Source organism: Pinus tabuliformis, chromosome 5_1 (genome assembly GCF_031772625.1).
Source record: "Pinus tabuliformis cultivar Carrire ecotype Pingquan chromosome 5_1, CPIR1, whole genome shotgun sequence".
Classification (NCBI taxonomy): domain Eukaryota; kingdom Viridiplantae; phylum Streptophyta; class Pinopsida; order Pinales; family Pinaceae; genus Pinus; species Pinus tabuliformis.
In genome coordinates this window covers 600,083,391-600,155,479 of record NC_142305.1, presented here as the reverse complement: position 1 = coordinate 600,155,479, position 72,089 = coordinate 600,083,391, and the positions used below count along the sequence as shown (strand labels likewise).

Genomic DNA, 72,089 nt, shown 5'->3' with positions numbered 1-72,089 from the left:
GAATATGATAGTAGCGAGAGTGTAAGTGCCTTGGGTAGTAGTAGTAGGAAGAGGCTCTGCAACTGAGTGCGCAGAAGCCTAGTAGAGTCTGCAACTAAGTGCGCGGACCCCTACAACTCAGTGCGCAGGGTAAGGTTGATTCTGTAATAGAAGGAAGAAAATAATAAAGAGAAGTTTTATCTGAATCTTGTGTATCTGTTCTGAGTTATTACATGTCTGATATTACTTGCAATTATACTATTTATTTATTACGCACACTTATATGAATTGTGAACATTGTTAAGTATAATTAAAAGGGTATAAATAAGTTTGGTTAATCACCTAATATCGGGCTGCGAGGAAAGACTTGGGTAATAATTGTAGAAATTTTGAATAATTTAACACATATTCACAGAGATTATCCTGATCATACAATTATAAGTGGAACATGTATAATACATAATCTCCTCTACGTTGATCATCAATTTACAGAAGCAGAAACATTCACAGGCACACATAGAAGCATCAATCAAACTCATTAACACAGTATGTATCCCGGGGAAAGCATACTGCTAGAAACCCCACACTATCTGTATATTATATTGATTGAATCATGTAACATTACAAAGTACAATGATTATCACAAGAAATCCAGTACCATCTCCACCTGTTACACACAATACAGCTCAGATTTGATCTCCAAATCTCCTCCGCTGCTTGCCTGCCTCCACATCTCAATACCTGCTCAAGAATTGATGAGAATGGCTTCCCAAACTCGTATTTCACCTGCAAAATAGCCACTCACACTTTGTTGGACGTGAGCACAAGCTATAATGTGGGCAAATACGTGAGCAAACTCATTGGCATACTCAATCCCTTTATTGTGCAAGATCTGGTGCACAACTATAGTCACAACTGATAGCAATCTGATTCTCTAACACCTGTCGCTGCTGAACTGAACATGCACTGACATGCAACTGAGTTAACTGATGTATTCATTAGTTGTATTATGAGTTAGTAACTTGTGAATTAATTAATAACTAATTCACCCAACTCATCTCTAGTCTATTTGCCAGTTAGACTAAATACAACTAGTTTAACAAAGCTAAACTGAACACAACTCCATCAACTCCACAATCAACTCCACCAAACTCAACTGATTGAGTTCTAACTGAAGTCATGCATGCAAATATTAGTCATCCCATAGGTAACCACGTATTTCCCTCTGGGATTTGCATGTACCACATCTGTAGCTCATCCTGAAGTGCTCCAAGAGAATAAGATTAAGTTTATAGTCCAAATATTATTGTGAGATAATAATATTTGACTTTTCTATTTTTGACTGTGATCACTCACACTTTCATCAAAAATAGAAGTCCATCTATTTTTTTCCCAACTTGATCAATCATCCATAAATAGCAACCTGCAATCCATAGACATGATCCATATGTCTAAAAATAGACATAGTCTAAAAATAGACTTGCGCCAAAAATAGCCTGTGGGCCCACTTAGTGAAGGCGACTCTTTTCACTAAGCTCCATCATCTTGTTGCAACTTCAACAAGCATTTCTTGTTGCACACTTTTCAACACTCCCTCTCAACAAGAAAGGCTTCCTCTCAAACCCGATCCTGTAACTCTGGAATGTTCTCCATGCAACACATCTGGCCAGTCCACTTGCTCTGTCATCAAAGTCTCTGACTGCTATTGCCTCTGTCGACTGAAACTCTGCATCTCTGTGCTCTTCAGTATCTGACTGCTCTAGCCTCTGTCACTTTGATCTCTGACTGCATCCGTGCTGCTGCTGGTTCTATCTCCCAGCATTGCATCCGCACTGCACCTCCCAACTGACCTCCCTGTTGGGATAGAAACACCCTCTGATGCTGAAGCTCTACCTACTGCTGACAAGTGCTCCCTCTCTGACATCTGCGCTACTGCAACATCTCCATGCATCTCGCACCATTGCACACCTCTCTATGCCCCCTAGCACTGTGCAAAACACTTGTGCCTCTCGCATTGCTGCAGCCTGCTAGCTATGCACTGTCCTGGGATTCCCTGCACTGTTGCTCTCTCTACCGCTCCATCCACATCTGTCTCTACCCAATCAATCAGTTCCTACTACTACACATTGGGGCTCTCGTAGCAAGGTCTCATCCAAGAGGTTGGGTACCTCAAGGATCCTGCCCCTCCTCCTTGGGACGATCAATCCACATCACCCCACCTCCTACCTGGAGGTATGGCTGCATGCGATCCCTCAGCCCACCTGGCTTGAAGTTTCCCCCTACTGGAGGTCTCTGGATGAGTAGATGTCTCTACTTGATCTCCTCTTAGCTTCCCCTGTTGTGGCTCCTCCACAATCTCCTGAAGCTGCTGCACCAATCGTGGCTCCTCCACAATCGTCTGAGACTTCTTCTGGCTCTGCATGTTGAGAGGTAATATATGCTCCCTCTCAACCACCAAGTCTCCATCAGTTGCCTCGCTGCTCAAGGCTTTGCATGCATCTTGAACCTCAAGAGCATACAGGTTCATGACCCGTGAACCAAACTGCTTCACCTGTCTAGTGATGATGTGTCTAAGGAAAACCTTTCCCTTACTAAAGACCACATCATAGCCTCTGTCTTCCAACATTGCGATCGACACCAAGTTTCTCTTCAGTCCTGGTACATACTTGACATCGGTCAAGGTAAGGCGAGCTCCATGCTCCCTCTGAAAAATAACCGTGCCTACACCTGAGACACTATACTTCTCATCATTACCCATCCCTACGAGTATTTGGAGATCTTTCTCCTCCAAAGTACTGAACAAACTTTTGTCACCGGTCATGTGGAAAGAAGCTCCACTGTCAAGAAACCAACCGCTTCCCACCATGGATGAAACCATGCATGCGAAGAGTGTGAAGTCCAACTCAAACTGTGAAGCAAGTGAGGCTGCCTCACCTTCAGATCCTTCCCCGGATCCCTTCTTGGACTTCTTCTTTGGGCAATTAGTAGCATAATGACCCAACTCATGACAACAAAAGCATCTCACCTTCGCCTTGTCAACCTTCTTCCCATCATTGGAAGAACAAGATTCGAAAAGAGAAACCTTCTGCTTCCCCTTCTTCACCTTACTCGCTAAGGCACAGTTCTCCTCATCCTGCATAGATGAAAAACTGTCTTTGGTGTGCCGTCTAATCTCCTCTTGCACAAGATCCGACCAAAGTCTCTCCCATCCTGGCAATTTCTCCCTTCCATTCACCGAGTCCTGGTAGCTATGCCAACTCTTAGGAAGGTCAAGGAGTGCTAGACTCACCATCCTCATCCGACAGTCACCCCCACACTTCCCAGCTCATCCCGGCATTGGGTGAACTTCGTGAGATACTGGGGCATACTGTCTCCATTCTCACACTTAATGTTTCTGAGTTTTATCTCTTGCTTTGGAATTAAATTCGAATTCCACCAGCTCAAAACTCAACCGCTTCCGATCTAGAATTCGTGAGAACACAATATTTCTCGTACAGAGATTGACTGTATGGGCATTCACCAGATATCTCACCTTCCAAGGGAAGGATGAATCCAGAGGCTACCTGGCCCGATTACAGACTCTGCCTAAAGAAATAGAATGTAAACACTTCCTGAATAGTAGATCTGATGATCAATCCTCGCTTGATATCTTGTAAAAATCTCTTCTACAAATCAAGCAGCTCTGATACCATGTAGAAATTTTGAATAATTTAACACATATTCACAGAGATTATCCTGATCATACAATTATAAGCGGAACATGTATAATACATAATCTCCTCTACGTTGATCATCAATTTACAGAAGCAGAAACATTCACAGGCGCACATAGAAGCATCAATCAAACTCATTAACACAGTATGTATCCCGGGGAAAGCATCTCGCTAAAAACCCCACACTATCTGTATATTATATTGATTGAATCATGTAACATTACAAAGTACAATGCTTATCACAAGAAATCCAGTACCATCTCCACCTGTTACACACAATACAGCTCAGATTTGATCTCCAAATCTCCTCCACTGCTTGCCTGCCTCCACAGCTCAATACCTGCTCAAGAATTGATGGGAATGGCTTCCCAAACTCGTATTTCACCTGCAAAATAGTCACTCACACTTTGTTGGACGTGAGCACAAGCTATAATGTGGGCAAATACGTGAGCAAACTCATTGGCATACTCAATCCCTTTATTGTGCAAGATCTGGTGCACAACTATAGTCACAACTAATAGCAATCTGATTCTCTAACACCTGTCCCTACTGAACTGAACATGCACTGACATGCAACTGAGTTAACTGGTGTATTCATTAGTTGTATTATGAGTTAATAACTTGTGAATTAATTAATAACTAATTCACCCAACTCATCTCTAGTCTATTTGCCAGTTAGACTAAATACAACCAGTTTAACAAAGCTAAACTGAACACAACTCCATCAACTCCACAATCAACTCCACCAAACTCAACTGATTGAGTTCTAACTGAAGTCATGCATGCAAATATTAGTCATCCCATAGGTAACCACGTATTTCCCTCTGGGATTTGCATGTACCGCATCTGTAGCTCATCCTGAAGTGCTCCAAGAGAATAAGATTAAGTTTATAGTCCAAATATTATTGTGAGATAATAATATTTGACTTTTCTATTTTTGACTTTGATCACTCACACTGTGATCACTCACACTTTCATCAAAAATATAAGTCCATCTATTTTTTTCCCAACTTGATCAATCATCCATAAACAGCAACCTGCAATCCATAGACATGATCCATATGTCTAAAAATAGACATAGTCTAAAAATAGACTTGCGCCAAAAATAGCCTGCGGGCCCACTTAGTGAAGGCGACTCTTTTCACTAAGCTCCATCATCTTGTTGCAACTTCAACAAGCATTTCTTGTTGCACACTTTTCAACAATAATATTGAATAGGGCTGCGTGAAGGTAGCATCTCAGACTGCGGGATATGGGTAAGTGCGCGTAGCAACGTGCACATAGGGTCAAACAGCAGACCACTTGATACCATCAGATATCCCTAGGGTGTGGAAGCCTGGTTCTAGCACCCTCCCATATTACTTCGGGTGAGACCTCAATCCACGCTCCACAAACTATTGCCGAAAGGGCCAGTAGTACTGGGATTTTTTTGGCTAAACCACCTCTGAACTTGGGTTAGGCCCCAACAAGTCAAAAAATGGTTCTGTTGCCGTGAATGGGATCTGCATAAGGGATGTCTGGTGTCGTGTCATTGGAATCTGACAAAGAAGGACATTGAAGGGTGGCTGGACAGAAAAAGTCACGAGTTTGCGGCACAGGAAAATAGGAATTCGTGAGTATCGAATGAATAGTGGTTAGAGAGCTACTTATTTACATAAATCCACAAAATTTTCTTTGCGTCCTTCCCCTTTGAGTTGTATGAGTGGATCACGAAGCTAGAAGATAGTCAGGGAAGGTGTAAGCTCGTCAAACCAATTGTGTGGACTCCAGAATTGGAGCGCAAACTAGAAGCATTAGAAGATAAGATCGCGCGCATTGTGGACTATTGGCTCGATCGAATCATAGGAGGGTTTATCACCAAATTTGCATTAGATACTTCAGTCAGCTACAGCGAGGTGGAACGACATTTCCTCAAAGGACCGCGAGGTAAGTACATTAAATCTTTGAACACTTGGATTAAAATGCTACTGTGTGAAAAGCGGGTTATGCAAATAAATTGATGTTTGGGGCTACACAAAGTGGGAGGATCTACAGAAACGAAGGTAGAGAAGAATTAGATACTAGTCCCTTGATTTCACAACCACGGGAGAGCGAGGAAGAGCTCGCGAAAGTTTCACCAAGAAGCGCAACCAATCTGATAAGACAATGAATTCCATGCATACCACCCCCACCTACACCACCACCAGTTTCACCATCCTCACCCCCATCTTCGCCCACACCACCTCTGCCACCACCACAGTTTAATATGGCAAGTGCAATAAAGTTGCTAGTATTCAGAGGAGTAGGAAACGAAGATCCGAACCAATTTTGGTTCGTAGTAAAGGCTGTATGGGAAGTGCAAGGAGTCATGGATGATAATATCAAGAAGCCAGCATTGGTTAGCACCTTGGAGGATTGCACAATAACATGGTACATCAAGTATTCCAATGACAATCCAAACGTAGGGATTGTGTATATCCAAGATGCGTTGAATAGGGAATTTAGCAAACCAAAATTAGAAACATAGTTGATTATTGGGTTTAAGGAAATCGCGATGCTTCCAGGTGAGACCCCTTGGAAGTTGGATCAGAGACTGAAGGGTAAGATCCGTGAAGCCAATATGACCTTGACAGACGCACAACACCGCACGTGGTTTGTAGCATCACTAACACCACATCTAAGGAATGCCTTATCACAACAAAAGCTAACTACTCACGCCGAAGCCTTGGAGATGGTGATGAGATTGCACGAAACTCCGATAGACGATCCTAACCTGGGAGTTCAACAAATCCATGCGTAGTTGCAGAACTTGTGTCTTGAGATGTAGAGTTTGAAACAAGATAGGACAACTCGGCCAGAGGGGCACGAAGAGGTATGGTGCATAAAATGCAAGGGCCAGGGGCATGACAAGGACCATTGTCTAGTCTTCATGAAATACCTAGCAGGAGGAGGGCCAATGCCATTAAGACCAGAGGCACAAGCAGGACCAAGTGTGGCACCTGCATTATGGTGCATGATTTGTCAGATAGGAGGGAAGCACGCTACAGATAACTGTCACCTATTACAAAAGTATACACAGATGTCCCAACAGTTGTTTTGTAATTTCTACAGGTCAGTAGGCCATGATGAATGCACCTGTAGAAGTTATGAACTGATGATGGATCGGACTCCTGCCTATAGAGTTCAGACCAAAACACGAGCTCTCGATCAAAATATAGGAATGGTGTGCACTAGATTTCAGGGGCGTGGACGAGGTTGATGTAGAATGGGACTAGGAAGGGGTTGCAAACAACTGATTTGTTACAATTGCGGAGGGCTATGGAATTATGCCCGTCATTGTACAAATTTGACAACAACATCCTGTCTATATTGTACCCAATTTGATCATGAAACATAGGACTACCCTACACTAATAGTGAGGTTGCGTGATAAATGAGTACTCCAGAATCCCTCAACTCAGAACCTACAAATGATGAGGTCTGAGCTACGTGAAGAGGACCCGAATGTAAACATAGTGCTTCGAAGTGGTATCACAACTGGAGATGAGAAAGGTAAGTAGCCAGAAGATAGTGTGGGTTCACAAGGCTTCTACAAAGGAACCTGAATTTGATTTAGAGCATGTGAAGGAGACATTCATGGAAGCTAAGAAGAGCTTCACGAAGGCCTCCACTTCAGGTAGTAAGGATCAACTAGAACTAGGGATGGATCCTTCAATGGTCACTACCTTTTTAGAGACATGCATAAAAATGCTATGTGACAACAAAGTAGTGAAAGGACTGCAAGAACTCATCACTAGGTGCACGGGGTTAGGAGAACCACACGTAGTCCGGAAGCTTGGAAAGCATGCATTGCAAATAGGAAGGGAAATGAGATTAACTATGCAAATCGGAAAGTATGAAATGGATCAAGTAAATTTGGATCTAGGATTAGATGTGAATGTATTGCCAAAGTAGACATGGGAATGCATGGGCAGGCCCGCATTGCAGTGGTCTCCTATTCAATTGCGAGTGGCGAACCAACAGAAGATCCTACCGATGGGAAGATTACAGGGGATAATGGTAGACATCAAAGGTGCGAGCGCGCTTGCATATTTCGAAGTGATAGAGATTTTCGATGAAAACAATCCCTATCCTGCGCTACTGGGAATAGATTGGGTCACTAATATGAACGGAGTGATAAATTTAAAGAAGCGGAAAATGATATCTGAGAAAAAGTCTCTGCGAGTAGTGGTTCCTTTAGACCCTATGAAAGGAGCGTGATACACAAAACCGATGCACGATGATGATAGTGATGACGATCTCGACTGTATCTATAAGATAACCACGCGAGAACAGGATTGGGTGAATCCCATAGCAGATGGTAGGATTTCGTGGGAACACGAAAGTTCCTGCACATCGGATTCGAATGAGGAAATAGATCGATGGCAGAACTGGTTACATGAGGTAACCATTCTCAATTGCAACATGATGGTACGATCACTGCACTGCATGACAACAGAGGTCAGGGATCTGCATATGTATGATGGGTTGACTGAGGTAGATGAATTCTTGAACAAGTTCGAAAGCGAAGTGCCAGAACAACAACGGTTTGATGCTCTGAGATGGGAAATGCGTGCTATGCCCACAAGATGGTGGAGTACACATCAAAGAACCTTTGAGAACTGGCGCGACTATAGAAGGATGATGGTTATATAGTTTGGAAAGTCTCAACCATGAATGAAAGCAGGGTATGATGGATGAAACAACCTATGTGCCCACCTCTCAAAATGGGTATAGGTGTATGGTATGCCACCTACACAAACACACACTATCCTCACGATAGGAAATAGGGACAACAAGCAAGAGTGGGAAAGACAAGGGCACGATCGACGAGGTATGATAAGACCAAGTGCGCTGAAGATTATACATGGGGAAGTCTTTGGCAAGGTGTGCGACGTGTTGAAAAGGGTCCACCATGTGAACTACATTGACTAGGACCTGTGCGTACCAGCGGTTTGATGGGCCTATAGGACCATGTGCACAACCCTGATTGCAAGAGTAGTTCTGAAGTTGAAGCATGAAGCAGGGACTGTAATCACTAAGGAGCATGCAAAGCCGAGTTTGTGCATAATAGCACCCATAGACACGACGGTCCACAAAGCTCCGAATGAAGGAATCACACAACCGCGAGAAACAGAACACATAAGAATCGATGAAGAAATCCAACAAGGAAGCCTTAGACTTTGCAAACTTGAAAAAGACCGGGTACGGCTGAGGGAGAAGAGTGCTTCAATGGAAGCAGAGGTCAAGAAGCTGGAAGATGAAATAACGTAAGCATTTCCCGTCAAAAGACCCAGGGTCGTAAGGCAAGGTGTGTACGCTCATACTAACAAGTTGGAGAACTATCGCCGCGAACTAGTTAGTTTGCTGCCTTAGCTTGAACCACATATCACTAACCATAGTGACTAGGGTAGCACCTTGTGAATAGTAGAGTGCGCGATGCCGATCACCACACTAGAATATAGGGATTCTTCACGAACCATGCTAGAAGATGAGATGGAACACCGCAGAAGTGGTACGCCCATCTGACTAGCTGTAGGAAGAGTAGTCTTAGCACTCCAAGCAGTTGAAAGGGAGCACGGGACTATAAAAGACTCTGCTTGGGGGCTGTACGATATTGGAGATGTGCACAGAATTAGAACGTCACAAGGTTCATGACCATGCGCAGAGGACTGTGTTGTCGCACAGGTTGGCTGGGAAGTGACCATTGAGGTCACTGTTCACAATGGGATGTACAATTTGAGGCCAAATGGAGTGGGCGGCGAGAATTTAAGATGCTAGTTATGGGCAAGATTTGGGAAAATATGCTGCCAAGAAAGCATTAATGGCCCAAAATTAGGAGGAACGGTCGAATTTGAATTCAAAAGATGCTATAAAACTAGAAAGGCTGGCCAACAAACAATACTTGGTCATTTGAGATTTGAGTGCTTGAGCAGAGCACAGCCCATTCAGATCCGAGCGATAATCGAGCCCCTACATTCACGAGTGACAGAATATAGCCTAGATATAATGATGGCCACTAAGGATGGGTTGGGAATTGAGGAAGACACTGGTGGCGAGGCCGCGCAGACCCCAATAGTGGAGCATGTTCCAGAAGGTGCTGGGGTGGTACCAGAAATCCCCAAATCACCACGAACACCAAGGCCCAAGAAGGATAAACAGGTAATGGGCCCAGTATGCATGTCCCTGAGGAATCCTTGGCATAGCAAACACTCCATGGAAGAGAAGGGGAAAGCAGTCACAATAGAAACATATGAGGAGGAAGAAGACTTACAGACCCTGATCACCACAGTAGAAGAAGAAGAAGATATGGAGGAGGATACCCAACCTATACGCTCTGCAACGAAACTACCTGCATATGTCCCTCTGCAGAAAGGGAAAACCAAAGTACCAAAGGACCTGGATGAAACGAAGAGTTCACTCCAAACCCTGCTCCTCCTCAATGGCATTGTATTTGAGGGCACGCACCTAGGCTGGGTGCCAACCCTGAAATTTGAAGACTGGGACCTCACTGATAGTGAGAAGTTTCTGCACCTTGAGACTAGGAACTTAATGAAATAGAATACTAAGGGGGTGGTGATCACATTAGAGCCACAAAAATGGCTACGCAGTGTGGAAAAGGCTAGGTTGTTGCATTTGTTATGGATACCACATTTCCACCGCGTGCCCATCACCATTTTCATCATTAGGCAGTTGCTCTGCCTAGTGCATGATGGGTATCCATGGCTGGAGGAGCCTCTTCCCATCACGACAGACCTCATCCACCATACTCCTCGACTCCCCTGTAAGGGAAAGGATCCCACGACTATAGCCGGAAAAGGGAGCGATTTGGCTATCGCGGAAGCCATGAAGGAAAAGTATAAGCTGAAGAAAAATTAGAGGGGCTACACCATCTCCAACAGGAAGGATAAGGGGGTGCAAATAGCAACTCAACTCTTGGCCAGTAAAGTGACGAGAAAATGTCGCGCCGATGAGGTACTAGCGCCGGTGGTCGTGTTGGCCAAACAGTGCATGAAGGGGGTCCAGTTCAACTGGGCAGAGTTCCTCTGTGAGGAGTTTTTGGTAAACTATCATGAAGCCCAGGAGCAGGGTAATACCTTCCACTACGCGTGGTTGCTCTTATCCATATTGCTAGTAGCAGGAGAACTACCAGAGAATAGTTAGTTCCTGAACATTGACCGAGACTTACCAGAGTCCGCGAAGTACGCTTCACTTTGGGCCACCAAGGACGCGAAACGAATTCGCGATACAAAAAATTTCTGGGTGCTCATGGAAGTGAGTATTCAAATGTGGATCAACAAGAGGTCATGCCTGTCACCTACGGTGCACAATAGTTTGCAGAGTTTTGCAGACTTCAAGGAAGATATGCACAACGTATACATCAAGGTGTGAAAGGACCTGACACAGCAATGGACAAAGCTACCATTTGTAGCCACTGATGATGCGATCTTTGTCATATTGGAAACATGGCCTCCTGAGTGGCACGCTCCAGATTTGGCGGAACTAGAGAAAGCAACAGCACAGAAAAATAAGGATGATGCCAAGCTGCATGTCACCCAACTCACAGAGAAAAGGCAGAACAAAAAGGTAGCAGCTGAAGTAAGGGTAGTGCGCGAAGCAGCAAAAAAATCCACAGAATAGAGGAAGGCTACAAAAGCAGCAGCAACAGCATAGACAGCAGAGGAAGCAACAGCATAGGCAGATGAGGGCCAAGCAACGTCGTCAGGACAAGAGGCAGAGGACACCGAAATAGCATAAGGAAGTAGGGAGCTAGGGGCCGTGCCCACACGGTTAAAGTGACCACACATCGTAGAGAGATAGGGTCCAAGGAAGAAGTTCAAGGCATTGAAGTTGGCTATTGACCTGATCACCTTAACCAAAGCTGCTCCATGACATCGTCGAGACAGTTTGCGATGTCATAGGTGAAGTGCTCCAAGAATTTATGATAGAGCACCATAATGTGTTGGGGGTGCTAAGGGTGCAGCTGCAGGATTTACAGGTGTGGCCCCCTCAGGAAGGTACCCTGTCTACCCACGTCACAACAGGCACTTCAGACGTAGAGTAGATGCTGCGTGTGAGGATGGCCAACACCATAGTCTTTCCAGAGGGAGAATTAGTATCATCATATGTGATGGCCCGAATGTCGGTTAGCATGATGAAAGGCCTTGTCCTTAATCTAGCTGCCCTTCCCTGGGAAATTCTCTACCAACTACAAGATGGGATAACAGTAGAGCTGCGCGCTAGGGAGAGCACGTGATCCAAGTTCTTAGCGAGAAAAAAATAAACATAGAAAAACTCAACATGCAATGCGATGAATTGGTGTCGCATCATCAACAGTTGGTATAGACAGTAGATGACGCATGCCAAAGCATCTCGGAGCTGGCCATCCCAGCAGATCTACTAGTGGAAGCGCAGATCCACAGATTGGCAACTGGCATCCACGAGGCCAAAGAAGAAATGACAAAGGCTCAGTTGGAGCTGAATCTTCAAATCGCCGAGCTGCGGCTGAAGGCGCAGCCATCCACTCCCCCAGAATCAAAGAACAACACACTAGCGCTATCACAGTGGGATTGGAGGAGATTGGGGGTGCAGTGTGAGACTGAACCTACTTGTTGGAAGACTCCCTTGAGGTCCTCACAACTCTGCAGGAGGACCCCAACATCCAGTGCCTGGAGATAGAGGTGCGAGAGATCCAACAACAATATGAAAATGTTCGAGGAACTGCGTAGATAGTAGTCCTCACTCAATGGCTTATGAAGATGTAGCAAGCCAAGGCACTAAAGGAGCAAGTGGATGTAGCCTGAGAGAAGGAGGCAGTTCTAAAAGCGCGTGTCCAACCTTGGATCGATGAGGCTTTCACTCTCATGGCAGCCATCAAAGGAAATCTCACGCACATATATGGGATATACACTTTACGGCAAAGAAGCTTCCTGGACTTAGAGGTCTCGGAAGAACGCATGCAATTGGTTCAGGAGATTGCAGCTCAGTGCACTGCTGACCTCCGCGCAGTCCAGGAATAGTTGGCGGGCCTACGTGCAAAGATCACCACGCTGATGGAGTGACTCAAGGATGAGTCATGATGTTTGTGTTGGGGCCATGTTGGGCATGGAATCCCCCCACAACATGTTTTGGGGCTCAAAGCCCAAGTTTTGAGTAATATTGTTGTAAAAAATCTACGAATTGCGGGCGCGGAGCGCGAATTGTATGTGAGAGTCATAGGGTTGTCCGCCCTAAGTTTTGAACGTAATGTCAGCCTACCCATGGTCCATGGACCATGGGATTGTATAAATAGAGCGAGACTCTAATTTTTAAAAGAGGAGAAAAAGGAAGAAGGAATGGGAAGATAGAATACGATAGTAGCGAGAGTCTAAGTGTCTTGGGTAGTAGTAGTAGGAAGAGGCTCTGCAACTGAGTGCGTAGAGGCCTAGTAGAGTCTGCAGCTAAGTGTGCAAACCCCTGCAGCTGAGTGCATAGGGTAAGGTTGAGTCTGTAAGAGAAGGAAGCAAATAATAAAGAGAATTTCTATTTGAATCTTATGTATCTGTTCTGAGTTATTACATGTCTGACATTACTTGAAATTATATTGTTTATTTATTACATGCACTTATATGAATTATGAACATTGTTAAGTATAATTAAAAGGGTATAAATAAGTTCGGTTAATCACCTAATATTGGGCTGCGAGGAAAGACTTGGGTAATAACACTGAATATGGCTATGCAAAGGTAGCGTCTCAGACTACGAGATACAGGTAAGTGCACGCAGGGTCGAACCATGGACGACTTGATACAATCAGACATCCCCAGGGTGTGGAAGCCTAGTTCTACCACCCTCCCATACCACTTCGAGTGATACCTCAGTCCACACTCTGCAGACTATTGCCGAAAGGGCCAGTAGTACTAGGATTTGTTTGGCTAAATCACCTCTGAACCTGGGTCAGGCCCCAACAAGCCAACACATCTCTTGGAAGGTGAGTTGAAGAGGGTACAAAGAGACATAGATTCTGCTAATTAAAGATTGGATAAAAAATGAAAACAGTTGGAGATTGCGGTAACAAATGTTGAACTGGTCAATAAGGACCTGTAGTCTGCAACACAGGAGGTTACCGAGATTAAGACAAAGTTGAAGGAAAATATGTCTCTTCTAGGAGCCATACAACTGGTATGGGATGATATCATCGAATAAATTAATCACAACTAGGAGCATGTGACATTAATGCATGAGAAAAAAGTTGCAAGCAAGGATTACGAGTAGTTCATCATGAATGCTAAAGAAGAAGGTGAAAAGAATTCCCAAATTTCCAAGAGATTCATTCGCTTTGTAAATGAGAGGCCAACTGAGGAGTTAAGACCCATCGACATAGTAGATAGGGTCAATGTTGTAATGGAGATATCTAAAGTCATTCTAAAAGAGGAAGCTAGGGTTAGAGCTGAACAATGCCTTGGGGTAGTACAAAAGGAAGTGGCCTCCTTTAATGTTGAATTCAACAAAGTAGTACAAGCTAGTTTGCCTAACTGTTGGGGACCTTGTGGGGATTTTCTCTCTCAGGAACAATACAATCACAAGCTTGTAGAAGCTAAGATTAAGGCAGGATTTTCTTATGAGAAAACCACCACTCTCAGAGGGAAAATAATAGTGAACTTCCTTAAGAAGGAATTCCAAATACTGGGAATGGTGAGAATAATTTTTCATCCCAAGCTAAATTACTCTGGTATAATTGATTTAAAGGTCAGTTATCAACAATTCAGCTCCACTCCTAACCCACCTCCAACACTATGGCAATGATGTGCACAAATTGTTAATTCACCAACTGTTTGAGTCATCGATCCATAGGCACAACGCACTCCACAATGTGCTTCCTCGTCCCACCGTCATTAAAACATATTTCTAATCATGTCAATCTTGACATCTCATTTACATATTTTATGTTACTCACATTTTAATTTTTATTTTGTTATGTTAAATTGTTACATTTCAGTTAAGTACAATTGTGTAGTTAGACATGCTAAAGTTTTGAGGTGCTTATTCATCATGAACAAATCAAGAAGAGAATATTTTGTAACAGCCTCTCTCTTTCTCAGAGGTCCTATATGAACAGTTTTAGAAAGAGGGAATCGGGGTTCAGAATTTTTGGAAATAACTCTTTTTCAGTTTCATGAATATTGTTGAGAAATGGAAACAAGAAATTCCAGTTTAATTTGTCGTTGAATTAAACTGTGAAATAAAATTCTATTCTATTCTCATAACAACTTGTAAATAGTTAATTAAGTTTAATTAACTTAATAAGCTTAAGAATTTCTAGTTGGAAGTCTTTATGTAATCATCTATATGTTCTCCCTAAATTTTAGGGGTCTAGTATGAGTTTAAATTGAGTTGGAAATTAGATCACTCAATTTACTGAGTTAAGTCAAGTTAAATTATTTCCAAATTGTTTTTGGAACTAATAGAGGACTAATAGTCAGTTGGTGCGCTAACACATCCACTAGTGCTACTCCAGTTAACTGAAGATTCCCTCATGAGAAACTCATGCATGCTAGTTAAAAGAAAGACCAAGTTGAGACTAGAGTGCAGGGACAGTGTACTATCAGTGGTATTATTTACTGGAGTGTAAATATCATGCATACATCAGAGATTGATCCTATTTTTGGATCGTGTAGTTTTGGAAGCATGAATTCCTTTTAAATATAGGCTATTCATCCTATGACTTACGCAATATATTAGGGGCTTGGAGAGCTACTAAACAAGCTAAGGATTTGGCTTGACTTAGGTTGTGAGCTAAGAGAGTTGAGCATACTTGTGCAGAATTGTTTGAGTGAGAACAAGATTTGTATATTCACTCATATTTATGATATATGAAATACGAATAGTGGGGTTTTGAGCAGTGGATTTCCCCAGATACATCTTGTGTTATGTGCCATTGATTTATCTTCTTATTGTTCATATTGTTTTCATTGATCTATTGGCTTCCGCTCGTTGAAAGTAGAAGTAGATTCTTGTCCCGTGCTTTAGTACATTTCTTGAGCTTATGAATCTATAGGATTTTCTACATGGTATCGGAGTTGAGAACAATATACTAGAGGAGATTTCAAAGTTTTTAGTTTTGGGTTACAGGTGAAATTCGAATTTGCAATACATACTTCAGGATCAATAGATAGCATTCTACAATTTGCGGCTCAAGTATGCCTTGAAAGGTAGCTCAAATTTTATAGTCTGGAGGGACATAATGGAGGTTGTGCTAGAGTATAATGGCTTGAAGGAATTCGTTGATCAAGAAATTCCTTAGCCAACAACATCGGATGCATAGAATTTGGCCAAATGGAAGAAGTGTGTGGTGAAGGCAAGGTGGATAATCCTTGAGGGAGTTCGAGACCACATTGTCTAAAGTCTCCATGTAAAAGAAACTATGTATGTTATGTGGAAAACATTGATAGACTTGTATCAGAATAGCATTGACCAAAGGAAATTGGAACTGAAGGACAAACTTCGAAAAATGAAAATGGAGAAAGGAGAGACTATTCCAAAATACTTGACCAAGTCAACTCAATGTCGTGATGAACCTGGAAGTGTTGGAATCACAGTTTTCGAGGATGATATGGTGAGTCTTGCTCTTTTAGGACTCCCAAAGAGTTGGAATAATTATCAGGGCTCTGTCAATGGTCAGAAGAAGCTACCGGATTGTGAACAACTGTGGTCGGATTTGATGCAGGAGGAGATCAGGAGGAACACCAGGGATAGCTCTTCATCAAAGGCTGATGATGAAGAGAACTGTTCCTTAGCGATTAAGGCAAAGAAGGGGAAAGGGAAAGATTCTCATTCCAAATAAGATTCTTATCATGGAGGAAAGAAGAAAGACATGATGAAAGTTAAGTGCTTTCATTGTCATGAGTTGGTCCATTTTGCTACAAATTGTCCACTCAAAAAGTCCAAGAAGAAGTCCTTAGGAGAAGCAGCAGGTGAGGCTTTGGCCTCTCAATTCGAATTGGATTTTTCCCTCATTGCATGCATGGTGTCATCAATGATGGGAAGTGTATGGTACTTAGATAGTGGAGGTTCATTCCACATGACTGGCGAAAAAGAGTTATTCAGTGACTTGGAGGAGAAATATCTCCATATCCATATCGAGATGGGTGACGACCAGAAGTATAGTGTTACTGGATTGGGCACAATTACTTTTCAGAGGGAGCATGGGGCTCCACTCACCTTGAAGAATGTTATTTATTTGCCCAAGCTGAAGAAGAACTTGGTATCCCTTGCCATGCTTGAGGATAGAGGCTATGATGTGATCTTATCGAAAGGAAAGGCATTCGTTCAACACATAGTCATGGGTCAAGTAAAGAAGATAGGGATTTGGGTGAATAATCTCTATAAGATGGAGGTAGAGTAGTGTGCTTCTTTTAAGCTCAAAAGCTGAAAGGGTGAAAATCAAATACGTTGGCGAGTTGTGGCACAAGAGATTGGGCCACTTGCATCATGGGGCTTTAAAGATGTTGCAACAGATCTCTACTGGTCTTCCCAAGGGTATCCTTGAGAAAGTTGATACATGCAAGGGGTGTACTTTGGGAAAATACACCAAGTCTTCCTTTCACGATAGAGATAGTCAAGTAGGGGCTATTTTAGAGCGAGTCCATTCAGATGTGTGTGGACCATTCTCGAAAACATCCATGACCAAACACATGCATTATGTTATAATTTTTCATGACTATTCTTGTAAATGTGGGATATTTTTCACGTAGAAAAAGGATCAAACTTTCACAAAGTTTTGTGAGTTTAAAGCAATGGTGGAGAAAGAGTCGGGCAAGAAGGTTAAATTTCTACAAAGTGATAACAGTGGTGAGTATGTATCAAACAAGTTTAAGAACTTCTATGCGGCAAAAGGGAATAAACAGTAGTTGATGGTGCCCCATATCCCTCAGCAGAATGGGGTGGCCGAGAGGAAGAACAAAAGAATAGTAGGGGAAGCGAGGGTGATTTTGCATGATCAGGGCCTACCACTACACTTGTGGGCTGAGGCATGCAAACTAGCTGTTTATGTTTAGAACTGTTGCCCACATCAGATACTTGAGATGAAGACAAAAAAGGAGGCTTATTCCGGTAAGAGGCCATATGTTGGTCACTTCAGGATTTTTGGGTCATTGGTATACTTCCATGTGACCAAAGATGCACGGAAGAAGCTTGAGCCAACAACAGAGTTGGGGATATTTGTGGGGTACACTGATACACCTCACAACTATCGGGTGTACTTTCCGACCAACAGGATGACAGTGGTTCGTAGGGATGTCAGATTTGATGAGGAGAAGGTCATGTGAGTTTCCCTTAAGAGGGAACTTGAGCTACATGCGGATGAGGATATTTTAGCTCCTAAGATTGAGGAGCCTCAGATTGATGTGGATCAGCCACATGCAGAGGATACGGGAGGGGAGATATCCACTCAGGCAAAGTCTTCCAGAGAGGGAAGAAAGTGCACCAGAAGGGCTGACAGATTTTTGGATGATACATGGGAGAATGTGGGAGCACCTACTTCTCAGCACAGGCAAAGGAGGTCACCAGAGAAGTACACTAGATAAATGGCTCTTATGGGTGAATGTGTGATGACAAAGCCATCTTCCTTTAAGAAAGCAGTGCAGCAGCAGGTTTGGGTTGATGCCATGGTGGAGGAGTATGACTCCATACGTCGTAACAATGTTTGGGATGTGGTCCCAGGACTAGAGGACAAGTTAGTGGTGAGCTCTCGTTGGCTTTACAAGGTAAAGAAAGCTACATATGGTAGTGTGGAGAAACATAAGGCTAGATTTGTGGCCCATGGCTTTTCACAAGTAGAGGGGATTGACTATGATGAGACCATTGCTGCTATTTCAAGGTACTCGTTGATCAGATCTATATTGGAAGTATCAACATAGATGAGTTGGAAGATACATCAGATGGATGTGAAGGCAACCCTCGTTAATGGCATGATTGAGGAAGAGGTGTACATAGAGAAGCTTGAAGGTTTTGAGACCCTCGACTGTGAGTCGCATGTGTGCTGGCTCAAGAGAGAATTGTATGGGCTGAAGCAAGCACCTTGTGCTTGGTACACTAGGATAGATATATACTTCACCAGATTGGGCTTCATGAAGAGTGAAGCAGATGCAAACCTGTACCACATAGTGGTGGAAGGTAAGTTGTTGATCATTGTACTTTATGTTGATGATCTCATATTGATAGGTGATGATCAGTTGATCAAGTCTTGCAAGGAGGACCTTGCAAGAGAGTTTGAGATGAAGGACATGGGGCTCATGAATTACTTTCTTGGCATGGAGGTATGGCAGGGATATGGGGAGTTGTTTGTGTCTCACAACAAGTATGCCAATGAGATACTCGAAAGATTCTGCATGGAGAGCAGAAAACCCATGGAGACTCCTCTAGAAGGTAACTGGAGGAAGGAGGATACTACTTCACGGGAAGTAGCGGAAGCTAATATTTACAAGTAGCTTATGGGTTCACTCATGTACTTGGTGAACACATGACCAGATATGTGCTATGCAATTCACCATCTTATTCAAGTGATGGTTAGGCCTACCAAGTTGTATTAGAAGGCGGAAAAGAATGTGTTGAGATACCTCAGTGGAACTTCTTAGTATGGTTTATGGTACATATAGACAGAGGGAGTGAAGCTTCAAGGCTTCACCAATGCAGATTGGGCAGGGAGTCCATCTGATAGGAAGAGCACATCAGGAGGGATCTTCAGTATTGAGTCAGCGACAGTTTCTTGGTACAACATGAAACAAAGATCAGTTGCACTCAGTTCGACAGAGGCAGAGTACATGCCTGTGAGTCAGGCAGCATGTGAGGCCATATGGATGAGGAAGATCCTGGTTAGTTTGTTTGATCAGCAGATGGATCCAACTGTGATTTACTGTGATAATCAAAGTTGTAACAAACTATATGAAAATCCAGTTTTCCATGATCAGTCCAAGCATATTGATATCCGATATCATCATCTCAGAGATTGTGTATTGAGGCAAATTATGTTGTTACAGTACATTCCCATGAAGGAGTAAGATGTTGACATTTTGACAAAGGCATTGTCAAGATGTAAATTTGAGTTCCACAGAGACAGGATCGGGGTATCTGATAATCCCTTTCTTGTTGAGAGGGAGTGTTGAGAAATGGCTACAAGAAATTCCAGTTTAATTTGTCCTTGAATTAAACTGTGAATTAAAATAGAATTCTATTCTCATAGTAACTTGTAAATAGTTAGTTAAGTTCAATTAACTTAATTAACTTAGAAATTACGAGCTGGAAATCTTTCTATATTCATGTATATGTTATCTTAAATTTTAGGGGTCCAGTATGAGTTTAAATTGAGTTGGAAATTAGATCACTCAGTTTGTAGAGTTAAGTTTAGTTATATTATTTCCAAATTGTTTTTGGAACTAATAGAGGACTAACAGTGCACTAATGCATCCATTAGTGCTACTCCAGTTGACTAAAGATTCCCTCATGAGAAACTCATGCATGTTAGTTAAGAGAAAGACCAAGTTGAGACTAGAGTGCAAGGATAGTGTACTATCAGTGGTATTATTTATTGGAGTGTAAATATCATGCATGCCTTAGAGGTTGATCCTATGTTTGGATTGCATAGTTTTGGAAGCATGAATTCCCTTTAAATATGGGCTATTCATCATAGGAATTATGCAAGAGATTAGGGGCTTGGAGAGTTGTTGAATAAGCTAAGGATTTGGCTTGAGCTAGCTTGTGAGCTAAGAGAGTTGAGCATACTTGTGCGAAACTGTTCTAGTGAGAAAAAGATTTGTATCTTCACTCATATTTCTAATATATGCAATACAAATAGTGGGTTTTGAGTAGTGGTTTTCCCCAGGTATATCTTGTGTTATGTGCCATTGATTTATCTTCTTCTTGTTCATATTGTTTTCATCTATCTATTGGCTTACGCTGGTTGAAAGTAGAAGTAGATTCTTGTCCTGTGCTTTAGTACATTACATGATCTTGTGAATCTACAGGATTTTCTACAAAGACAATGTTATGAATCTCGATGCATGTATGTTTCTCAGAAAATTAATGCAATGTTTTTGGTGATTACAACTTATTGGGTTACAATATGTTCCTCCCCCTTTGTGTTTTTCATATATGTTGAATGTTCTTCTCGGATTTCATGTCAAGTAGCTACCAGATGTATTTCTCATAAAATGTAGATTCATTTAGATCAAATTATTGATGAATAATGCTTGTATGAATATGGAAATCAAGTCTTTAAAAGTGCTCCATGTATCTTAGCATCCCATAAACATTTCCTTTCTCTCGTTTCTCTCTAAATATGGATGTATGGAATTCTTAAAGTTTAAGATCTGTATGATGGGTTTCACCTCTACTTTATTCTGCAATCACATTGCTTTAACAACTGATTAGCTGCAAGATCCCAATATGGATTGGCCACCATAGATTGATGATAATATTCCTATGCATTCTTATGTGTGTGTCGGTTCATGCATTGTATCCTTATGAATGGTTCTGAATCAACTTCATTTGAATTGTATGAAAAAAAAACAAAGGTGCTATGAGTTCTTAAGACAAATTTGACAACACTAATTCTGATGTCCTAGGCACTAGTCTCCTTTCAACCCAGAGATTGTCTCTAGGAGTGACAACATAAACTATGACAAATCAGCCATAAGATCACCATAATAACCAATATAAGTGTTCGTAGATCATAATAGGAAAATAGCTCGTATTAACATATGAAAATGTCAACCAAGTGAGGGACTACCATGTACCACCCGATCATAGATTGGGCTCAACCAAATCTCTCTTTCATCCAATAATCCCTATGCCATATTCCTAGCATCAATGTGGGATCATAAGGTTTAAACCAAAATAGAACCAACCAAGACTTCTAGAGGCCAAACCACCTTAACCCTCAATCACAATGATCTCACCTATATGGTCTGGAAGTCACTAAAATCAACAAGATTGATCTCTACCCAAGTTGCCGAGGGCTCCAGGAACTAGTTACTCAACCCACATCCTCCAGGGAACCTGAATTGTTTCAAGGCACTAGATAATTTGTCCCAACCCACAAGCTCCAGGAACTACTAACTACCCTTACAATCTCCAAGAAACCCAAGTTGTTTCATGTTTGCAGACAATTTGTTCCAAACCACAACCATAGGAAACCTATGAACCAATCATAAAACCAAATGGGAAAACCCATTACATCATGGTTATCCAAGAAATGACAAGGAAAGGCTGAAACCACTATCAATCCAAGTAAATCTCCATGCCAATGATATAACATAACTAAGGAACCACATGCATATACCATGCATCCAAAAACCAACAAGGAAATCACACATGCAACATGTTACTTGCAAACTATCCTTATTATAGTTGTTGATCCAACCTTATCTTCTGCTTCCTTGCTTTCCTTTGCTTGCTTTCTCCAAATCCAAGTAATTACTAGAGTTCTCCAAGACTACTATAAGTGTGCAAGAGTATGAGAGAATGAGATTGTGTAAGGAGAGAACCAAAATTGAACTGACTAAAGCTAGAACTGACAAAAGTTGCAATGACCAAAAGTTAAGAACTATTTCTCTCATACCATTTTATCATTGATGTCTTACTTTTCTTCATTTTCCATGTAATTTCCCTTTCATGAAAATTTTTGTCTCTTCACCTTCATTTTCTCCTATATTCCTTTACTTTCATAAATAAATGTCATTTATTGTCTCTTTGTCTTTGTTAATGCTTTTTCAAATTCCTTTTCTAAATTCTCTAGTCATTATTAATCCACAAGTGATGCCCACTATAATGTTAACCCACCATTCAACTTGGAATATGTGTCCCATGACCTTGGTATTATTTTATTTACATGGAAAATCAATGAGGGGTTGTTACATCGAGACAATTTGTTCTCTTGTGGTATTGTCGATTTTTTCTAGGTCTGGTGTTTGTTGTTGGCATTGCACTATCAAGGCTTTGTATTTTCCTCTTTGTGTTATGTCAACACATAGGTAGATATTACTCTTTGTTAGGGTATTTTAGAATCTTCTATTTCATGGTTATGGGCTATAGTGAGTTTGAGAATTTGGTGGAATATGCACCAGTAGTGTGGCAATTACTTGATGATATAATGGTTTATATGTATGGGGATCAAGGTACTGTGTCTAGTCTTTATTTTTTCTTTATAGGCCGAGGGTCTTTGAGTTGTTGTCAAAATTGTTCCCTCTTGGTAGTTCTCATGCCTCCTACACAGAGAATGAGTAGCAAGAGGGGTGGAAGAGGCAATTTTACAGTAGGGTAGAAAAGGGTTTGTCATTTTTCTTATGACTTTGTGGCTACTTTCTTTAATGCAGTTCCTCCATATGTGGAGAAAGAAATTCTATTGTTGGAATGTAAAAAGGTACCTGGAATCATCCTTATAATTTAGATTCTAATTTTTTTGGTGAATATGTGAAATGGGTTCCTTCGCCTGGAAGATTCAGGAGTAGGTCATTACATTTTTTGAATTCTGTGGCTTTACATCAACAAATGGCTACCATGTTGTTGTTTATTTTCAAAGACAAGCATGTGGAAAATTACAACGACTTCTCCTCATTGGAAGACATTAAACGCATGATTCATAACCAAAGGTTTTGTTTAAACAATATGGATTTTTGTTTGGCCCATGTATAAGGATTTCTTGTGAGTGATTCTGCCTCTGGTGATCTCATGGACCCTTTGGATGATAGTGCTTAGGCATCGGCTACAATATCTTCTTCTGAACATGACTAGAGATGGTGGGCCTTCATGTCTTTTTGTAATCAATTTTCGCATGCAAACTCTAAGGTATGGATTCTTCATGGGGTTCCTCATTATTTTTTGGTTCAAAAATACATTGTTCAAGAACATATGTGTCAGTTGACAATCTAGTTTCCATTGTGGAGAGTTGTTTCTTTGTCAATTTTTTTAGTTATCACTGTGGATTAGTTGGTGTTTTTGATGGCTATATGTGTCTATGGATGGATATGTGTTTTGATGGTTGTCTCTTTTATCTTTCTATTTCTCTGGGATCTAAATTACGGACGTGAGTTTATGGCTCTCGTTGATAAGTTTTTTAGATGATTGTGGTTTACCTAGAATTGTATATGGATATGTGTTTTTATGTTGGATGGCCCTCAATTCCTATGGGCTTCTATGCATTATGAATTTCTTGGTAGTTGATATTTATTATGGATTTGTGCACATAATGGCCACTTCTTGCTTGTTCTAAGGATCACTAGCATTGTTGTTGTTTAGTTCATGCTCCAAGATTGTGAAAATATATGGTTCCGGAGATGCTCTTCACCTTGGTTGACTTATGGTTCTGGATACGGTGGGCCTTGTTTGCAATTTATGCTTCATTATATTGATTCTTGTTCCTAGAGAAGAGTGATGTGCTTTGTGGCATCTTAGCACTATAGTTTTCAACTTTGTTTATGTATCTATGGTGAAACTGGCCTATATAAGGTTTATGATGTTATATTTTTTTTTAAACTAAAGAGAGAAATATTGCTATGTGACTTTGTTGTATGTGGGTGTTAAACTCGAGAGAGAAATATTTCTCTGTTACTTTGTTGTATGTGGGTATTTGGGATCTTTCAATTTCATATGTATTGTTGGGTAGTATCTAAAAATGAGAGCTTTGTAACCTTATTTTGTTAATGAAATCCAAAATAAATAATTTACCAACAATAATAATAATAATAAAACAAAATATTGACTCAATTAAAAATAACAAAAAGTAGAAATAATAAATTAATTCAATTCAATTTTTTGTATTCTAATTTTTCTTTTGTTAATAAAATTTAAAAAATTATAAATATATATCACATTAAAATAAGTTTAAATAATAATAATAATAATTCATATTCTTTCACTTAGTATTTTTGGAACATATAATTAATAAATATATAAAAGCTCAATAAATTTAATTAAGGAATATATAATTAGAGATAAAAATATTTCTATATATGTAGAGATATAAAATATAAATGATAATTAAAAATTAAAACTCACTTTAATCAAAAATGATAATTCATATTCATATGTATTATATTTCAAATTTTCATATTTAAATTTAGTTAATAACAATATAAAAAATAATACTTATTATAATTTTTTTCCAAACAATTTTTCTTTATATAAATACTATGCATTAAAAAATTAAATTATAAAAGGATTATTCTAACTTACATACCAAATAATCTTTTTTAGAGCAAATTTTCCAATCAAAATCTAGTATTGATTTTTAAAAACTTGATTTTAAGTTACTTAATCTATACAATTAACTGCCTTAGAATCTTTTAGGGTGTTTAATAGATTTCTGCATTCAAAAATGTTAAACTCGCTTGAGATTCATGTGATTCAGGTGAAAAAGTCATTTCATCTATAAGTTAGACTAAGTCATTATAGACTAAGTCATAATAAAATATGTTCAAAAATATAACATATGTGTAACTATATGTATTAAGGTTTTAATTAAATTTAAGATAAAGATATTTTAATAAATAGATGTGAAATTTATAATCTATAAATAATATTATTCGGAATTAACATAAATTCATTTTAATTCTAAATTTATCAAGCTCTAGTTGGAATCAAATGTCTTGAGTTACAATTCTTTCATTAAATTTTGTACTCGAAAATGCATTTGCATTTTAAGTAATTTTGATCTCTTTCAATGATTATTGAATTAAGATGGATTTCTCATCCTTTAAACTATTCTAAAAATCGGTCTATTTTTCTTAAAACTAGTCCGTCTCTAATTAGGTCAGAGATTTGTAAACTAAGGAGGGATCTAGACTTTCTTTCTCGGAAGCTTCTCTTTCTCTTTCTCCATCTGGATCTGGAGAATAATGTCTCTCGTTTTCTATGGGAGGTCATTGAAGGTGGTTCTGCAGCCAAAACTCACCATTTGGAAGAAATATCGAAGTTGAAACAGTTTGCCAAGTTTGATAGATTGATGAAGGTTGTCTCTCGTCCATCCCCTGATCTGGCATCCTCTGCTCCAACAACTAGCAGGATCATGGAAGAGCAGGTTTCTGCCATTAACGCTTGGGTGTGTAGGCAAGTGTCAAACCTGAATCCATCTCTTGAATTTGTAGTGAGGTCATCGAATTCTTCTCCCTCCAACTCTTTGGCGGGCATCTCTGTATCTACTTATTTCACCCTCTCTTCTCAGTGTCCATTCCTCGGTGTTCCCTCCTCGGTCTCGGACCCTGGTTCAAGCCCATCACCTAGTCCCTCCCTCCCTCATCTGATCCGATCGTTGTGACCTCTCCAACCTTCGCCACCATCTCACGGTCCTTCACTCAGAGATTCTCATCCGCCTCTACGACTGTTATGCCTACATCTTTGGTTATCTCCCCCTTGCCGGAATCCTCCTTGTTGGAATATTTCTTCTTCCCATCTCCCTCATTAACGCACTCTACCCCTATCCACCCCCTTTCCGTTGTTCCCTACTCCGTCCCTCGCATCCACCCAACCAGTTCTCTCGCATCTTCCTCCTGTGGTCTATCCTCTGAACTAGCATTGCGTGGTCAGGTTTGCACCTTCGGGCCAGCATTGAGTTTGCAGGTTTCCAACTCAATTGTGTCCCCTTCCATTTCACCCTTGACCGACTCCCAATCTAGTTTGGTGTTGACATGTTCCATTTATAATAAGTCTAACTTATTTTATAATATGAATTTTAATAATTCAAAGATGAGGATTAATTACAATAATAACTATAATATTGATAATATGATACAAAGTAATGATAATAGTGTTAAGAACGTAAGTATTAAGAACTATCGTGAGACTAATAATAACAACAACAACAATATTATTTTCTTGATAAGTCGAATAATAATGACAAATTTAATAATAATAAAAATAATAATATTTCGATTAATAATAATAGCATCTGTTCATCTCTCCCTAACTTTAAGAATGTTGTCAACCTCTCTAGTTGTAATTTTGATCCCTCTGTCTTTAGTTTCCTTAATAAAAATTTTCCCTTTCCCCTAAGAAAATTCCCATCGATGATATTATTTGTAACATCGAATATGGGATTAGGGATATTCCTGATAATGTCAAGGAAGCGATCAGGAAATATTGTGCTATTGTTCTTAAGAAGGCTAAGCCTCCCAAAAGAAACCTTAGCAGAGTTGAGTTTCTTGCCCTAAAAGCCCTACGGGAGAACCTAGACATCATCATCCTAAAGGCTGACAAAGGTGGGGTCATCGTCATTTTGGATAAGTCTGACTATGTGAACAAAATGACTGACCATCTCTCCAATTGTAGTTGTTACGTCAAGCTTAATAAGAATCCCATTAAGTATGTTTCTAAGGATGTAGCAACAGCCATCAAATCAAATCTGTCTCTTAATCCTCTTTCGAGAAATCTCATTGAAAGAAATCCCTCAGCCCTAGGATTTATGGCCTTCCTAAGATTCATAAATCTAGGATTCCCTTAAAACCTATTGTTAACACGATAGGTGGGCCTACTTATCTTCTTGCTAAGTCCTTAGCTCTTAAGCTCAAGCTTCTTTTGGGTCATACTAATTCCTTTGTTAAGGACTCTACGTCCTTTATTAAGGAATGGAAAGATGTAAGGTTGGAGCCCGGGGATTTGCGTGTTAGCTTTGACGTTGTTTCCTTATATACAAAATCCCTATTTAAGAGGCCATTGATTTCATAAGCTAGATCATTGATGAGGACACTGCCAAATTGGTTGGCCTCTGCCTCACCTCAATAAACCTGGGGTGTTGCGATGGGTTCCCCTCTTTCACCTATTGTTGCTAACCTTTTTATGGAATATTTTGAGACCAAGGCATTAACCTCTGCCCAATTTCACCCTAAGAAATGGAAGAGGTTTGTTGATGACACTGGCGTAATCTAGGCCCATGGTCGTGAAAAGTTGGATCTGTTTCTAGACCACCTTAATTCCAAATCTGAATCCATCAAGTTCATGATGGAAGTTGAGGTGGACAGATGTCTTCCTTTCCTTGACATTCTCCTCGCTAGAATGGATGATGGTTTCATTTCTCACCAAGTCTTTCGCAAAAAAACTCACACAGAACAATATCTTCATGCTAGTTCTCATCATTTTCCTGCTCAGAAATTTGGCGTTCTCAACACCCTAGTTACCCATGCTCTGATAATCTCTGGTGAAAACCACCTTGAGTAAGAGAAATCTAATCTCCTTGAAATTTTTATAAATAATGGTTACAGTAGAACTCAAAGCCTCAAGGTCTTTCAAAGGGCTTGTAAAGAATCAAGAGTTAAAACTGCTCATGTGGATCCTATCTCCAAGGTTCATCTCATGTTCATTCAAGGGACCACTGATAAGATTTCCCATATCCTTAGATGAAATAATGTTTCCTCTTTGTTCAAACCTCTGAGGACCATTAGAAACTCTCTTGGTTCGGTTAAAGACCCAGTCGACCCAAAGGACATGAAAGGCGTTTAACTGATTCCATATTCCTATGGTATTCCATATATTGGAGAAACAGATCGATCAATAAACCAGAGGATCCGTGAACACGTTGTAGACATAAGGCACAATTGTTCCCACTCATCATCTCTAGCTGAGCATGCAGGGAAATCAAAACACCATGTCTGCATTGAGGAATCCAGAGTCATTGCCAAGGTTGATCATTTCCACCATATGAAGCTTAGGGATGCTATTGAGATTGAGAGGCATGCTAGGAATCTCAATAGAGATGATGGTTGGAAATTAAGTAAAAGTTGAATTCCGGCCCTCTCCTTATGATCCTCTTGTCTTTCTTTCCCCTTTCTATAATTTTTTCCTTTTCCCCCTTTATATATTTATGCTATTTTTAATGTTAATATATTTCATTCTCTATCTCCTTTATTCTTCCCTCCTCTGGGTCTACTTATGTCATATATTATCTATTTTCTAATTCTTTTTAATTAATAGCAAACATTAAGCTCCTTATTACTTCATTAATATATAACCTCTCATTTCCTTATTTTTTATAATATATAATATTTTAGTTCTAAACCTTATTAGGTTTCCATATTATCTATAAACTCCTATGAAATATTTTTTACTTATTCTTAACTCCCTTGTGATTTTATGAATATTCTTAACATTATATTACTCCTAAACACTATTTTATAACTAAATTTATAATACTAATTAATTCCTATCTTAACCACTATTTTATAACTAAATTAATAATACTAATTCATTCCTATCCCTTTAAGATTATTTTGACGCCTATTCTTAATCTCCTTATTCGTTATTATAGAGATTATATTAGAACTTTTCTTGATTACTATTTAATATTGCATAACAACTTTTTCTAGTATCTATAACTTACAGCTTTATTATTATTTAATAAACATTATTTTTATTAATAAATTATTCTTAACCCGATTAATTTTCTTAACAATATATTACTATTATTAGTACTCATACCATCTATTTTTCAACCAATTTAGATTATGTAATAATTTATAACTAAATTAAATCTAACTTTTAATAAAATTAAATTAGAAAAAAAAAAAAAATTGTCTAACTAATCTCCAACAACTGGTTTTCAACGAATAGTTTTCATTAGCTAACCTTGTACCATGATGCATCCTTGCTATTTATACATGTAGGTTGTATGATTTTTTCACCTTCCTTACTATTTATACATGAAGATTGTAGATGAGCTATTTATACACAAAGATTGTATGATTTTTTCACCTTGTCGTGAGGATGAACCACATTAGTTGGTTTGAAACGTAGACCAAATCCTAATGATGTGATTAATCCGAAAGACATTTATCTACTATGATCATTAATATTTACAAATTAAATTAATCAATATAATAATATATATTGTAAAATATTTTTTTATTAATTTTGATATATTATTATAAATCATAATATGGAATGGCTTGTTCCTAATTTCATTTTATTGTTTTAAGAACCAGCTTAGATCCATCTTAACCATGGATCTAACATGAGGAAAAAATAATGTGTAATTTTAATTGTTTAAATTGTATTTTTGAGACAACTAATTAACCAACATTTCTTTTCTATTCAGAGAACATTTTATTTTTATTTTAAGAATAACACATGTCAAACTCCAAGCAAACACAAACATACTTACATTACTTCACATTGTTTAATAAACCTCTCTACTTAGTACTCAATAAACCTCTCCACTCAATAAATTACTTTTATAATAAATATGTATCACATATTTTTTTATTTTTCATTTTTAAATAAAAATTTTGAAATTATCCAACTAAATTAATTCAGATTTTTTTACATTTTATTATTAAATTATATTCCATTATTTAGTAGATAAAAAAAGATTGCTACTTACTAAGGAAATAGATGAATCACCCAATTTCCTTAGTATGATGAACCGGGTTCCTCAAGATACATTTCGAGCAACAAAGTTTCAATCATTTCATGTCTCTACACCAAACTTGGCCAAATTGACTCTTATGCATCGCTGTATCGTCCGAAAGGCCCACTCCTGAGCGATACAATGAAGAGTAAACTCATAATGATAGTATGAGTAACTTTTCTAGGTGCTTATTCTGTCAATTCATAAGGTTTGTATTAGGTGATTTTGGATATATTTGAAATTTAATGGAAGGAATAAAATCAAACAATTAACTATTGACTTCGCTCTGAGTTCAAAATCAATGGTTCAATCATGCGAGAACATGCATTCGTTGTCTCTCTACAATGTTTTTACCTGATAGAAGGGATGTTCCTGATACTGGGGTATTTATGTCCTCTTCCCCCCTATTACCTTTTTCTCACCCTTCGGTGGTTTTTCCCACCTAACCCATCCTTTCCTATCATATCATTTGATCTTCCTCCTGTCTGATTATCCTTATTGGGATCCCCATTACCTTTATGGTGTCAATCCTTATCCTGTCGTGGATTTCGCCTCTGACCAATCTGCTGCGTCAGCCATGGTCTGCGCTACTATGGCCACTGAGGTATCACATGCCGGACACGCTCCCCAATCTGACTGGATGAAATCGCTGGAAGCCGACATCATTTTACCCACTCTATCTCCGTTGCTCCCTCAGAATGATGACTTGGCATCTCGGCAGCCTCCCAAACATCATAGGCCTGTTAAAACCTCTCCTCCACCCTCAGCTATCAATCTGGATGGCCCCCTGTTAATAGATAGAATTATGAGCTTACAGAAGAGGGCGCTCGTTGGGAGATGGTTCTTTCCGTCCATGGACGATCCTCAAATTCGGGCTTGGATTGCTGCTAGATGGACTCCTTTTCTGGGATACGCAGCTACCATTGTTCGCCTCATGAACAACTGGTGTAGTTTTCATTTCCTCAGGGACTGCGACATGGAACTCATCTTCTCGAAACCTTGGGTGAAGGAGAGAAGCTTTTTGGCTCTGCACAAATGGTTTATAGGATTTAATCCGCTCCGCTGCACGCCCCAGAATAATTATATCTGGCTCAAATTGCTCGGCCTTCCCCTCGAATTGTGGAATATGGAATCGATGAAAAGGATAGGTAATGCTGTTGGGCGATTCATATATGTGGACCCTCGATGTATTGGCACCAAAGATAAACGGGTTGCCTGGGTTCTCATTGAAAAAGAATTCAGGGGAGGTTTTCCTGAGACTATTGACCTCACTTGGGAGCTGTCAAAAATTCAACAACGGCTGGACTTCTGGGGCATGCCTTTCAGGTGCTCCAACTGCCACAATACTGGTCACCTATTTCCAAACTGTCCTCGCCGCTCGAATGCCAAGCTAAAGAAGAAAATCGTTCATTCTCCCCCCCCGTTACATGACAAAGCTCCTCCAGCCTTTGATGGGCCATTATATACTGAGATATTACGGGCTCCTATCTGTTCCCCCTTCGCTCATCGTTCTCATATAGGTCGCTCCCTTGATCGATCAGCCAGCCTCACTCTCTCTCAGTCAACCTCTGTGGAACCTTCTAGGCGTATGTCTGTTAAATGTCCTAGATCATCTACTATATCGAAATCTCCTTCTCTACCCCTATTTGACCCTACGGCTGGGGTAACTAGCTTTTCCTCCATTCCACCGCCTTTACAAATGGATCTGAACCCCGCTTATCCCTTCCCCCCACATCATCTTTTCCCCCTGTTTCTAACCTTGCATCTGCCCCCATATACATATCATCATCACCCTTATCCCCTCCCTCCCATAATCATCTCATCCCTGGTCCGTCGTCTCTCCCATCGCCTAATCGTCCTTGTATACCCCTTGCTTTCAAACCGAATGCTGATCATAAAGGTAAGGCACCTCTTACTCCCATCTCCCCACCTCCATCTCCCCACATCTCTCCCCACAACTCACTTGACCAGGACATCGATCTTCTCCTCCAAAGAGCGTCTCTTGGTCTTCAACCTTTAATTGTTCATCGCCCTTCTCGTTCCCCTTCTCCCCACATCAGCCCTACATCAGCTGGAAACATAACTGTTCGTCGTAAAGAGAAACAAGGCAGCCGACATTTTTGGGGTAGAAAGGGTAGAAGGACCTCGCCTATCAAGGATCTTTCCCTTATCGACATTCCTGTTACTGAAATCACTGATGATGTTTTTTCTGATAATAGGCCTCTTAGAGCTTGTCGGCCTCATGAAGCTCCCAAATGATTGACATCCTGTCCATGAACATCCGGGGCCTCGGTGTTGAACACAAATTTCTGGCCCTTAAACACCTTTTTGTCTCCTCAAAATCTAGGATGGTCCTCATTCAGGAAACCATGCAGGAATGCTCACAAACCATCTCATACTTCCAGAAGATGCTCCCATCATGGCACATGGTCGCTACCAATGTTGATGGCATGTCTGGTGGACTTCCGGTTTTGTGGGACCCCAAATGGATCACTGCTACTGCTTTTCATTTCTTTGCAAGCATTCTTATTTTGGCTCATTTCCGGGGCTTCACCGACCCTTTCCACATTTTAAATCTTTATGTTCCTTACAAAAATCGTTTCCCATTCTGGAATTATAATCTATCTTCAGGACTTCTTGATATTGACTCTTTGATTATTGGTGGTGACTTCAACTGCACTTTTTGTAATGACGAAATTTGGGGCAATGGCAGGAAATCTGATCCTATAGGTAATCACATCTAGGAATCCATTATCCAGTACAATTTCATTGATGCCTTACCTGCTGTTATGGGCCCAACCTGGGACAATGGAAGAACGAATAGCTCCTATCTGGCGAAGAGAATAGACAGATTCATATTTCATGAGCACCTGATTGATAAATTCGGGCCTCCATCTATGAACATCATTCCGTCCTTTATTTCTGATCATCGGCCCATTACTATCCAATGGAAAAATTCTGGACGCAGATTCGGCTATCCCTTCAAGTTCAATAGAACTTGGCTTGCTGATGAATCTTTCAATATTTTTATTAAGGAAACCTGGAAGCAGTTCCCCACGCTGGATAGTGTTCCAACTTGGCTTTTCATTGAGCGCCTGCATACCCTTCGAAGGGAGGTCAAAAAATGGCAAAAGGAGAAGGCGACCGCCAACAAAAAGGAGTTAAAATCCATTTGTAAGGAACTGGAAAAGTTATCCGCTCTCCTCAAAAATTCTCACATGCCATCCTCCACAAGGAACCGCATTTGGAATTTAGAAAAGAGAAAACAAAATATCCTGAAAGAAGAAGAGGCATCATGGAGGCTCAAAAGCCACGCATTATGGCTCAGGGAAGGTGATAAGAACACCAAGTTCTTTCACAGATTTGCAAATAAGAGAAGGGAATCAAATGCCATTTGGGAAATTAAGGATGAGTATGGAATTTCTCATACTACACAGGAGGCAATCTCTAAGGAGGCTGTAAAATATTTCAAAAGGGCATACAATGAGGGCTCCGTTTGTAGCTTTGAGGATATTTTTTGGGGCATTGACCCTTACCCCACAATGTTTGATGAAGGCCTAAACAATGCGTTCATTGTTGAAGTTACAGAAGAGGAATTATTGGCTACGATGGAATCTTTCCAGAAAGATAAGTGCCCCGGGCCCGATGGGTGGACCATTGATTTCTTTATCCATTTCTTTGAATTATTCAAGGAAGATATCTTCAATATGGTCGAGGTCTCTAGATCCCAAGGATTCATCAGTCAGAAGATTTCCTCTACATATATCGCCCTTATTCCTAAGAAAAAGCTCTCATCTACATTCGCTGATTATCGTCCCATATCCTTATGTAACGTGCTATATAAGATTATATCTAAGATTATCGCCACTCGAATCAGGAACACTCTCTCTCTCCACTTGTCTTTAGAACAACACAGGTTCCTCAAAGACAGAAGCATTACTGAAGCGGTGGCCCTCACCCAGGAATGTATACATTCTATGCACAACAGAAAAATTAATGCGGCAGTTCTGAAAATCGACCTGAAAAAAGCTTACGACTGTGTGAGCTGGAGCTTTATCAGATGCCTTCTGACTAGGATCAGCCTAGATGACAGGTGTTCTCGATGGATAATGGCTTGTGTGGTGGATATAAATTTCGCGGTCCTCATAAACGGGGTTCCTACTCCTTATTTCAGAGCTACAAGGGGCTTACGCCAGGGCTGCTCCCTGTCTCCTCTGATCTTCATACTTTTCATGGAATCCCTGAGCTTACACATCAAGATAGCGGTTCAAAAAGCGAGAATTAAGCCTCTCCCTATTAGTAAGCATAATTACATGTCTCACTCTCTTTTTGTCGACAATATTCTTCTATCAGTGATTTTGTGCAGATCAACGTGGCTGTGTATTTTTGATATTCTGGAGAGGTTTCAAAGTGCCACCAAAATGTTGATCAACGATCTAAAATCTTCTTTTTATGTCGCTGATGAAAATGCCGATACCATCACTTATATTTCAGAACTTTTCCTATTATGAAGGGTATCAAATACCTTGGCTTCTATTTGAAACCAGCATGCTACAGAGTGGTTGATTGGACATGGTTATTGGATCGATTCTACAACAAAATTTCCTCTTGGGAGTTTAGATGCTTATCAATTGGGGGTCATGTCATCCTCACCCAATCGGTTCTAGTTCAAATCATGGTTTACTGGGCCCTTCTCTTTTATATCCCCCCCGCCATTATAAACAAACTTAACAGGATGATCGCCATCTTCATATGGGGAGGTCAGAAAGAGAAGAATAAATTCCACCTCTGCAAGTTGTCGACGCTGACCCGGCCAAGAATCATGGGAGGTTGGGGCATACTAGATTTACACTCCTTCAGAAGAGCACTACTATGCAAAACTATGTGGAAGGCGTTAATGGGGGAGTCTAGCTGGAGCAAATCTATCAGGGCGAAGGACATGGATGATCGCGACATAACTTATTGGTTCAGGCAACGCTCCATTGGGTCCGCCAATGGCTCAATCATTTGGAGAGGGTTTTAAAAACTTGAGCAATTCTTCAGAGAAAATTTGATATGGAATTTCCAAACGGGATCCAACATCATTATGGGTTATGATGAGTTTGCAGGTTCAGGGGAATCGATCCACTTCTCCCAACATCTCCTTAGACATCTACACTGCAGGGGGCTTTATTTCTGGGCCAGTGTTATCAAGAAATGGGATGGCGCCATCCCAATATGGAAAACTGCAAATGAATTACAATTGAACGGTGTTCTTATGGCCCAATGGAAAGACATAACCCTTTCATTACAAATGCGTGGTATCTATCGTTCCAGGAACAGGGATGGCATCACTTGGAAAGGACTCAGCGGATCTTCGGCTGTATCTGCTAGACACATATATTCCCAGATTATACTTATAGAAGCCGATACCTCTGGACATATCTTTCCACCTATTTTCTGGAAATCTGGCCGCCCTATTAAAATCAACATTTTTGCATCGCTGGTTTTTCATAACCGCAATCTCACTTGGGAGAATCTCCAGAGGCGTCAGTGGTTTGGACCTGCCATTTGCCCCCTCTGCAGATTGAATGCTGAAAACAATGTCCACATATTCCTACAATATCCCCAATCTCTACTGGTTTGACAACAGGTTTCTGCACATTTTACTTTCACTTTTGCCAACCCGCCTTCTATCATCGAGGCTTTCTATATATGGAGCAACATGTGTAACAGGAAGCGACCGATCCCATTGATGACCATATGGACCATCTGGAAATGGCGAAATCAGTTAATCTTTGATTCCAAAAGGAGCCTAAATAAACTGGTCTTTGAATCTGTCCTTCTACTTTATGAAGCGCTTGATCAACCTCGCCTACCAAAAATCAAACATGGAGTGAATCAGCGGCCCACTGATAAATTCGAATACCCTTATGCCTTTTTTGATGGAGCCGCTCAGCTGGACATTTGCACCTGTGGCTTTTTTATTATTCCAGTGGAAGGTCAAGCTTTTGATATTCATTGGAATGGTGGTCCTGGAACCAATAACAAAGCGGAAATCATGGCTCTGGCTAGTCTCATCATTTTCTCTGATTTCTTGGGTCTCAAAAACCTTCACATTTTTGGAGATTCCAAAGTCACCATTGACCATGTTTTGTCCAAAAACCGCATCAAAAATATACAAAGCGGAAATCATGGCTCTGGCTAGTCTCATCATTTTCTCTGATTTCTTGGGTCTCAAAAACCTTCACATTTTTGGAGATTCCAAAGTCACCATTGACCATGTTTTGTCCAAAAACTGCATCAAAAATATTCACCTAGCTGGCTAGTTGGACAGGGTTGAGGCTATGTGGCTTAACAGGAAGGACTACTCAATCTCCCACATCGACAGAGGGAAAAATCAGAGCGCTGATGCATTGTCAAAACAGGGACTGTCAACGCCACAAGGAATATGGAGGCTGCTGATTTCAGTTGACAATTCCTTCCACCAGATTCAAGACTTTTCTATGCAGGGTTCTTCTTTCACTATTTTATGAATTTTCCTCTGATAGCAATTTTGCTCCCCATCCTTTGTCTCTTTTACTGGCTTATGATCACTCATTCTCTGGCTCATGGGACTGTTTATCAATTTTTTCTATATCAAGATATCCCCAATATACATCCTTTTCCTCATGGCTACCATGTAGCTGATCTGCCTGCAAGGCACATATCCAATCTCCTGGAGGTCTTATGCTTTCTTTCTTTTCTCATATCAAAATAGCCCATAAATCTCATTGCTGTATTTTTCATGATGTTTTTTGGACAATCATAACATAACTATAAAGCTTTTTTTGTCGTGCTGAAAAAAAATTCCATTTTCGACCCTACATAGTGGTATATCACTATCGCTCCAGATCCGGCTTCTCTAGTGACATCAGGTTGCGTATGGCCCACGACCGGACCCGGCTAGATATAACAATTTTGCGAACCATTTAAACTCGATATGGAGCTTTGGCTTGGATTTCACTTTCGTAATGAATTTATGTGTGGTCTCCTTTTGCTAATGACCTTGACCCTTGCTCCTCAAGGGTTTTGACTTTCTTAATAGATGCATGTGTGGTCTTCTTTTACGGGTGACCTTAACCCTTGACCGTGACATAATTTAACGGCAAAATTTAATGTGTGGTCTGCTTTTCTGTTAATGGCCTCCTTTTGCTAATGACCTTGACCCTTGCTCCTCAAGGGTTTTGACTTTCTTAGTAGATGCATGTGTGGTCTTCTTTTACGGTTGACCTTGACCCTGACCGTGACATAATTTAACGGCAAAATTTAATGTGTGGTCTGCTTTTCTGTTAATGGCAAAAGTTTCATTATGTTGATTGGTTGACCAATGGACCAATGGCCATAGGTAATGCGTGATGCAAAGTCTCGCTTACATAGAAATCAGTAGAGTGACTACCCTTATTACCGCCGGTGATCATGGACTTCAGCGTCGTACCACCCACGCAATATTACATTTCCAATGTTAAAGAATGTTCCTTGGGTTTTCTGTAAATCCCAAAATTCGTGCAAGATTTTCATTATGTCGATTGGTTGAGCAATGGCCAGAGTTCATGGATCATGCAAAGTCTCGTCTTCATAGAAAACAGTAGAGTGACTGACCTTATTACCGCCGATGATCATGGACTTCAGCTGTCATACCACCCAATATTATTTTTCTAATGTTAAAGAATGCTCCCTTTTGCCGGCAACGTCCTTTTCACGTGGGATGGGAGTGAGCACCGCCATCTCGTCGGCATCCCTTCTTTCGGCGCGGCATGGAATCGAGTACCACCCTCCATCCATGTGACACGCGGTTGAATATTCTAAAGTTTTCCACGGGAAATGGGATCAAGCACTTTCGGTTTCTCTATCGAATGATCTTTCCACGTGGCATCACGTTGGCCCCACTGCTGGTAGTTCAAGATCTTGGAACGATAATAGGATGTGGTTTGAATTATGTATCGTAGTCTAGTTAGCTGGAGGAATTGCCCAAAAAGTTATGGAAATTCCAGTCATATTTAGAGAAAATTTGGCAAGGATTTTTGTAAATCCAAGTTATAGTTGTTAAACTTCAAATGTTTAGGTGTCTTAGACGTTTTTGATGGTGCTGAATCCATTTCCACTATCAAAAACACAATTCAAACACTGTGTCTACAAGATTTTTTGAAATTTTTTGCTCAGATTCTAGCCACTTTTGGCCATCCGGGCAATTCTCCCGCCTCGTTAGACGACTCCATGTCCAACTCCCTAGTTATTACTTCCATGGTAAAACTGAAGGGGCCGATTTGACCATAAGCTACAAGGACCCGGGTATCCAAGAGAAATATTGCGAGTTTATATCTGCTTGGTCAATTGATTGCCCAATTACTTCTCATGACATTTAGGTTAATTACATTCTAAATAGGGTTATAATACTTATGATAATGAAGATCCTCCAACATATTGACCAAGTAACTCATGAAATTTCGGTTAATTACATTCTAAATAGGGTAATGACACTTACACTAATGAAGGTTCTCCCAGAGTTTATCGACACAACTAGGAAATATATATGTATGGGTACCAATGATATCGGAGAAGGGGTGTTTGGTTATAGGTTAAATTTACACTTAAGGACTTGGTTATAGATACAGGTTAGGATTTACATTTAAGGATTGTGTTTTTTGCAATATGCAGGAGGATAATATACATATCTTTCTACATTGCCTAGGGGTTGTATAGGTATGGAAAAGGATTTTGGATATCATATCTTACAGCCATGATGCACATGTGTTATCGGGAAATTTAGTGTCTATGCAGAGTTGCTAGTCCCACTAAGGCTGGTAGCTACTTTAGAAACAAACAAACTAAAACCACCTTCGTTTTCCTTTATGAGAAGTAGATAAGAGGGGAACAAAGGAGACCAACCTCTCTCTTGCGCTTGGTTCCTTGCTTGATTCCTCTCCCTTCCGATAGATCTTTGCCACTCGCTTCCTCGTCTACCCAGCTTCAAAGAGCACCTGTAGAATCAAAGCAACATTACACTATCCAAGAACATAGATCTACTATCATAAACAATATAAGACCAGATATATATTGACCACACAAATGCATATATCATCAATCATACAAGAATGTGGAGGAAAACTTGAATAGATTTATTAATAATCAAGAATAGCAAAGAGGATTATAACCAATTGTTTTGACCCAGCGTCATCCTCTCAGCAAGAAAGCCCTTCTTCACCTCATGAAAAGCTTAGATCACCCAACACTATGATGTTACACCAAGAAACCAGCAGCACTTCCTTACAAGATACAAAATTCCAGCCTCTGGATCTCTGGGATGAGGGATCCATATATAGATGTTTGCAGGGGGGTGAGTCAGCTTTTGAGATTTGATTAGTGTCCTCTTTCTAATAGTTCTTGATTCCACTTGGAGATTGATGATCTCTTACTCATCCCTGGGCGAATGTAGAGAGGCCAGTGTCACAGGATAAGTTTCTGGAAGATTCCATGATCCTCCACCTTGCAGATTGACCCTGCCATTTGTCCACTCTCGCCCATCGCACCCCATAGAAGGTCTTTTCAGTATGCATCGCACCTCCCGTGTGCATTTAGGTGGGATGCAGTGCACTTTGACCACGGAACAGGTGAGATGGTCCAATTTTGACCAGTTCTGAGTAGTTTTTCATGGAGAACTTCTGGGAGATGATGTAATCAGATAACCTTGTTCTTTTAGGGGTTGGAACAACACTTTTAGGGACTTAAGAGCCCTTGGTTTATGGACATTTATGATTGGGGTTGCAGTGCCCAAAAATGTCTATAACAGTTGCCCCCTAAAGCATGAGGTCGTTAATCTTTTTGATGTCGGGTGAAATGCTTTATCATGAGGATCTGAAGTTTTTTCAAGCTAGAAGGCGACCTGTAATAAGATACAATACAATAAATTATCTTCATAATATTTTCATGATCTAGCTGAGGCGGGCATTCCCATGCTCAGCTTTATAAATTCATTTTCATGTACATAAGACAAACAATCGTCTGTGTGCAGACTGATGATTCTGGTAGAGCCATCATCCCTTAGGTTGGATGATTATCTGTGCAGTAATGATGTACATTTGATGTCTTTATTTTCCTGAATATATATCGCAGCCCCGATGGATGAAACTAGATCCGGACTCTTCAATCTTGTTCGATCTTCACTCAAAGTACAAGTCGATCCATGTGATAGATGTTCTAGAGTCGAACATGGAAAGACATCGCCTCATTACCAGCCAATGATGTAAGCTATTAACAGGCGCGAGAGGAATAACCGATAATGATGATGACCCTCAAGGTACTATAGTACAATTCACGTGGTGTGAATAAGGGACTTGGTATCGAACACCACGCAAAATCTTTCGGTCGAAGGCCATTGATGTAAACCTATCGCCAGAAGTGATAAACTTGCCATTAAGGCATGCAAGCTTCAAAGTACTGAAAGGGTTGTTCCTAGATCGACTTCCTGGATAATGCGCTGATGTCGACAAGAAGAGATCTGTCATAGGAGGGCCTTAGTGAATCCCAAATCAATGACACAGAACGGAGCAAATGATTTTAATGGAGGTGAAAACGATCTGATGATATAAGGTTCAGGGTGGCGGTCATGAAAGAACGAAGCGTAAATGTATTGCAGTGGATGAGACACAGGTGAATTCTCTGAGCAACTTCTCTTGAACATATCGGCGACACTGACATGATAGATTGGTAGCGTTAACCCCAAATGTGGATGGTGTGATGGACCCATGCTGATATGACCAGTGAACGGAACAACCCAACCCGACTTGGATGCGGAGTGAAAGTGTCATGTTCAAGAGCGACTTGCTACCAATAATGTTTTTTCAAGTTTTCTTCCCAATTTTTCCCCAGTCATTGCTGACCAGTACCTCTTTATTTTTGTCAAGCTTGAGGGGGATAACATATGCTTATTCTATAATTTACCCTTCGGGCAAACCCATCGCTATGTTTTAACGAGCCTAACAATAGTGAAACTCGTTCTTGTCTGTATGGACAAGTTTGTCGCTATTCGGTTTTAACGAGTTTAACGACAAAGAAACTCGGTCCTTTTCAATTTTAGAGAGTCTGAAAAGGGATGTAAAGAAAACTCCTATAATCCTTTTTCGTCATATAATCCCTTGAGTCCGAAAAAGTATAAAACAATACAAAAGGGATGAATTTTCGGTACTTTTAATGAACCGAACAAAACAAGCGCTCGATCTTTTTGTGTAATAATCCCTCAAGTCCAAAAAGATTAAAATCTAAAGGAGGGATAACACTTCCAGTCACTTTAACGAGCTGGAGAGGCCAATTACTCGGCAATCTTTTCATATTTTACGAGTCAGTTGAAAAGAGCTTAAAGGAGACTCGTTTTTTTAGGAACGAGTGATAAATTTGGGTAGCAGCTAATTCCAGGTAAGGTTTGGAATTTTCCAATCACGACAGTGTCACAAAGATGGCTAACAAGATCACTCTCCGCAGCTGTTCCTCAAAAAGGGTAAACAATCAAATGGAGGTGGATGATCGGCCAAAATAGAGTGGAGGTGATGATGAGAACACGACCAAGGCTTCAAAGGCTGATGATAATACATTCACGATGGTTATTTACCGAAAATTGGTTCATTTTTTAATGAGCTTAAACTCTGGGGGAACATTTTCTCATTGCTTATGTTTATTTTTTAACGAGCTTGAATTCCGCGTTAAAACTGCTTGATCCAGTCGTATAATAAGGATGTCTCATTTAAAATGGCATTTTTTCAAAGCTTTGCCCCACATCCTTTCTTTATGCAAGTTAGGAAACGATCAATCCTACGAGTTTAAAGGGTTAGAGGACCTACAAATTTAAAAAATAAATGGTCGCTCTTCGCTTGCATGCCAAAAGGTTTGCATGCCCCCGGATATAGCGAAAAATTTCCAAGTTACCAAAGATTGTTCTATCTGCACCACAGACAAAACACTTCCCCGGCGATGTCTACCGAAATAAACAAAGGTGAGTGTTGCAACTGGCTCCACTCACATAACTTTGACGAAGGAATATTATTCCAGTCTAATCTCATAAACTAGTCATATATCCTTCGCGGAAACCTACCCTATACCCAAGGTTTTCCTGTCGAAACAAACTAGGGTGCATGCCCCCTGGGTTTCAGTCATGTCTTCCGAATCACTCGCGCTCATCAGGTGGATGGACTGGGGATTGATGAGACATTCCTTGCGTGAAAATACCATTCAGGTATGGTATTTGACTATTTGCTATGTGTGAATCGGGGAATGAAAGCTGGTCTATGAGCTTGACCACTCTTCCTTCATGTGGAAAACACATTACTCTAAAGAGTGAGGAGACAATGGCTTCCATGCAATAATTATAGTCGCGTCCAAGGAGAAGATTATAATCCAGGGGTCCTTGGACTACCATTACATTCATGTGAACAGTTTTCTTTCTCAATGTTATCGACACATTGGAAAGGATCCCTAACGGTCGACTGGTTCCTTTGTCAAAGCCTGCTAGATTTCTCATTTCAGGCAAAAGCGATGGTGAACCAAGCGCTTTCCAAGCAGTTGAGGAAAAGATACTCACAGAAGCCCCTTCATCTGTGATGGTATCAGCCATGACCATTCTATATATTTGAGCAATGATTCAGAATGGTACATTAGCCGGTAAGTGGGGTCTGCCTAGTAGATTCCAATCGAAGGAAACAACTAGGTTGCTTGGAGGTGGGATCGAATAGACGGCCGGATACGACTCTGATGAACTTCCTTCCTGCAGTAAAGGAACGGGTAGACTGGCCCCATGTTCATCGGATTCTGTGCTTACGAAGAGAATTTGAATGGTGTCATTCTTGTTCTCTCCGTGACTGTATCATCTGAAGATGGATCCTCTGAAGGCAAGACCAGGTCAACTGCCGCCTCGACCTTTTGACTTTCGTCTGGTGTGGATTCAGATGGTTTATCTTCAATGATAGACGCTTCGGCCGACCACAATGGCGTGTCAGCCGGATTTTCAACTAGTGACGGACTCAGCAAGAGCTTCTTATATCCAGGAGGAAGCCGTAACGGTGAAACCGGACGGTCGTCCAAAACTCTTTTAGCCTCGTCTAAGAAGGGACAACGATGGACGGCGTGATCGCCTTCACACAGTTTACAAGGAAATTTACATTTTCCTTTTTGTCCAGGGGCTTCACTTTCACTAGTTGACGGTGTATTTTCAACATGATCATCAGAGGTTGATGACACCAGATTGTGCAAACGAGGAGACCAGTCCCTTAAGATCCGAGGGATGCAAGGACAATCTCGATGATAGTGGTCTCCTTTGCAAATGACACATGGCAATTTAGGCCTGGACAGTGCAGTGTGTGGATTTTCGCTAGACGATGCCTGGTTGTCCCTTTTCGCCTTTGGCTCCTTCTTCTTTTTCTCTTTCTTCTTCTTCTCCTTCTTCTCAGCTACTTGATTTTGGGCTTTACCAGCTTTATCAAGCGAAGAGGGAGGAGGAGAGGGAGAATTGGATGAAGTAGAAGGTTGGGGGGTAACTTTGGTATTGTTTAGTTGCTGACTTGATTGTTCAGGAATCACAGTGTTCTTAACGACAGAGGTCGAGAAGAGCCATACGGGCAAGACGATTGTCAATCCTGGAAGCGACAATGTGGCCATATGGGGTGCACCAACATCTCCCCAAGAGGAGAAAGGACTAGGATTTCCTCCAAGGGGAAATCCTTGGTTGGTGGACTCCATTTTTCTCAACCTAAGACCAACGTAGGAAAGGTGATGTTTATTCCGATTAAAATAAATTTTAGATGCTTTGACACAACTTGTTTTTTCAATTTTTCAGAGTCGAGAAAAAACAAAAGATGACTCTAGTCGCCTTCGATTTTTAATGAGCTTGAAGTGACAAGTGCTCAAATGGACCTTTTCCTTTAAGGAGTCTGAAAAGGAACAAAAGAGACTAGTCTGGAAATCTAGACAGAGGGATTACCAAACCAATCACAAAACTGTAGAATACTTTTTACGGTACGGCAGTCAATCTTCCCGAATGCTGTGTTCAGTGCATTTCGATCGATAGGGCGGCAGACACGGCTTCCTATGGATAAAGGATAAAGCCTATTATGGTCTCCCAATATATAATCGAAAGTACGTGGGAGCATAAGTCCGTACTGGCACTTATCGTCTCAAAGTGGAGGAATCACCCAACCAGCAATGAAAACAACAGTTACCAGGCTTTACGACGCCAGAATACGTCTCTAGCCTAGACTTCTAAATGTTGTGCGTTAGGTTCCAAAGCGTTTTTAGATTCATTAAATTTATTTTACAGTTGATCTTGCTTAAGAAATTTTCCTTTCAGGTTCACCGCGTGATGTAGATATACAATTCCTAAAATGCAATCTAAGATGATAAACAATCGTTTAATATTCTTTTTTTGCAATGAAAATCCTAGCTACTAAGGAAAGAGAGACGATGTTCTTTCAACATAGAGTAGAGAGCACACACTATATGCATTGTCCTAAATCAAACCAACAAACAATGTAAATGCAAATGCACATGCATGTATTTGTTTTCAGCCTTCTTAATGTGTGAATGATAAAAAGAAAGCTAAGCGCAAATCTGAATTATTTTTCAAAGCGACATTACTAACAAGTTTCTTTTCAAGACAAAATGAAGACAATGACGACACTTTGTTCTTTGGAATTGAAAACTTGCTTTTCACACTTGAAAAAACTACTAATTCAAATCAAATACAAGAGTAACAGTGTAATCGACTATCAAGAACAATAGGATTCTCTTCTATGACTGAAAACGATACTTGTGACACTTTCAAATCAAGAAACGACAGTTCAATTATGCTACTTCTTTGTAAAAGAGAACTGAAAATGGCTCACAATACATAAAAACATTTACAATTCTTTTCACAATGGAGGCGAAATAATGGCAAGGAAGGGGGTTTCCAACAGAGGTATACTGATTATAGACAGCAAAACTCCTGAATAGAGCTGAAAAGAGTGAAAAAAACAAAGTCTAAAGGCAAAATTAGCCTTTTCTGATCAGCGCACCTGTTACACAGGGATTCCAGTATGCATCCCACCTATAACACACGGGAAGTGCGATGCATACTGAGATCCTTGAAGAGAGGGTGCGATGGTACAGTGTGAGACTTTTGATCCAGTTCTTGATCACAGTTTGCAGCACAGTTCAGGATTTAGGCCGAGCAAGTGGTAATCAGTAAATAAATCACAGGGGTAGATCTAAAGAGGTTACTAGAGCCACCACAAGGGCAATTAGAGATTTTTTATATCAATTGTTCAGTTCATAAACAAAACCCGGAGATAGACTGAAGCAACATTGATATACTTTGCAATTGCATAGCAAATGCAGTTCGAAGGCTAGCTGGCTTGACTTCAAGCTCTGTCTGTAAGTTTATAAAGCAAACAAATATAGAAAAAAAAACAATCTATTCGATCCCCAGCAGAGTCGCCATTTTGTTATCGGGAAATCTAGTGTCTATGCAGAGCTGCTAGTCCCACTAAGGCTGGTAGCTACCTTAGAAACAAACAAACTAAAACCACTTTTGTTTTCCTTTATGAGAAGTAGATAAGAGGGGAACAAAGGAGACCAACATCTGTCTTGTGCTTGGTTCCTTGCTTGATTCCTCTCCCTTCCGATGGATCTTTGCCACTCGCTTCCTCGTCTATCCAACTTCAAAGAGCACCTATAGAATCAAAGCAACATAACACTATCCAAGAACATAGATCTACTATCATAAACAATATAGGACTAGATATATATTGACCACACAAATGCATATATCATCAATCATACAAGAATGTGGAGGAAAAATTGAATAGCTTTATTAATAATCAAGAATAGCAAAGAGGATTATAACCAATTGTTCTGACCAGTGTCATCCTCTCAGCAAGAAAGCCCTTCTTCACCTCATGAAAAGCTTAGATCACCCAACACTATGATGTTACACCAAGAAACCAGTAGCACTTCCTTACAAGATACAAAATTCCAGCCTCTGGATCTCTAGGATGAGGGATCCATATATAGATGTTTGCAAGGGGGGAGAGTCAGCTTTTGAGATTTGATTAGTATCCTCTCTCTGATAGTTCTTGATTCCACTTGGAGATTGATGATCTCTTACTCATCCCTGGGCGAATGCAGAGAGGCAAGTGTCACAGGAGAAGTTTCTGGAAGATTCCATGATCCTCCACCTTGCAAATTGAACCTGCCATTTGTCCACTCTCGCCCATTGCACCCCATAGAAGGGATTTTCAGTATGCATCGCACCTCTCGTGTGCATTTAGGTGGGATGCAACACACTTTGACCATGGAGCAGGTGAGATGGTCCAATTTTGACCAGTTCTGAGTAGTTTTTCATGGAGAAATTCTGGGAGATGATGTAATCAACTGACCTTGTTCTTTTAGGGGTTGGAACAACACTTTTAGGGACTTAAGAGCCCTTGGTTTATGGACATTTATGATTGGGGGTTGCAGTGCCCAAAAATGTCTATAACAACATGACACTATAGAAGCATGCTTAATATATGGTGGAGCAGGAGGTCACGAAGGAAAAGGGTTGTTCCAATTGTTATCCTATGGAAATTGTGGGGAGCCAGGAACTCTTTTATTTTTGAAGGAAAAGTCTTAAATCACAGTAATGTCATCAATAACATCATTTCTTGGGTGGGACCGCTTTTACATACTAATCCAACTCATGAATGTATTACATCAAAAATCAGGCCCAAATCTATCTTTCCTTGTAGGTTTCTTCGGTGCAGTACAGGAAGGGAGATGTGGATGTGGAGCTTGGATCCACATGGACTACAATCAACACTACCGTTTCCAATGGTCTGAATTCCTTATCACAAATACGAGAGCATAAATGATAGCATTATGGGGCTTAATGTGGTTCGCTAGCTTCTTTAACATCCCCAAAATGTAGGTATACAGGGACTCACTAGCCATCATCAATCATGTACAGGGCTTGGCCTCCATATCACATTCACACATATAGGGTTGGTTACGGAATATTGATTATTCTCATGGGCTCCTTTCAGTGGGTTCTTCAGCGCATTCACTGAGAATTCAACACAACCGCAGACAAGATGTCCAAGTTGGGCATCGAGAACCCCCCTGGAATAATCTTCATCACACTTGGATTAGTAGTTCACACATGAACATTGGTTCCATGGCCATGCCTGCATAACTACTTTTGATTTAAGATTGTTACTTACATTTTTGCTATTCTTTTTACTCTGCATACTAGACATGGTATAGGTAAATATGTTTCTTTAATGCTTTATTGGAAGAGCACCCAATGAGCCTGCACTTCCCATACTTATATTAATTGAGACACAAGATCTCAACGTGGTTGTTATATACTTTCTCACTATCTTTACCATATGATAAAATGCAATAATAAATTACAAACCATAAATACTCATTTTTGTATATTATAATAAAAACCAACATTTTTTTCTTACTGAAAAAAATTAAGTTTATATTTATAATTTGGACATTTCAATAGCAAGGAATGGTGTATCATGCAAGGTTATTACACCTATTCTTAATATGAGCGTGAAGGCTCATACCTTCCTTCGAGTGTTAGCAATTTGGGTATGATTTTTTATCATTTTCAAAATGACAATGAGAATTACATATTATGGGTTTTAGCTTCTGAGTGTACTATCATATTTTATACGTGGATAATTATAATAGCCACTAGGCTGATACTTTAATGCAAACTTGTCAGAAACACAAGCTTATTGGTGAACATTTTTAATTATATAATCGAATGTTCCGTGGAGAATCAAGCTTGTGAAGCTCTCTTATAAAAATGATTATGTCTTTAGTTCTTGTGATGTGTATGAACAAAGTAAGTGTTTATAATTACAACAAGGGTGGCTGCTAAGCAGCATGTCCCTGCATTGAGCTAGAAATATATTTTTGAGAAACAGTACATGAGAAACAGTACAGTCAATGCAATTTAATGACACCAGCTAATTAGATTTTCCATTGGAACTGGTTCCAATGTTCTTTACATTAAAACAGTCGATGATCATAAAAACATAGATGGGTAAGTCAATGTTATTTACATTGAAATAGTCTTTTTCTCATTGCCGGTATCATTCTACAAGCTCAGTCATCGCTAGAAGCTCTTGTCAGTGATACAAGCTCTACTTAGTGCAGCTATAACTCTGGTCAGTGCAGGAAGAAGCTCTAGTTCATGCCCAGCAGTCGATCCAAGAGTCGATGCACTCAATAATAGCTGCTAGTTGATCCACGTTTCGATGCCAGTCATAGTTGGGCTTGGCTACTTGGATACTATACTTCTTCTCTTTCTTTTCGGGCTTAGCTAGCTTCTCTGGCGGCTTCTCAGACAGAAGCGAGAGAGATCCCAACTTGAAGTTGTTATCGTTTTAGAGAGATGTTCAAGGTCGAATCCACCACCTATCTGGAGGGAAAAGCTGGGAACGGCCTTGAGGGATCGGTGCAATGTACGGCGAGATCTCAACCATGAGTATCTTTTTCATGCCGCAACCTATTTTGAACAAGTCAAAAGGGCTTGCACGTGGGAGTAGTAAAGCTAGAGCTTATGTTCCTCATAATCTTATCAATCAAAACGAACAACGTGCACATGGCCATGAGATTAATGGCCAAAATGGAAACGGTTTGAAGTTTGGAAGCGTGAGATCATGACAAACATAAGTCGCAAACAATAAAGTTTCGAAACTGCCAACATATCAGCTCTGGTAATGAAACAGCGGACCCACACGGCAATACTAGACTTGCTATATATTCGTGTACACCCACATAACATTGCTATAACAATAACGAAAAAATAAAACAAAATTATATACAACACTAAATAAATCCCTTTTTTCAAATGGAGAAGTGACGTTCAAGATTAACATGCATGATATACGTGTCTTGCATACATGCTATTTCTGGTATGCCGCTCCAGTGTTCCTCTCCTAAACGCGACGAGTTGATTGGCACGATGGCTTGCATGGGCTTGGATGTTGAACAGGTGCACCCTCTGGAAATGTTATGTCGACTTTCAAAGCTAGTGGCTTGTTTAGTTGCAGAATGAGCTAAGAATGAGTCTGTTACAGTGCTTGCTACAGACCTGCGAAGATAAAGCCGAGATAATGCTAGATTCAGTGAGATAAATCGATTGACCATAGAGCCGGTTGGAAGCTCAAAGTGTTTTTTTGGAGTTTCGGCTTCGGGAACTTGGAGTACAGTTCCAAACTTGATGGCTCTCACTGTTGGTGTTCATCGTAAGAAAGAGAGGAGATATTCTTCAACACTGCAATGACGCCGAAGCATTTGATTATAATGGCATTCAGAATCGTGAATTCTCTGCTGCTTCTGGCATTTTTAGGACCTGCATTGGCGTTTGCCAGTGTGCCATACCGTACATGTCGGGGCTGCTTCGAGGCCATCTATAGAGAGGGATTTAGAAGTGAACATTCGGGCAAGTTTCTGTGCATTTTTAATCCTGTTGTAAAATTGCAGAAAAAAAAAAAGTACATTAATATTTCTTTACATATCAAGCTCTGATGCTCTCAGAAATCCTGAAGTTATCGCAGCATAATTTGCATTTGCGGTGAAATTTAAAGCCTCAATTTTTGTGAAGTATTGGACGAGTTGGCCAGATAATTTTGCTTGAAGGTAAGAATTGTAATCAACTTCTGTTTGTGCGTTACAGATGAAAGACTTTTCTTTTCCAAAATTTGGAACAAGAAATTTATTGAGTGAAATTTGTTAAGTAGGCAAGCCTTTACAATCTGTGACAAGCTTTTTTAAGCTGAAAAACATGAAATAGATATATCTATGCTTTTATTAACCCTTTCCCAAATAAATGCTTCAATTTTTGAAGCTCATCGTTCCATTAAAATATGTGTTTCTCTTTAATTAAGATGTGTCCTTTGATACAAATATATTTTTCCCAGCAGAAATTCAAATATTTGATATTCAAAGAGTTTGAAAATGTGTAAGAACCTGATACAAACGGATTGCCGTCTGGAGCACATATAGTCATACAGTCATCACAGCGTACATATTTCTATCTGCTTTTGCATTAATTCATGGTTAAATTGATACTGTGATTTCAAAAAGGATATTTTCAAATTTATTTAGTGCAAACTTGCCGTTTTTCTTTGGCCATCACTTCTTTAATGCTATTAAAATCACGCAGTGATAGATAGTTTTTGCATGCAATGTCTATAGTTTTCGTAGGTTACCCATGAATTATTCTGTACCTGTGGCTACCTAGAAGAAGCCAAGATAGTCTTCTGAGTATGCCTTTAAATGGTTCTCAGATCTATCTGAGTTTTATCAACACCCAGTTAAAGGTGTTTTCAACATGAGGCTTGTTTGACTTATGCAGATTTCTAACATGAACAGTCCTTAAGTTGGCTTGCTCATTCGAAGTATACAGTGATACTTAACGGTAGATATATTTAAGAGTGTTCCTCTGAGTGTGTGTTGTTTCATTCTCAGCCAGTCGATGTGCATGCAAGAGACACGTGGCTAAACATTGGGAAGGCTGCTGTCCATCGCCTGTTACAGAGAGGGAGGCTGCCGTGACTGGCAGAGAAAAATAATAACAGCATGTAGCATTCTGCTCAGAGAATTAAGGAAACTGCAATGCATGAAAAGATGGAGCTTTCTGCTACAACAAATAGTGTTGTAACAAGATGTGCAGAGTAAGAGCAATTTATCATAGCTGCATGTTTCTTTAAGCTGATTTGCAGTCCTCAGGCCAATAGTTTTTGAAAATTCAATTCTATGTAGCATTTTTTAGGTTTATACCAAATTAATCAATTACTTGAGCCTGTTGGATGGGAATAAATATTCAGAATCCATTAATTCTTGATATTGATCTCTGTGACAGGGCTCTTTGCACAACAGTAGAAGAATTGCGGCAGCAATTTGTTGTTTCAAAATGCTTTCATCTTCAAGTCTCTATATCAATCAGTTAAGCGATAGGTGGTTTACCTGTTTAACTTTCGATATGTATGCTTTCATAATGCAGGTCAGTAGACGCGCTGGTGGCCTCAATTGCTCCAACAGCCCACAGCATTACAGCCAAACGGTGGAGCACTTCATCAGAGTATTAGCAAGGGACTGGACTCCATTATTATGCAGAAGACTCAGGGACTCCGAAGACTCAAGGACTTTGGCTTATGGAAAACTCTCTTATGAAATCTGGTGAAAGGGACAACTGTTCCAGTTTATGGAATGGCACCTAGATTGAAGCGGTGGTACGTGGCAGGCGACAGGCGCACTAGACAAAAGCCTTTGCAGATGGCCATGCCAAGTCTCTGACCTTGTTGACCTTGCCATGAAGCTTATGAGCTTAGGGTTAATTCAATTCAGTTGCTATAGGCTTAATTTAATTCAGTATAACACTTAATGTTTGAAACTAATGCTCTGCTACGCAAAAATTCCAAATGCCGACGGAAAAAATAATATAACCTATGTTTTAGCCCCTCCCGCCTCGGGAAGAGGCTAAATAAGACTACGAATTAATTTTTCTTTAAAAGTTTGGTTATTCATAAGAGTCGCTTGTCATTTGTAATGGTAAGCAGGTGAAATTAATGTTAAATACCATCTTTTCGATTCCTATAGTCCCTGGCCATTGCCAGATAGCAGGGACTAATAAGAAGCATTCTTCCATGATTATATATATGTCGACTAGTCATGCACAACACATAGCATCATAATAGACAGTATACCAGAATTATAATCGCTGGAGAACATCAATTAAAAATAAATGCAAAGGTTTATTTGAAATGTTCTGTCTTTAATTGAAGAAGGGTGTGTTGTTTTCCATCAAACCACATGTTGTAGTAGGCCTGTCCTCCTTATATTTGGCCACATTCTAACGAAGCCGTGATACTGGTAAAGAAAAATTGAGGTTTTTAAGGGAATAATTCAGCTATGAAGGTCAATTGAGGTTTTTAAGGGAATAATTCAGCTATGAAGGTCACTTTTCTTTATAAGCAAACAATGGTAGCCATGGGAAAGGCTTACATGAATTAGCCATGGGAAAGGCTTACATGAATTATTAAGATGAGGGAAAAATTATATTAGAAACATTATGTCAATAGATATGTTTATTCTAATTTATTTTAGAATAGAGTGTTTAAAAAAAATATGTAAGTATCATAATTAAACATATTATCTCATATTTTTTAAATGTATATATTGATTAAAAATATATATTATTTTGGTCGCGCTATGCACACGAATTTTTATTTTAGATTTTTTTGTAATGTGCTCTCTCTGCAATCCACACCCACTGTTTTTTTTCCTGATTCCTGATAATATCCCAGTAACGAAAACAGGCGGAATGCAATGCTTGAAACATGAAGGGTTGCTGACTGGTAATACCATGCAAAATAGATTATTGAGTTTTGGTATATGGATATTCATATTTTGCATAGTTTTCTCTGCTACATTCACGTCTGTGTCTTCTGAGACAGGGTGTTTAGATAAACAAATGAAATCTCTCTTGACCTTTAAAAGTGGTTTGCATGATCCTGCCGGATGTTTGGCTTCATGGAATGTTTCATTAAGTTGTTGTGAATGGGAACATGTCTCTTGCGACAGACAGACCGGCCATGTTGTTACGTTGGATTTGCATAATTGCAGTTTGAGTGGAGGCATCATCCCTGCTGCACTGTTTGACCTGACGGCTTTGGAGAGTTTCGATATTAGTTTCAATAATTTTACTGGGCAACCTATTCCTGCAGAGATGGGTCTTTTGAGAAACTTGAAATACCTCAACCTGTCCAGAGCAGAATTTGCAGGTGCCATTCCATGGCAGCTCGGAAATCTGTCTAGCTTGACGGTACTCGACCTGTCCTCCTCGGAGCCTTCTGTGTTGACAAGTCCTGACCTCCTGTGGCTTGCAAATCTCACGGCCTTGACCATTCTTTCTCTCAAGGGAGTCGACCTCTCGGCAACATCGTTCTCATGGGGAGAATCAGTAAGTCATCTTTCCCACCTCAGAAAGCTTTCAATGACAAATTGCGGATTGACGGGTTCCATTCCCTCTTCCCTGCATAACCTTGCCTCCCTACAAGTCCTCCATCTTGATCACAATACGTTTGACACTGAATTTCCTAGTTGGTTAGGCAATATGACTAATTTGGTTTCTCTGCAGCTGGCCAGTGCAAATCTCAGTGGATCTCTCCCATTTGAGCCTCTCTCTCGACTTGCTCACCTGCGAAGAATTTATTTGGCAAATAACAAAATATCTGCCAACGTTTCTCAGGTTTTTCAGGGCCAATGGAAGAGCCTGACCATTTTTCATATGCCAAACAATAGTTTGGACGGCTCGATACCATATTCTATAGGAAATCTATCATGTCTGGCTGTGCTAGAACTGCGGCACAACAAATTGAAGGGAAGGATTCCAGAGTCACTAGGGCACCTCTCCTCGCTTGCTGTACTAGACCTGGGCTACAACCTTTTGACGGGGCCCATTCCTTCATCCCTAGGATCGTTGTCTAAACTGACCAATATCACTCTTACTTACAACGCTTTGAGCGGAGCAATTTCAGAGTCACACTTCAGCGGCCTCAGCAGTCTGAAATATGTTGACCTCTCCAATAACAAATTAGCCTTCAATATCACCTCCATGTGGACTCCGCCATTTTCTTTAGATGTGTTGAGATTATCTGTTTGTAAGATAGAGCGGACGTTTCCTGTTTTTCTGAAGACTCAAAGTTCTATTACTTGGCTGGATCTCACCAATAATACAATCAAGGGAGAAATTCCTTCATGGCTGTGGAATCTTCCAAAGCTTGAGAGGTTGGTACTATCGTACAATCAGCTGGAGGGGCCAATACCACCTCAACTGTATAACCCGTCGACTTCTCTGAAGCAAGTGGAGTTACGAGCGAATCAGTTCCATGGCAACCTTCTCCATCCACCAAGATCTGCAACAGGCTTCCCTGTGGAACTTGATCTGTCAACTAATAATATTACAGGTCCAATCCCCTCAGAAATGTGCACAATGTTGAAGTCGTCTAGTTTTTTGCTCTTAGCAAGGAATCAACTGGACGGGGATATTCCTTCTTGCATTTGTGAGCAAACAGAGTATCTAGAAGCTCTGGATCTTTCAGACAATAAGCTTTCTGGACGACTGCCTTCATATCTAGGTAACTGTTCTTCTCTCACTGTATTGAATTTAGCAAAAAATGGTTTTGAAGGGCAGATACCGGTTGAGCTGGGAAAACTGAACGATCTCCGAGTATTGCACATCAATAACAACATGTTGAGTGGAAAGATTCCCATGTCTCTGCAAAATTGCAAAAACTTGGAAATTTTGGATCTAAGTAGAAATAATCTATCAGGGAAACTGCCTGAATGGATTGGGTATCTTTCGAAGCTTCGCATACTTGTCCTCAGGTCAAATAATTTTGAAGGTGAGATCCCAATCCAGATTCGCTACCTTCAGAAACTCCAAATTCTTGATCTGGCAATGAACCATCTGTCAGGCACAATACCGCGACAGCTTTCAAACTTATCGATAATGGCGGATCAAGATTTCACAAGGTCAATCTCCAAGTCCACGGACCTTATATATGGTAAGTACTATACGGATGAAGTTAGTTTGATGGACAAGGGTCAGGAAATGGCCTATATTTTCAAAGACCTCTGGACTGATACTTCTATGGACCTCTCAGGAAACAACCTTACGGGTGACATACCCCAAGATGTTGGATCTCTGAAGGGTCTGCGGACGTTGAATGTATCACATAATCATTTAACCGGACAGATTCCCCAAGAATTTGGTAACATGGTCGATGTAGAAACTTTAGATATGTCATGCAATCAGTTAGAAGGCAAAATACCTATAACACTTCTAGATCTGAACTCATTGGGCTGGTTAAACCTCTCGAATAACAATTTATCAGGGAGGATTCCAAATGGGCCACATTTCGACACATTTGGGGCAACTTCATTCTCAGGTAATCCAGAGCTGTGTGGGCTTCCACTTGCAAGGAATTGCAGCGAACACATTCCAGAGGACGGCAACGGGGACGGCAACGATAGTGACAAGTCTGTGCATTGGTGGGAATCGTGGGTAGTTGGGATGGGATTTGGGTGGGTAACGGGATTCGGGATTGTGATCGGAGTATTAGCTTTACGCGGGTGGTTTGGGAGCAAATACTCTTAGTTAGCTGATAGCTTTATGCCGTGTTTAGAATAAAAGTGTAATGGGGCTATATTTGCAAGGTAAAGAGCATACTTTCCAAATTTAGTCTATGTACAATATTCCATTTCCAACCAATCTGTGTAAATAATATGGGCGTGACTAAGTAAATGCGTCGCATAGAATCAGCGTCGATGATAACCTCTTTCTCTCGTTCTGTTGGGGAGATTTTATAATTTTTTCAACACACTTTATAAGAGAGATTTAGGGATTGATACCTCATTCTCTCCTTCCGTTTGGGAGATTTTATAATTTTTTGAAGATACTTTATAAAGGAGATTTAGATATTGATAAACTTGTCAACTGCGCCGGTGCTTCATCTCTCCCATCCATCCTTTCTGTGGTTTGGGTTGTTTTCTCGTGTCGGGCGTACAACAACCTCAATATTGCCTAAAATCATTTACTAGTGAGTTCCACAAGTTATTGTAGTTGGGAATGACCAGATCGTATGCACTACACTCTCGTGCAATGTAATTTTTATGTCTTCGCTAAGGTAGGAATGTAACCATTAATTTCTCGGTTGATTATAACTCATTTTAATATTTACTAATGTAATTTTTAATGTTTAACTATTAAAAATAATTATATTTTAGTAATATGGAAAAAAAAAATTTGATATGATTTTTATATATTTGTGCAATGATTTTCTATTTTTAAATTTTATATGAAATTTACTCGAAAATAAAATCGTTAAAAACAACTCATAATCAAGTAAATAATATATTTACTATTAGTTATGACTCACTATAATTTAAGCAGTCTTTGTTTGAAAAATAGATAGGCATAAGATGTTGATAAATATACTTACTTAGAGTTACTTTCCACCATTATTCATGTTTTTTCTCAGCATTTATATCGAAATAAAACTTTAAATGTATAAACTTATTAATAATTACTATGCACCAAAACTTATGTAAATCTTTGTCTTTTAAACAAATTAAACTTTTTACTTCAAATCTCAATTTATTAATTCCAACTAAATAAAACTATAAAATTCAATTTTCCTATTAACAAAAACTATCTCACAACACATTTTTCGTTTTCAAATTAATTGTATGACATATATATACCCGGACAAAAGGCAACACTTCTCTTTTTAAGGCAATTTCACACTTCGGACAATTTCACACCACGTCATTGGAGCGTGCCACTGAAATCTAGTCGAGAATGATTGTTGATATGATTCAACTTAAAATCCGATATCGATAGTTTTTTCCTTTTATTATTTTATTTGAATAAAAAGTTTGGATAGCTAATGCCTCGAAGACAACTATAACTAATGATATAAATGTTATTATTAGTTTATTTGAATAACATGTTTGGATAGCTAATGCATCGAAAACAATGGTAACTAACTCTATAAATTAAATTTTATTATGAAGCAAACAATTATAACCAATTATATAAATGTTATTATTAGTTTATTTGAATAACATGTTTGAATAGCTAATGCATCGAAAACAATGTAACTAACTGTATAAAATTTATTATTAGTTTTTATTTTTGATAATTTTTTACATTAATCTATTTATATAAATTAAATGAAATGAAATGATATTTTAAGGTTCACGAGACTAAAAATAATATATGAGATTTTTATTTTTTATTTTTTATTTTTTTGTAATTCAATCATTTCCGATTTAAATAAGCTGGCTTAACTTTTCAACAATCTCCTCACTCAAAAGATAATATCAAGAAACTAATGCTAACATATTCTCATAACTTTCTCTGATGTCCTTGAATGCATCACATTCCAAAATGAAATGTTTTTGCCCGAGACATGCCCAATGTACACAACCGTTCTTCCTAAACTTCTTTAAGTCTTTTCACGAGTTCTTCCCAAACTTTTTTAGGCGTTTTCCGCCATCCTATTTCACACCAAAGGTTTTCACATCAAAATTGATGTGAAATGGTACTTAATTAAATACTAAAAACCTTTACCCTCCACATAATGAAATTGATGCAAATTGGTCCTTAATTGAGCACTAAAAACCTTGCCTTATTTTTGTATACCTCAATCTAATCCAAATTTGACACGTTAAAGAGAGTTGGGCGGAGGTCGCTTCGCTGATTTCGTGCAGGTTTCGTGCAAATTGACATGTAGAGCCAATTTTTTTATTGCTTCCAGAAAGCAACGAGGGGAAGGAGGTTGAAATATTAATAATTCCAACTGCGGCATTTATTGCAGCGCTGTTTTGCAAAACCACCAGTCCATTCCCCTCATCGCCTTTTGCCAAAAGTTGTTTTTCCCCGGGAGGCTCCGATCACACCGACCAGGTGACGTGTGTCCACATTAAGGTTTCAAAACCACTCATTTCCCGGCCGGTAAATTATGTTTGGTTCAACTGAGCGATAACCGTTCGATTAAGGTGAAGGCTTGAAACCATTGATTGAAGTCAAAGATGCATACAGGCCTGAATATCGAGTTGGCATGAAAGTTTTTGTTTGACCGCCAGCCTTTGTCAGAAAAGTAATTAATGAATTTACTATGGTCGTAGATTGTAGGTAAAAGACTTTAATTTTAATGTTTTTTTATTTTTACGGAAGTATGGGCATAGGTCAATGTATTTTGTTATGTTTTTTTTTTGGTTTTGTGCATATGTAATGTTCGTTTTGTTTTTTTATTGAAAAAAAGAGTGAACCACACAGCAGCCTGTAAGTGAAAACGAAAGGGAAATTCGCAGCAGCCAATGAATGTAATTTTTGTTGTTGAAATGCAATCTCCAGCAACGGGAGTGAATGTAAGAGTTTTTTTTACAGCAGTAAATGTAAGTTTTATTTTTACACACAGTAGTGTAAAAATAATTTTTTGGAGCTGAAACAGAGTAAATTTTTTTTACTGCATCTGAAGCAGTCTTGGTGAATCCCTCTGAGAGAGAGGAAGAAATATGTAACAGGCAGTTTATTAATGAATAGAAAGTTTTTATGTGTGTTGCTGAAACTGAATTTTTTTTTTGCTTCCCTGTGTAAAGATCGTGTGAAAACAGAGCATTTTCTCTGTTCAGTCTTTTGTTTGAAATTACCAGAAATTTCCAACAGTGGTATCAGAGCTTGTTCAGGCTCTTTGAAGGTGTTAAAGAAGCTGAAGGGAAGGATTTTCTAGCTGCAGCAACTTCTCAGTCAAGAAAGGATCCAGGTATTTCTCAAAGTTTTTTTTTGTGTAGTTGTTGAAGACAGTCAGTGATTTTAAATACACAGTCAAATATTTGAAGCATAGTTTAGAGTGCAAGGAATGGCTGGCTCCAGCACTAGCACTAGCATGGGTATCTTTAATACCCAGCTCCCACAGTTTAATGGGAAAAACTATGACTATTGGGCAATAACCATGAGAGCCCTGTTTGCTTCTCAAGATTTATGGGAATTAGTTGGGATGGTTTTGAAGAACCAGCAGATGAAGAAGAGTTTAATAACTTGACAAAGGCAGAGAAAGATCTGTTCAAGAGCAATAAGAAGAAGGATTCAAAAGCCCTCGTATTTTTGTATCAAGCAGTGCATGAGAGTGTGTTTCCAAGGATAACAGCAGCCAAGACATCCAAAGAAGCATGGCAAACTCTCAAGACAACCTATCAAGGCATAGAGAAAGTGAAGACAACAAAACTACAGTTGCTGAGGAGAGATTTTGAGAATTTATGCATGAAGGAGTCAGATGATATTGACTCATTCTTCACACATGTGATTGGTCTGGTCACACAGATAAGGTCTCATGGAGAGACTCTTGAAGAAAGTAGGATTGTGGAGAAAATATTGAGGGTCCTACCCTCAAAGTTCGATGTGATTGTCACCACCATAGAAGAGACAAAGGATCTCACAAACTTTTCAGTTGATGAACTTCATGCATCACTGATAACACATGAGCAGAGGTTGAGTAGAAATGAAAACTCATCTCTAGAGCAAGCCTTCAAGACCCAGATGTCCTTTGGAAGAGGAAGAGGTCAAGGTAGAGGAAACAAGAGAGGAAGAGGCAGAAGCAAAAATAGAGGTGGAAGAAACAGTCCAGCAAATGCTCAAGGAACAGGCAGCAATCCAAATCAGAACCAAGGCCAAGGCAACAGCCAACAAAGTGGACAACATCATGCTCAAGGACAAAGGTATGAAAAATCCAATGTCCAATGTTATTATTGTAAAAAATATGGGCATTATGCAAATGAATGTAGGAAGAAACAGCATGATATGAATAATAGATCTAGTGCAAATATCACTAGAGAAAATATCAGCCAAGATAATGTGCTTTTAGCTTGTAACATGGTTGAAACAAACAGTGATGATATATGGTTTCTAGATTCTGGTTGTAGTAACCATATGACAGGAAACATAGCCCTGTTTTCTGCTTTAGATCAAAATGTGAAATCACAAGTCACACTTGGGAATGATAGTAAAATTTCTGTTATGGGAAAAGGAGAAGTAAAAATATTTACAAATAAAGGTGAAAAGAAAACCATAGCAGATGTCTATTATGTTCCTGGAATGAAGTGTAACCTCTTAAGTATTGGACAACTTGTTCAAAAGGGTTACAATGTTTTCTTTGAGAATGATGTATGCACCATCATGGATAGAGCACCCAACAAAAGATGTATTGCTGAAGTGAAGATGACAAGGAACAGGATGTTCCCTCTTAGAATAAAGGAAGATTTGAAAAATAAAGAAGTAATTGCAGCAATTACACAAGAGGCTTTCCAAAGTGAACCGAAAGATGAAAATTGGTTGTGGCACTTGAGATTTGGACATCTCAACTTTGGAGGTCTTAATTTGTTGAGTAGAAAAGGAATGGTAAGAGGATTACCATTGATAGAGAAACTGGACAACCTTTGTGAAGGTTGTATCTTGGGGAAACAACATAGAGAAAGTTTTCCATCAGGGAAAAGCATAAGGGCAAAAGCACCCTTAGAGATTGTCCACTTAGAATTATGTGGACCAATGCAAACTCCGTCACTAGCAGGAAGCCAATATTTTCTAACATTCATTGATGATTTCACTAGAAAAATTTGGGTTTACTTTCTAAAGAACAAAAGTGAAGTTTTTGAAAAATTTCGCAATTTCAAAGCACTTGTAGAAAATCAAAGCGGGCTGCATATCAAAGTTCTAAGAACTGACAGAGGAGGTGAGTATATCTCCAAGGAATTCCTACAGTTTTGTAGAGAAAATGGAATACACAAACAGTTTACCACAAGGTACACTCCGCAGCAAAATGGAGTAGCTGAAAGAAAGAATAGGACCATCATGGATATGGCGAGGAGTATGCTAAAGGCAAAGCATTTTCCAAATGATTATTGGACTGAAGCTGTGCATTGTGCAGTATATATTTTGAATAGGTGTCCTACAAAAGCAGTCATGAACAGAGTGCCGGATGAAGCATGGAGTGGGAGAAAGTAAGGAGTCACCCACATGAAAGTTTTTGGATGTGTGGCTTATGCACACATTCTAGATCCGCTAAGGAAGAAGTTGGACAACAAAGGGGAGAAATGTATTTTCATTGGATACAGTGAGGAATCCAAAGCTTACAAGTTGTATATCCCATCTACCAAGAAGTTTTTTGTGAGTAGAGATGTTCAGTTCATTGAGGAGGAAGCTTGGGATGGAAGCATAGAAAAACAATGAATGTTAAAAGCTGTTTGTTTCATGATGAAATTGATGAGGAGATGGCTGAAATACATCCCCAAATAGCAGTGCCAACACAAGGACAACAAGGGACACCCTTGAGGAGAAATGAAAGTGCTTCTCCAAGCACACCACAAGGAGGAAATTCAAGTGCGTCTTCAAGCACTTGTACACCAAATGAAAGAGGTAAGAAATTTAGAAATTTAAGTGACATTTATGATGAAGGTATGAATTCTTTGTTTTCATTATATTGTCATGTTGATGACCCTATTCATTTCAAAGATGCAATTAAAGATAGAAAATGGATAGAAGCTATGGATGAGGAGATTAATGCCATAGAAAGAAACAAGACATGGGATTTAGTTGAGCTACCAAAAGGTAAAGAAGTCATTGGAGTTAAATGGGTCTACAAGACCAAGAGTAATGTTGAAGGCAAAATAGAAAGACACAAGGCAAGACTTGTTGTCAAAGGATATAAGCAGCAGTATGGGAGAGACTATGATGAAACTTTTGCATCGGTTGCAGGAATGGAAACCGTGAGAGCAGTGCTGTCCATAGCAACACAAAACAAGTGGAAAGTTTACCAAATGGACGTGAAGTCAACATTCCTAAATGGAGTGTTAATGGAAGAGGTTTATGTTGAACAACCTATAGGCTATGAAAAGAAAGGCCAAGAGCACAAAGTGTGCAGATTGAAAAAAGCTCTTTATGGGCTAAAGCAAGCACCAAGAGCATGGTACAGTAGGATAGATTCCTATCTACTGGAAAATGGATTTGACAAATGTGAGGGAGAACCCACCGTCTACATCAAAGAAAAGGATGGTAAAATTCTAATTGTTGTGTTATATGTTGATGATGTTATTTTCACAGGTAATGATGATTACCTTATTGAAAACTTCAAAACATCCATGAAAGAATAATTTGAAGTGACTGACATGGGTTTGCTGAGATACTTCTTAGGAATAGAAGTAGATCAAAATGAAAATGGGATTTTTATTTCACAAGAAAAATATGTTAATGAAGTGTTGGAAAGATTTAACATGCAGGACAATAAAGCAGCGATCACTCCCACAGTGATGGGATTAAAACTCAGCAAAGAGGATAGCAGCAAGGATTTTGATCCTAGTTTGTACAAGAGCATAGTTGGCAGCCTCATGTATTTGACTGCAACTAGGCCGGATATAATGCATGCTGTTAGTTTGATTTCCAGATTCATGGAGAGGCCAAAAGAAGCACATTGGCAGGCAGCAAAAAGGATTCTGAGGTATGTTAAAGGTACTAAAAGGTTCAGCATTTTATATACTACTTCAAAATGTTCAGATTTAATTGGATACACTGATAGTGATTTGGCTGGAAGTGTAGATGATCGGAAAATCACATCCGGTTATGTTTTTCACATGGGTTCAGGAGCCATTTCATGGGCTTCTAAGAAACAACCTATTGTAGCGTTGTCTACAGCAGAGGCAGAATATGTGGCAGCTACAGCGGCAGCATGTCAAGCAGTTTGGATGAGAAGAATGTTAAGGAGCTTATGCCAAGAGCAAGTAAAAGGAACTATGATTTTTTGTGACAATAGCTCAGCTATTGCATAATCCAAGAATTCGGTGTTTCATAAGAGAACGAAACACATCGACACAAGGTTTCACTACATCAGGGAATTGGTGAACAATGGAGAAATTATTTTAAAACATTGTAGGACTCAGGATCGGGTTGCAGACATTCTGACCAAGCCATTGGACCAGAAAAGTTTTGAATTTTTGAGGAAATGTATGGGTATGACTGATAACCCAGCAGTTGAAATTAAAGGGGAGTGTTGAAATATTAATAATTCCAACTGCGGCATTTATTGCAGTGCTGTTTTGCAAAACCACCAGTCCATTCCCCACACCACCTTTTGCCAAAAATTGTTTTTCCTCGGGAGGCTCCGATCACACCGACTAGCCGACGCGTGTCTATAGTACGGTTTCAAAACCACTCATTCCCCGGCCAGTAAATTTCGTTTGATTCAACTAAGCGATAATCGTTCGATCAAAGTGAAGGCTTGAAACCATTGATTGAAGTCAAAGATGCATACCGACCTGAATATGGAGTTGGCGTGAAAGTTTTTGTTTGACCGCCAGCCTTTGTCAGAAAAGTAATTAATGAATTTACTACGGTTGTAGATTGTAGGTAAAAGACTTTAATTTTAATGTTTTTTATTTTTACGGAAGTATGGGCATAGGTCAACGTATTTTGTTATGTTTTTTTTTGGTTTTGTGCATATGTAATGCTCGTTTTGTTTTTTTGTTGAATAAAAGAGTGAACCACACAGCAGCGTGTGAGTGAAAACGAAAGGGAAATTCGCAGCAGTGAATGAATGTAATTTTTGTTGTTGAAATGCAATCTCCAGCAACGAGAGTGAATGTAAGAGATTTTTTTACAGTAGTAAATGTAAGTTTTATTTTTACACACAGTAGTGTAAAAATAAATTTTTGGAGCTGAAACAGAGTAAATTTTATTTTACTGCATCTGAAGCAGTCTTGGTGAATCCCTCTGAGAGAGAGGAAGAAATATGTAACAGGCAGTTTATTAATGAATAGAAAGTTTTTATGTGTGTTGCTGAAACTCTGTTCTCTGGAGAATTTTTTTTTGCTTCCCTGTGTAAAGATCCTGTGAAAACAGAGCATTTTCTCTGTTTAGTCTTTTGTTTGAAATTACCAGAAATTTCCAATAGAGTTTTATGTGTGTGAAAAACTCTGAGCTTCTCCAGCAATCTATTTTAAGCTTCCCGGTGTTAAAGATCCTGTGGCAAAAACAGAGTATTACTCTCTGTTCAGTGATTTTGTTTTGGAATTTACCAGAAAATTCCCAACAAAGGATCTTGTGAGTCATTGGCGATTTGAGGTTTGGAGTCACAAAAGTCGCGTTATCCAATTGGCAGAGAATCAGTTTCAATTGCAGTCTGAGTTCGTTCACACATCCATTCCATTCCATATAGCTTTGTTGTGTAGGAAAGAGAGGAGTCAATGAGGATGCAGAACTGTTCCTTCAGCGCTGTGCTATCCTCGCAACCGTCACAGGGTTTATGTGAAAAGAAAGCAGGGAATGGGAGGAAGGTATAGATGAAGTAAAGGATGAGAAGGGCGTATGTCTGCAAATTTGCGAGGGATGAACATAGATAAAAACCGAGGATGAACATTTGGAAGCACGGGTTCAAAAGTTGTCATTCCTGGAGTACTGAATATGGAAGTCTTTTGGGTTTAGCGTGGATAGCCATGAAGCCAAAGGAGATGGCACCTCCGACGACACGTAGGAAGCATATCAATATCGATCATAAGTTACATCCATAGATAGGAAACGTTGGTAGATACTTGCCCCTTAAATGCTACAGGCCTTTTAAGGTAAATGGCCGACATGCGATGAGGGATAATGAAATGTTCTCTATGCTCGGGGGTTGGTCATCGTCATACCGAAAATTTTAAGGGTTAATGTTTGCCCAATGGGCTAATTTTCCATGATTTTTCCACAAAAAAGATTAGCCACTTTCCAATTTTTATAAAAGACAATTACCACAAATTTTAGAATATAAATTATTTTACTTTAAAAATGTCCAACATTATATAGAAACTATATATAAAATCATTATAAATTTGAATAATTTTATAAATATATCAATAAACATTTTATAGTTTGTATATTAGTGATTAGTGAGATTAGCCAATGTTTTAAAACTTCAAGAAAACTTTTCATCTTTGAAATTTTCTTTGCTAAGGAACAATGATAATGGGTCTCTTGAACTCGACTTAATGCCATCAAATAGGGATATGAGTGTTTTAACTTCGATATAGGTAAGGTGGCAATGTTTACGTTGCCATAGGGATTTGGGGCAAGTACATAATCGCGATAGTTTTTCTCAAACTTATGACCCAATTTCTGTGGTTAGATAATAGTTCGGCAGCCTGTGTTTGTCTTTATGGAAGTAAGATTCTATAGAGCTCGTATGTGATATGATGATGGATGAATCCATTGCTTGATCAAGTTCCTTTTACAGTGATAGTAGCAGACACGGGTATATCTATTATATTTGGCTGTGATTATTAATGGTGTGCTATGATTCTATCTGGTTTTGTAGTTGGACATAGGAGTGAAGGGTGCTATCATTTTGCATCATTATGATTTCATAGACAGGGGATTTGATCCATGGACAAATGTGTTTATGCAACGGTATAGGGGTTGGTATGCTATCTCATTGCATGTAACCAATGTAGATATTCCATAGGATCTATGCTCTATGATTTGGGAATTTATGTTGCAGGTGGCATTGCATATGGATTTTCTAATTGGTTCAAGTGAAGGACCTATATAGATTTTCACATTTAATCTTGGGTAGAAGCTAGGGTGGGGGACTTTATAGCTTTCTATCATATGGACTATAATAAAAATCACCTTCTAGTCATTATGGGACTTGTAAATTGTAATTTTTATTCTAGGTTATGATTCATCCTATTAACATGAGTCTGTTCTTATTCTTTAGAGTTATTATATCTAAATGTTTTCTAAATTAGTATGTACTTGAGAGAATATCTCAACCAAGTAATTGTGTGTCCAACATGATCTACCTATATTGAAACAACACTAAATGTATTTATATATAAGCTTATTTGATGTGAATATAGAATAAATGAGCCAGTTTGTGCCTATAAAGAATTTGGGAAATGTTTGTTTGTGTCGTTTGTCCATTCATTCGGGCGAGTTTGGCAAACTGTAGAGGAGTGTTTCCACAGTTTTAAAAGTTTTTTGTTCACTGTGTTGCTGTGACTTTGGCACAACCATCGAGCCACCTGTTAACCAAGTTGACTGGAGAGGCATGTGATGATGCCTCTGACCTGGGCACTTGGGGGAGAGTCGTGGACTCTCGAGAAGGACTGACAGTGTCTCTAGATTGGTCGATTTGTGTTGGTTGGACGAGAACAGTTGTAGAGAGTTGTTGGAAAGTGACAACTGCTACTTGATTGATCCGACAACCTATGTGTTAAGGAGAAGAGAGCCTTTACTCTGTGTGGAGAGGAAAACAATAGGTTGTGGAAAAGCCGTGTGAAGACCTATTTTGAATACATTGTTGCAATGAAGAATCAACATTGAAGGAGTATGCGTGTGACTAAGCTATGTGTGGAGAATCTTTGCGTGCGTAAGCAAGATTCCTAAACCTCTCTACGGATCACTGAGTTCTGTGGCGTGGCTGTGTGCTAAAGCCGTGTGGATGAGCCATTCCTATGTATGCGTGAGGAGCCATTCCTAAGTATAGAGTGATCTGGTTGCACTGAAATTCCATTGGTGCATGCACTTGGTCCATCAGTTGTGACAATGTCCAATGCTGTAACTCCTGCTGATGCTGCTCCCAGGAAATTATGCAAACTGAAAGACGTGATATCCATTTATTTACACAGATTGATGGCAATGACTACATCAATAGCCGCAACAGTAGCAACATCACTGCTGAGAATTTATATTACCATCTAATTGTCATGGAAAACTCATGCCGATATTGAAATTCTAAAGGCGTAGGCATTGAGTTTTTTTGCAGATTTGGGTGTCGCTGGAGAAGAACGTTGTCGCTATTATCTAAACAAGTCATAGGAGGAGGTTCAAGAATATGTAGAGCCTAACCAGGCATGTGATTCATCTTCTCAGAGGTCGACACTTCACGTCTCGGCAGCGTTCGATTCTGGATCATTCACAAACTCGAGGAATCCACATCGAACATGAGCTTGGGAGAAAACGTTGTTGGAGGAAGATCCTAAATTGAAGAATTCAAGTCACATGATATAGTATTTGATGAACGTAGCAGAGCTTGAGAAAGGTCTAAGGTGCATTGAAGTACGCAATCAAAGTTGGCTTTACCAAGGTCAATAGCGATTATAAGGAGTTAAATGTCGCTGTGGTCAAAGACACCAATCATGTCTAGTGTCCTCCAAAAGAAATGCATGTCATAAAAAAATTTATGGCGACCTCATTAGCGCTCGGCCTCCAACTGATGTACCTCACTGTATACATGCTCTTGCTAGGCTATTGGCCAGAAATCATAACTAATTGCATTAAAGACATCGATAGTTATCCATAGAACATTAAGGGAGGGAGATCGTACATTTAGGGAAGAGCTATTGAACTTCTCATTTAGAGGGCATATTCTTTGATGACTTAAGCAAAGCATGGTTGTTTATGGGGCATATTCTTTGATGACTTAAGCAAAGTAGGGTTGTTTATGTATGTTTGGGTAAGTGAATTTTTTTGTACGGTGAAATTATTTTGGAATTAAAATTAATATACATATTGAAGTGTTGAAGTTATTTTGTTAGAATTCACAAATGACAGGTTAAGCATGCAGTTCAAAGACTTAATTGACAAAAGGAAAAAATCCCTTAGATGTGAACAATTTCAAAAGATGAGTTAAAAAAGAAGCATCAAAGATTAAAGGATGATGGACAAGTAGGTGAAAGTTTGTGTGAGTTAGTGTGAGTTTGTGGAATAAACTCACTAGCATGATGTATTATGAGTCACATATATTAATTATAAGCAAGTCTAGGATGTTTTTTAGTGGTCGTTGGAAAGTATGTACATGATAATTCCAAGAGTTGAATTGTGTAATGTAAGTCTGTGTTGAAAATGCAACAAGATGATGGAGCTTAGTGAAAAGAAGTCGCCTTCAATAAGTGGGCCCGCAGGCTATTTTTGGCACAAAGTCTATTTTTAGACTATGTCTATTTTTAGACATATGGATCATGGTCTATGAGTTGCAGGATGCTATTTATAGATGATTGGTCATGTTGGTAAAAATAGATGGACTTCTATTTTTAGACATATGGGCGGAGTCTATTTTAAGACTGCCAGTCTAAAAATAGAACAGTCGAATATTATTAGCTCTTAATAATATTTGGACTATAAACATTATCTTATCCTCTTGCAACACTTCATTTCGAGTTACGGATGTGGCACATGCAACTTCCAGAAGGAAATACGCTTTTCCTATGGGTTAGTTGAGCTATTGCATGATGGACTTCAGTTAGAACTCAAGTGATTGAGTTTGGTGGAGTTGATTGAGGAGTTGATGGAGTTGTGTTCAGTTTGACTTAGTTGAACTAGTTGTATTTAGTCTAACTGCCAAATACACTAGTGATGGGTGATGTGAATTAATTATTAACTCATAAATCAACTAAATAATACATTAGTTAACTCAGTGAATGGATAGTTCAGTGGAGACAAGTGTTAGAGGTGGGTGAAAGGGTGAGACTACTATCAGTTGTGACTATAGCTGTGCATGAGATTTGCACAATCATTGATTGAGATTGCCAATGAGGATTGCGCAGTACAAGAAAAGGAAATTCAAGCTTGGATCAGATCTATTCTCAACTTGGATTGCGCAGTAGAGGTAGGCAAACAATGGAGGAGATTTGAACCCTTGACTTGTTCAGATCTTAGCTAGTTTGTGTGTAGCAGGTGGAGATAGTACTGAGTACTTGTGAGGAGTATTGTACTATGTATTGTTACATGTTCTCTATCATTATAATATACAGATAGTTGGGGGTTTTCAGCTATATGCTTCCCCATTACATACTGTTTTGATATGTGTGATTTATGTTTCAATGTGCACATGCGATTGTTTTTAATTTCGCAAATTGATGATCAATGGTAGAGGAGGTTATGTATTATGCATGCATTCCGCAAATAGTGTATAATCAGGATAATCTCTGTGAATAAGTGTTATATTATTCAAATTTCTACATGGTATCAGAGCGAGTTTGATCATCAGATCTATTATTTAGAAAGTGATTACATTTTATTTCTTCAGGCAGAGTCTGTAATCGGGCCAGGTAGCCTCTGGATTCATATTTCTTTTGGAAGTTGAGATATTCGGTAAATGCCCATACAGTCAATCTCTGTACGAGAAATACTTTGTTCTCACTAATTTTACATCAGAAGCGGTTGAGTTTTGAGCTGGTGGAATTCGAATTTGCAGCAGTGTTTTCTTGGTGTCGAAGTTGAAATGTCTTTCAATGGATTGCGATTGGAGTATGCCCTTGAAGGAAGCTCAAATTATATTGCATGGAAAGACAGGATGGAGGCGGTGTTAGATGACAATGGGTTGAAGGAGTTCATAGATGCTGAGGTCCCAAAGCCTACTGATGTTGCTCAAGTTGAGGCTTGGAAAAATAAGACAACAAAGTGTCGAAGGATTCTGTTGGAGGGCATGAAGGATCACATTGTATCCAGCCTACATGGAAAGGCTTCTCCATACTTGATGTGGAAAGCGTTGACAGATTTATTCCAAAGCAAGAGCGACCAGAGGAAGCTGGCGCTCAAGGATAAACTTAGAAACATTAAGTGTGAGAAGGAGACAGTATGCCCAAGTATCTCACGAAGTTCACCCAATGCCGGGATGAGCTGGGAAGTGTGGGGGTGGCTGTTGGTGATGAGGACTTGGTGAGCTTGGCTCTCCTTGGTCTTCTGAAGAGTTTGCATTCCTATTAGGACTCTGTCAATGGTCGAGAGAAATTGTCAGGATGGGAGAGACTTTGGTCTGATATTGTGCAAGAGGAGATCAGGCGAAATACCAGGGATGGATCTTCATCAAAGGCACCTGATGAAGAAAATTGCGCTTTCGCTGCCAAAGCAAAGAAGGGGAAGAACAAGAAAGCTTCTCATTCCGGTGCGAGAGGTAAGAAGCAGGACATGTCCAAGGTGAAGTGCTTTCACTGTCACCAGCATGGACATTATGCCACAAATTGTCCACAGAAGAAGAAAAATAAGCAAGCTGTTGGATCTGCAGCGGGAGAGGCCTTAGCCTCGCAGTTTGAGCTGGATTTTTCGCTAATCGCATGCTTGGTATCAAGTGTGATGGGATCGGTATGGTTCTTGGACAGTGGTGCATCTTTTCACATGACAAGAGATCGATATTTGTTTTCTGATCTAGATGAGAAAGATCTTGGAGTGCACATCGAGATGGGCGATGATGGTAGATACAGTGCGACCAGTATCGTACCATTTCCTTTGAGAGGGAGTTTGGTAAACCCTTCGTATTGAAGGAAGTGATGCATGTTCCAGGATTGAAGAAGAATCTTATCTCTGTGGCGATGTTAGAAGACAAGGGATATGATGTTGTCTTCAGCGAGGGAAAGGCTTTCCTGCGCAGTAAGACAACTAGAGAAACCCGGAAGATAGGGGTTCGAGTCAAGAACCTTTATCAATTGCATGTAGATGACTGCGCAACAATGGCATGCAAGGCAAAAGGACTGGTGAGCCAGGATGATGGCGAGCTGTGGCACTGGAGATTGGGCCACCATCATAATGGAGCCTTGAAGATACTGCAGCAGATTTCTACTGGGCTTCCTAAAGGCACTCTTGCATAGTCAGATCAGTCCAAGGGGTGTACCTTGGGAAAATTTGTGAAAGCCACCTTTCACGAGAAGGATAGTCGCGCCACGACAATCCTTGAGAGAATTCACACAGACGTGTGTGGACCTTTCTCAGTAGCTTCGACAACAAAGCACAAGTACTATGTGATCTTTGTTGATGCTTTCTCTTGAAATTGCTGGATCTTCTTCATGCAAAAGAAGAGCGAGACATACTCAAAGTTCTGTGAGTTCAAAGCACTGGTCGAGAAGGAATCAGGGAAGAATGTGAAGACTCTTAGAAGCGACAATGGTGGTGAATTCATCTCTGGCGAGTTCAAGGACTTCTGTAGCACAGAAGGGATTCGAAGAGAGCTCATAGCTCCCCATAACCCACAGCAGAACGGGGTTGTTGAGCAGAAGAATAGAATGATTGTGGGTGCTGCACGGGCGATGTTGCATGATCAGGGCCTACCCCTTCACTTGTGGGCAGAGGCATGCAATACTACAGTATATGTGCAGAACCATTGTCCTCACAAGATACTTGGCATGAGTACACCCGAGGAGGCTTATTCTGGTAAGAGGCCTGATATTTCCCATTTGAGGATTTTTGGTTCTCCTGTTTATATGCATGTGACGAAGGATGCCAGGAAGAAGCTGGAGCCGACTGCAAAGGTTGGGATATTTGTGGGGTACACTGATACGCCCCACAACTATCGTGTGTATTTGCCAGACAGTTGCAAGACTGTTGTGCGACGGGATATCAAATTTCAGGAGGAGAAAGCCATGAAATGTTCGCTTGAGAGGGAGCCACACTTGCATGCAGATGAGGAGCTATTAGTTCCTAAGGATGAGCTTCAGGATGTGGATCAGCCACAAGATGAAGTTCATGGAGTGGAAGAGACCACTCATGCAGCGCCAACCATCAGAGGGTGAAAGCGCACTACAGAAGCTGAGCGACTGGCTCAAGATGCAGAGAAGGTTGTAGGACCACCTATAGCACAGCGCAGATAGAGACAGTCACCTGATCGGTACACTGGATACATGGCTTTCGTGAGCAAATGTGTCGTGAGTGAGCCATCCTCTTTCGAGGAAGCTATGGAGGATCCCGCATGGGTAGATGCCATGGTGGAAGAGTATGATTCGATTGTCAGAAACAGTGCATGGGAGATTGTCCCAAGACCGGAGGGGAAATCAGTGGTGGGTTCGAGATGGATCTACAAAGTGAAGCAGGCAACTGACGGGAGTTTGGAGAAGTACAAGGCAAGATTTGTTGCCTGAGGCTTCTCACAGATAGAGGGGATCGATTATGAGGAGACCTTTGCACCTGTCGCAAGGTATTCTTCCATACGGACGATTCTTGCTCTCTCAGCGCAGATGGGGTGGCACATCCATCAGATGGATGTGAAGACTGCGTTCCTCAACGGAGTCATTGAGGAGGAGGTGTACATAGAGCAGCGCGAAGGTTTTGAGATCTTCAGCAGCGAGTCGCATGTGTGCAGGCTCAAGAGAGTGTTGTATGGATTGAAACAAGCACCTCATGCTTGGTACACACAGATAGACAGTTATTTCACCGGACTTGGATTCTCCAAGAGTGAGGTGGATCCTAACCTATACCAGATTGTGGTGCAGGGTAAGTTGTTGATCATTGTACTTTATGTAGATGATTTGATTTTGACTGGAGATGAGCTGTTGTTACTTTCATGAAAGGAGGATCTTGATAGAGAGTTTGAGATGAAGGACTTGGGCCTCCTTCATTATTTCCTGGGATTGGAAATTTGGCAGCGCAGTGATGGAATATTTGTTTCT

At 39.8% G+C, this 72,089-nt stretch overlaps 1 protein-coding gene across 1 annotated transcript; it reads left to right on the top strand.

Annotated features, from left to right (window-relative positions):
• Positions 1-30,669: 30,669 nt before the first annotated feature.
• LOC149166310 (uncharacterized) lies at positions 30,670-55,284 on the top strand. The gene is made up of 2 exons (XM_089430132.1): positions 30,670-31,403; positions 52,707-55,284. The coding sequence occupies exons 1-2, from the start codon at positions 30,670-30,672 to the stop codon at positions 55,282-55,284; spliced, it is 3,312 nt and encodes a 1,103-aa protein (XP_089286258.1).
• Positions 55,285-72,089: the final 16,805 nt, after the last annotated feature.

Coding starts and splice junctions, on each gene's coding strand:
- LOC149166310 (XM_089430132.1), top strand. CDS start 30,670: ATGGCCACTGAGGTATCACATGCCGGACACGCTCCCCAATCTGACTGG. Junction 31,404..52,706: donor TTCTGGGGCATGCCTTTCAG/GTGCTCCAACTG, acceptor CTCTTGCGACAG/ACAGACCGGCCATGTTGTTA.